This window comes from Leptodactylus fuscus, chromosome 11 (assembly GCF_031893055.1).
Source record: "Leptodactylus fuscus isolate aLepFus1 chromosome 11, aLepFus1.hap2, whole genome shotgun sequence".
Taxonomy (NCBI): domain Eukaryota; kingdom Metazoa; phylum Chordata; class Amphibia; order Anura; family Leptodactylidae; genus Leptodactylus; species Leptodactylus fuscus.
This window is the reverse complement of record NC_134275.1, coordinates 44,700,000-44,760,947: the sequence shown is the minus strand read 5'-3', so window position 1 is coordinate 44,760,947 and position 60,948 is coordinate 44,700,000. Positions and strand designations below refer to the sequence as shown.

General features: G+C 42.6%; 2 protein-coding genes across 2 annotated transcripts; both read right to left on the bottom strand.

Moving 5' to 3' along the window:
• Nucleotides 1–250: 250 nt before the first annotated feature.
• Nucleotides 251–10,870, bottom strand: LOC142184354 (ficolin-2-like). The gene is made up of 9 exons (XM_075259162.1): nt 10,789–10,870; nt 9,663–9,755; nt 9,257–9,301; nt 5,901–5,936; nt 5,751–5,789; nt 5,065–5,192; nt 4,559–4,688; nt 3,655–3,789; nt 251–501 (listed from the first exon to the last, which is right to left on the bottom strand). The coding sequence occupies exons 1-9, from the start codon at nt 10,868–10,870 to the stop codon at nt 251–253; spliced, it is 939 nt and encodes a 312-aa protein (XP_075115263.1).
• Nucleotides 10,871–16,803: 5,933 nt separating this feature from the next.
• LOC142185450 (ficolin-2-like) lies at nt 16,804–28,337 on the bottom strand. The gene is made up of 9 exons (XM_075260880.1): nt 28,280–28,337; nt 28,092–28,184; nt 25,101–25,145; nt 24,786–24,812; nt 24,622–24,660; nt 24,004–24,131; nt 23,398–23,527; nt 22,230–22,364; nt 16,804–17,054 (listed from the first exon to the last, which is right to left on the bottom strand). The coding sequence occupies exons 1-9, from the start codon at nt 28,335–28,337 to the stop codon at nt 16,804–16,806; spliced, it is 906 nt and encodes a 301-aa protein (XP_075116981.1).
• Nucleotides 28,338–60,948: the final 32,611 nt, after the last annotated feature.

The following is a 60,948-nucleotide window of genomic DNA, read 5'->3' as shown; positions in this document are numbered from 1 at the left end:
TACAATTCACTGTAAATAACAATATTTAATATTTCCTTCCCAAACTCAGAAATTGCAACTTAATGTAATATCCTTCCCCATAGTGATGTGTAACTAGGCAGATTATGACATTCAGGTTTCTAGACCTATGCAGTGGCTACAATGACGGCCATACTGGTTGCCAAGATTTTTTTTAACAACAAATGGCTGAGAAACAAACAGACATTTTAATAACTTCACAAAAGGATGACTTGAGTTCTGAGTCTTTCCTTTACTCCACACGTCTGATCTTCATCTCAGATCTCTTGTAGGAGTAGTTAAAACCCTTTCCTTCATACCAGTTTATTCCATTGGCAAAGGTATCGTGTTTCCCGGGAAGGTACAGTCCATTCAGGTTGGATATATGGCACATCTTGTACCACCAGGCTCCTTTGTACAAATCCGCACAATTTCTATTATCAGGATCATTGTCTTGGTCCCGGGTGGAGAACTTCATCCCATTATGGTGTAACAGTGAATCTCCTGCACCAGGATACAAGTATATTATAGTGACGTCCAGGACTAGTCTAGGATACCAGTGCCGTATATACTTAAGCATAAGCCGACCCAAATATAAGCCGAGGCCACTAATTTTACCAGAAAAAACTGGGAAAACTTATTGACTCGAGTATAAGCCTGGGGGGGAAATGCAGCAGCTACTGGAAAATTTAAAAAATTAAAATGGCCTGAGTTTTTGGGTGCAGTAGACACTGAGGAAGGGGAGGGGGTGTTTTGGTTGTCTGTCTGCCCCTTCCCTGAGCTTGAGGACTGTTTTTTTTTCTCCAATTGAAATTCAGCCTGGCTGAATATAGGTTATCTGCAGTGCTCCTATTAACCCCTTCCCGACAGAATATGAGCAGTGCAGATAGCCTATACTTAGCCTGGATGTAGTCAGACTGAATTCCAAGTGGGTGGGAAAAAAACTCAGTCTTGGGGAAGGGGCAGTTAGACAAGTTTTTTTTCCCCACTACAGCATTTACCATACAGGAAAAATATATTTATAGGTATGTAGAGCGGGCGTTTTTGGACACAGGGATAACTAATGTGTATGTGTTTCACAGTATTAACAGTATTAGTTTTATATGTGTTCTAGGGAAAGGGAGAGGATTTGAATTTTTGATATAGTTTTTATTTACTAATACTTTACTAATACTTTATTTTAATTTTATTTTTTTACTTTTTTTAATTTTATTTTTTTGCATTTATTACAGTCATGGCCAAAAGTTTTGAGAATGACACAAATCTTATATTTTCACATGATCTGCTGCCCTCTGGTTTTTATGTGTATTTGTCAGATGTTTTTATCACATACAGAAATATAATTGCAATCATAGTATGAGTAACAAAAGCTTATATTGACAGTTAGAATGAGTTAATGCAGCAAGTCAATATTTGCAGTGTTGACCCTTCTTCTTCAGGGCCTCTGCCATTCTCCCTGGCATGCTCTCAATCAACTTCTGGACCAAATCCTGACTGATAGCAGTCCATTCTTGCACAATCAATGCTTGCATTTTGTCAGAATTTGTAGGTTTTTGTTTGTCCACCCGTCTCTTGATGATTGACCACAAGTTCTCAATGGGATTAAGATCTGGGGAGTTTCCAGGCCATGGACCCAAAATCTCTATGTTTTGTTCCCTGAGCCATTTAGTTATCACCTTTGCTTTATGGCAAGGTGCTCCATCATGCTGGAAAAGGCATTGTTGATCGCCAAACTGCTCTTGGACGGTTGGGAGAAGTTGATCTTGGAGGACATTCTGGTACCATTCTTTATTCATGGCTGTGTTTTTAGGCAAGACTGTGAGAGAGCCGATTCCCTTGGCTGAGAAGCAACCCCACACATGAATGGTTTCAGGATGCTTTACAGTTGGCATGAGACAAGACTGGTGGTAGCGCTCACCTCGTCTTCTCCGAATAAGCTGTTTTCCACATGTCCCAAACAATCAAAAAGGGGATTCATCAGAGAAATTGACTTTACCCCAGTCCTCAGCAGTCCACTCCCTGTACCTTTTGTAGAATATCAGTCTCCCTGATGTTTTTTTCTGGAGAGAAGTGGCTTCTTTGCTGCCCTCCTTGAGACCAGGCCTTGCTCTAAGAGTCTCCGCCTCACAGTGCGTGCAGATGCACTCACACCTGCCTGCTGCCATTCCTGAGCAAGCTCTGCACTGCTGGTAGCCCGATCCCGCAGCTGAAACACTTTTAAGAGACGGTCCTGGAGCTTGCTGGTCTTTCTTGGGTGCCCTGGAGCCTTTTTGCCAACAATGGAACCTCTCTCCTTGAAGTTTTTGATGATGCGATAGATTGTTGACTGAGGTGCAATCTTTCTAGCTGCGATACTCTTCCCTCTTAGGCCATTTTGTGCAGTGCAATGATGACTGCACGTGTTTCTTTAGAGATAACCATGGTTAACAGAAGAGAAACAATGATGGCAAGCACCAGCCTCCTTTTAAAGTGTCCAGTGGTGTCATTCTTACTTAATCATGACAGATTGATCTCCAGCCCTGTCCTCATCAACACCCACACCTGTGTTAATGGAGCAATCACGGAAATGATGTTAGCTGGTCCTTTTAAGGCAGGGCTGCAATGATGTTGAAATGTGTTTTGGGGGATAAAGTTCATTTTCTAGGCAAATATTGACTTTGCAAGTAATTGCTGTTAAGCTGATCACTCTTTATAACATTCTGGAATATATGCAAATTGCCATTAGGAAAACTGAAGCAGTAGACTTTGTAAAAATTAATATTTGTATCATTCTCAAAACTTTTGGCCATGACTGTAGACCCCATAGGGGTCTTGAACCCCAGGGGGTCTGATCACTAATGCAATGCATTGCCCTTGAGAGAGCGGTCGCGCCCGCTCCCTCCTCCCTCCAGCAACATGGCGGCACCTGCCCGGACCCGTACGCAACATCCAGGGCGGGGTCTGTAGTTCGGGCCTGCTAGCAGAAGTACCGTAAATATTTCTGCAGTTTGAAATGAGCAGCATTGCTACGCTACTGCTATGAGAGTGGCTATGCTGCCGTCCCGGTGTCTGTATGCTGGTCCGGATGCCGGGTCTGTAACTATGACCCGAGTATAAGCCGAGGCGGACTTTTTCAGCACAAAAACTGTGCTGATAAACTCGGCTTATACTCGACTATATACGGTATATTAGAGTTACATCCAGGACTAGTCTAGGATACAAGGATAGTATAATGAGGTCCATTACTAGTCTAGGATACAAGTATATTATAGTGATGTCCAGGACTAGTCTAGGATACAAGTATATTATAGTGACGTCCATGACTAGTCTAGGATACAAGGATAGTATAGTGATGTCCCTGACTAGTCTAGGATACAAGAGTATTAGGGCCCCTTCACACGGAGTAAACGCGCCGCGCATTGTGGCGCGTTTACGGCGCGTGTACGGCACGTTTTTTTACGGTGCGCGATTACGCCGCGTAAACTCGGCGTTAACGCGGCGTAATCGCGCACCGTAAAAAAACGCGGCGTACACGCGCCTTAAACGCGCCACAATGCGCGGCGCGTTTACTCCGTGTGAAGGGGCCCTTATAGTTATGGCCATAGCTAGTCTAGGATACAAATATAGTGACGCCCATCACTTGTCCACCACACAGATGTTAATTCCATTGATCCTTACCCATATTACCACCAGTAAATCCTCCGAGTACCAACTTGTATTTCTCATTCTCTCCCATGATTTTAAAAGAGTTGTATTTAGCAAAATAGTTTGCAAAATTGAAGTCCTGAAGGTCAACACGAAGCTCCCATGTACCTGTGATGGATGGTGAAGAATTAATTTACAATATGTCCCTATGTGTATGAGAACTTACCGTACACTTTATAGATCACGTCTCACCACGTGGCCTGTTTTGGTCTTCAGGGCATAGTAAATGTTTATGTCTTTTTATCTTCTTCTAAGAACCACAACATTTGATTTTCCACCAATGAGGGCTTATTATTTGTGGGCTGTTTTATTTTTAATGCCACCATTTTAAGAAAATATATATAATGTGTTGTAATTATAATTCCAGAAATTTCTATTTTTTGCATTTATGGGCTTGGCTCATATAACTGACATGATAACTTAATTCTATATGTCATAATAATTAAACCACAACTAAAGTCTCATAGTATTTTTGCTTTACTACCTGTACACAAGGAAAGTTGTTTTTTTTTTAAATATTTTGTGGCTCCATATTCTTGAGCCATAATCTTCCATGTTTTCAGTAGAGCTTTGTGATTTCATAGTTGCCATTTTTGTTACATGTAATGATTTGATTGCAAATCTGATATTTTTATCCTTTTAAGCATTTATGTAAGTGAAATACTTTTTAGTATTTTATCATCTGACTTGTTATGGCCATACCAGTTACATGTACTTTGATGTTTCTTTTTATTTTTGGATATAATAGATGAATTATAATACAGAGAAATATTTTCAGTTTTAAAATTTTTTCCTTACAAAACTGCTACAAAATTGCTGACAGAGCCAGGTAGGAGCCGGGGAGAGCTGGTAAAACATGTATTTGTATGTTGTTTACCTGATAAAGTAATTCTGTGAATATTGTCATTCCCCAGCCAGAACTCAGATAGGCGGTTGCCAAATCCTCTTTTGTAAGTCGCCCAATCACGTAGGAAATTGACTGAACCATCGTAACGTCTTTGGAATACCTGCCAAGAAACCAATGCTGAAACCTGGACTACTGTATTTTACATTAATGAAAAATTGTAGCAACGTTTGCTTGGTTTATGGATACCTGAATAATCATATGTGGAAGGCCTATCTTGGATTTGGGCCGCCATCTTGTAATTGCAGAAATCATCTAAAGAATTGACTCTCTCACCAGAGGATGGTGGTGCAATTGTCATTAATTTGGGGAATTAACTTTGATGGTCGACCACTGAAGGTTTATACCTATAGGACAACTCCATTTAAGTTTCACTTAGAGTTTTTATTTTCCACTATCTGTTTCTCTAATAATTCCTTTAAGTAGAAGTACTCAGGGGTTAACGTGTATGATATCCAAAAAGACAAGAAAATACGTACAATCCAACCTCCCCCATCAGTGTCCATATCACACAGGACTCTCAGTGGTTGATTTCCATCAGGATATATAATGTACCAGTCAGTGAGGGTAAAACCTTTCTTCAGCAGTGTTTTACAGTCCCGAGCAGCTGTAAGACACAAGAATAAGGAAAAAGAAGCTTTGAAAGCATAATATTATCTCCAACCTGGTTTTCCAATAAACTTTAGGGAGTTTGGGATTTGGTTTGCCAGTAGAACCAAGGATAACTTCCCTACACCAGTCTTCTCCACCACCTTGTCCATCTGTTCATCTCTACATTGCCTACTATTTGGTTCTTCACTAATTTACAGACAGCAGTTTATCTAGAACCGCCAATGTCCTCAATTTTCTCAACCCGTAGCACACTCTCACCGTTACAACTTCTTCTCTGCTTTTTTCCTCCCTGGAGATCATACCAAGGAGAAGCACTAAGTCACTAGTCATGTCTGAAGAAACTCATCTACTAAATACTTACTGCAATAACAAGTCTTCTCCATAAATGCAGGAAAATCCACAAATACAAGAATAAGAAAATATAACAAAAGTACCAAATTTATTTTTCATCAAAAATCAGTTCAAAATTTTAATCTTAAATGGGGAACATGTGAGACTAACAAGTCCTTTACTTCTAGGTGTAAGTAGTGATGTCTGAAGGAACCTCACTCACCGTACGCCACTTCTGGAGAACCTGGATCTCCCTTATCTCCTGTGTACAAGACAACAAAAGATATTGTAGAAGTTCCTCATAGTCTGTCATTGGTTACATCACACACAGACATTAATGAAATATATCACATATCAGAATCTATCACTTTACCTTTTGATCCCTTAGACCCTGGAATACCTGGATCTCCTGCAATGGAACAGAAATGATAACTGATTTGGACTAGATCTATATATAGGTCTGTACATGATGTAAAAAGTATAAGTATGGTGAGGTTAATAGCACCAGAGGAGCTGAGATGGAGATGGAGATGAGTGAATAAGAGCGTATAACTGAAGTCAATGTCTCTTGTTATGAAAACCATTATAGTAGTTGGTATGGTGAGGTCCTTCTAGGAGAATGACATGCACTTATCTATTCCTTCTGATACTAACCTTTTATCCCTGGTAGCCCAGACTGTCCATTACTTCCTACAGGACCTGAAAATAAATATATTGTACAAAAATATTAGTAGCCATATTTTATTATGAGAGATTGAAAAAGGGACATTTGAGTAGGGCCAAATAATAGGCCTCAGAGGTACCAACGGGGTGCATGATGTCCACCAGATGCCTGGATTGGACCTCCACTTGTTGCTGGATTTTGCAAAAAGATCTTTCATTCTTTACAAATTAATTTGAAGTGAATAGTCCTAAAAACAGCTATTTCCTGGCTGCAGAGAGCCTGTATAGTGGTGTAGGACACTGTACCTTGCAGTAACACGCATAGGGAGTCTGCTGTGGTAGTGAAACAATACAGTGAGTCAGTACGCACATGATAGGCTTCGCTCTTAGAATCACTGTACACTTCAATTATTTGGCCAATTATGGGCCCAAAACTTACCAACTAACTCAAGTGTGAACTCAGCCTTAGCGTGACAGAGCGCACTTCTTTGACACTCTAGTCTGCTGTTTCCACAGAGATGTCTACAGAACCTGTTCTAATAAACGCTTACACAAGTAGAGCCCCCATGACAGAGTGGAGAGGGTGTCTTAGTGATATAGTGATGAGGTAGCAGCAGTATGAGGAGGACACAGAGTGACAAGGTGACATAATGTGAAGGTAGCATCAGTCTTAGAAGGTCATACAGTGACAGAGTGATTCATCTTGACAAAGGTCAGTCTTTCCACATTTTGGGTGGACAGGCGAGTTCTCTTTGGGGTAACTATGGCCCCCTCCGCACTAAACACCCACTCTGATGCCACACTACTGACTGGGCAGAACAGCTTTTGCAGGTCAAACTCAGCCAGTTGCAGCCACAAATCCAGTTTGGTTGCTCAGTAATCCAGCAGATCTTCCATGACAGGTGGCAGGGTGCACTCTAAGTACCAACCAACTGCTAGGTCAGATTCTGTTCTGTGTCTAGCTGCTGATGAGCAGTTTCTTCAATATGTGGGTGAACTGCTCATCAGGGACTCTAGCCTCAGGCTGCTGCTGATGGAGCTTATACTGCACCTGCCATCCCCTCCCCCCCCACAGTTGCCATAGCAGTGCAAGGTGAATGCTCAGGGACCCCCTGTTTGGACATGCGAGAGGATGGACAATGGCGCAGTTAGGCAGTGGCCAAGTTGCTACATAAGATGTATCTATATCAGTCCAGTTTGTCCTCCCTTTCAGCAGGTGTAAAAAAAGGCCCTCATTTTGACCGATAGCGAGGATCTAACATGGCGGAGAGCAAGTAGTCATCCCTCTGCCGAGTGGTGACAATTCGGCTGTCACTACATAAGCAAATGAGCATGCATTGGGCAATTTGCGCAAGTGACTCAGAAGAACTGCCTGTATCCACCTCCTCTGCATACTGTGTCTGTGTCATCTGCCTCGTCCTCCTCATCTCCCTCTTGCTGTTCATTTGCTCCTGCTCTTTCTCTCCATCCATTTGGCTATACATTGCTTGTGCTCCAATGTCATCCTCCACCTCCAGTTCAGCCACCACAGAGCTCATGTGGCCGTGAGATGTAGGCGCCATGTCTCCAGTTCCCTGACCAGCTAGATTTACAAGCATCTTTTCCAGGATATGAATCAGTGGAATGACATTGTTCTTCCCATAGTACTGGCGACTAACTAATAAAATGGCCTCCTCAAAGCGAATGAGCAAATGGCAAGTGTTACACATAAGCTGCCACTGCCTAACATTGAAGTTACACAGGGGAGTACCTATTTCCATTTGGATCATCAACAAATCGTTTATGGCATATCTCTGTTTGTACAGTGCAACCTATGGAGGGTTGAATTCCAACGGGTGGAAACATTGCATATCAGCCTATGTTGTGGGAGGCCGTTCTGCCCTGCAGCTCAGGGAGGGTGTGCTTGGTGGTGTACAAGTGGCTGAAGTGCATGCAAAGTTTCCTTGCCATTTTTAGGATGTGTTGCAGATGGGTGGAACACCTAAGGAAATGCTTGAAAACCAGATTGAACAGAGGCTTTCCAACTGACCAAGTGTTGATGGTGGTAACTGAGAAACTTTCATGTGACAAGAGAGATATCATTAACAGATTCGGAATGCATAACTCAAGATTCTTTGCTTTCTTAAAAGCCAGGATACAAAATGTTGTCCATTTCCAGATCATTTTAAGACTACATCTCCTGAGGACCAATTTCAGCCTATATTTCCGAAAATTAAACAGCATGGCACTGTCTTTGGTGCTTTCAAAACGTGTGCAAGCCATTGGTGTAAGCCATGTGCATCAACAGTGTAATCACAGTAACTAGGAGGAGCTGAGGAGGAGGATAACAGGGTTACTGCATATGTTATATATATATATATATATATATATATATATATATACAGTATATACATATGCCATATATATGTAATAAAGCTGCGGCCGACCCCACCCATTCAAAGATAACTTGGTCTGTATTTATGTGAAGATCACACACAAAGGGGTTTGGTGGAGGGGAAGGGGTTTTTGGTCCAGAAAGTGCTCAAATATGGCCGGTCACAAAATGTTGCCCATTTCCAGATCATTTTAAGACTACATCTCCTGAGGACCAATTTCAGCCTATATTTCCGAAAATTAAACAGCATGGCAGTGTCCTTGGTGCTTTCAAAACGTGTGCAAGCCACTTGTGTAAGCCACTGGTGTAAGCCATGTGCATCAACAGTGTAACCACAGTAACTAATACTTGATAAAGAGTCTATCACTTTACCTTTAGGTCCTTAAGGCCCTTGAGCACCAGGATTTCCTACTATATGAAAGAGATTTTAAATGATACCTTCATATAGCTACAATATGTAGATGTATATATTATGACAAATGGAGGTGTAAGGTAATGTGAGAACAGATCAGAGGAAACCATAAAAATGGAACGTGAAATATCAGTTAATGAAAACCTAGATATGATACCAAGCCAATGTCTCTGGTAGTGAGGGATATTATAGAAGCTGGTACAGGGAGGATCTTCTGTGAGGTGGCTTTGGAGTATTTTTCTTTGCACTCTAAAGACAACCATCTGACACTGTCACTAACCTTTCACCCCTGGTGGGCCAGCCTTCCCTGGACTTCCTTGAGGACCTGAATAATAAAAGCAAACATAGTATAACCATTGGATAAAATATTCAGTGAAATTTACTAGAGATAAGTCTCAGCAGATACTATCTGTAGACATTTCAGTGAATATTGCTTGGAGAAGTCTCCTTAGATAAATACACCCGAATAAGCCTTAGTAAATACTATGACCAGCAGAAACATTACTTTGGTAGCTGCTACTTGGGGAACATTCCCTGTATATTTCCCAATCTACCTCTGCACTGCCAACTTTCTTCTGCTTAAGTTACAAAATGTACAATAGGCTTAAACTCTGTGAGATTTACTAATGTTTCTGACCCTCCATGAGAATTATGGCTATTTTGCCAATCTAGTATTAGTCACTCACCTCTTTGTCCTGATAATCCAGGTTCTCCTTTTGCTCCTTGGGCACCCGGAGCCCCAGGACACCCTGGAAGTACAGTCACCCGCTCTGTGCCCCCTGTAAATTCCAAAAACATGATATCCCATATGAGATTTTATATATATATATATATATATATATATATATATATATATAATGTTAAAGTGTGATACAATATTCAACAGAAGAGATTCTGCATTTCCTGGACATGTGTCTTCCAGAAGGAGGAGACATATGGTCATATGGGTTGCTTATTGGCCACCCTCTCTCCCCATATGATGGTTGCTATAGAAGTGATGCGGGATGTCATATAAGTGATCACAGTATTGCATATTCTACTTGACTAAATATAGTAAAACAAACCACAGTAATGGAGGCCATGCTAAATAAATCAAACTTTGCAGACTAGGATTACTGTGTACATAATTACACAAACTATAACATTATTACATTATTTAACTCCATGTATGAGAAAAAAAAAATCATGTTTTTTTAATCCGACTTTTCAAAAGGTAAAACAAAAACTTTCCATACCAATAAAAATTATGAGTCCTCCTGCAAAAAACAAGCCCCCCAAACATGTTGTGACTCTGAGGACAAGCCACAAAACAATTGTATTTTTTGGTGTGTGCAACCATATACAGTATATTTAGTATTGCAATCCTACTGACCCCGAGAAGAAGTTACCATGTCAGTTACACCGCAGGAGTTTTATGTTTTCCGTTCTTCCGTCTTCCTTGGTTTAGGTTATGTCTGCATTTTCTTTGCTACATTTGGGGACTGCAGGTTTTACAGCTACTCAATCATAGAGCTGGTTGAGAGGAGACTACAGTACATTGCTCCTAGCAGGGGTGTAGCTATGGGGCTGCAGTGGTAGCAGTTTGTGCTGTCCCCTGGACCCCAAATGACCCTCTGATACCAATAAAAATGAGAAATAAAAACTAAGCTCATACACAAAATTTTGAATAAAAAGTGATATACCCCAAAATGGTGTCAATGAGGTGTAAAAAGAATTCTTGAAGCCGTCCCACATGGGTGACAAGATATCAAATCCGTCATATGTAGACTCAGTTCTTCAAGGCGTCTGTCACCACATGTGAGTGTCACTTACCTGTGCAGGTGTCTTGTGCCTGGCTGCAGATGAAGATGGGAGCGAGCAGGAGGCCCAGTATGTTTGGTGGTGAGAGGATCATGGCTGCTTCTCTGACTGCTGCTCTTCTCTTATGTCGTGGCGGAGTTTATAAAGCTAACCAGTGTCCTCTATGACCCTTCCTACTGGAAATACTGGGCGCTATTCGAGGAAATGATGTAATGAGGACAATGACCCGTATTGATTTGTCGGGAGATAATAAAGCGCAGAGGACCCGACTGTTTGTGTAACGTAGTAAGTTATCAGTATGGCGGTGACATCTTAACAATTCCCAGAATTAAAGGGGTTATCTGGGATATGGATATTGATGACCTAATGCAGTGTCCCCCAAAAGGACTCCTGCTGTAGTCTGAGCCATTTATTAACATATCTGGTGGTTTGTATTAATGTTGTAATACTGGATTTTTGCATTTTCCAGCTTTATGCTGGTCACTCAGGAGTTAATAGGGCATTTCTGTGCTGCTACAAGGGGTCTTCCATAAGTTCTCTAGCTCAGTATGTTCGGTCAGGATTAGAAAGTTTAGGATGATCGCTGTGTATGGAGATGATCCTTCCTCTTACTGCCAAGTAAAGTTTTGGCTTCTTGACAATGGGCAAGCTCACAAGTCTCGCGGATCTCAGGTTATCAGAGAATGTGGCTTCATAAAGCTTCACCATCCACCCTACAGTCCAGACCCGACTCCAGTCATTACTTTCTCTTTCAGAATCTGAAGAAATTTCAGGGCAACTATTTTCTGATGATAAAGAGTCAAAGAAGCAACAACAGCAGAGAGAAGTCTCCTTCTATTCTGAGGGCGTCCGATCACTGGAGGTCAGGTGGAATAAATGTGTGGAAGTCAGGGGGATCACATTTCAAAGTAGAAAGTAATTCTGTATATATTATATAGGTATTTACTCCTTAACATTTGAAATTTAAACACCAAGCAGTAAAAGTCTTGGAATTCTGGAAATCACAGAATAGACATGTTACTGATATGCAAATACTGAAAGAAAATGAAACTAAACATTGCCCATGTTCTCTCCAGACCAATCTCCAGATATAACTTTGTATGAGACAAAAGCAGGACTTATTACTGAAGAGGACAGACCTCCATTGCCATCTTGCTGTTCACCATGAGAATCTTTTAAAGTCGTGATGGGAGGTCAATGTAGCACCTGTAGCTGGACCTCTGGCTTGTAGCCCATTGTAGTGTAGATGCCTTCTGATGGTTTGCCGCCCTAGGCTTGGGATGTGACGTCCAATGTGACTTGCAGTACAGAAGAGATGACTACACTCCAGGTCAGAGATCTGTCCATACAGAGGTTCATCACTGCAGAGCTGTTGCTGTCATTCCAGTTCATTGTTTTCCCAACCACTGAAACACATAACGTAACATAAACAACGCTGCCATCTTGGCCTTGGTGCGTATCGATCTGCCAGAGTGATAAACCAAGGTCTCTTAATTCCAGGATTCTGTCCCTCTCAGTTTGCAACAAGTAGATAAAACTGGAACGTGCAGGAGACATTGCACAATTGTCCCAGACTGCTGGATCTGATTTTTAGGGTTTTGATGTGGTTAAAAAAAACCTTTGCTTTCAAGCTGACCTTTAAGCCCCTCCCACATGCCACATATTAGATCTAGGGGCTTGAAAAGCATTGATTCCTGCATGATCATTAGCATATCTTCAGACATGGCCTACTCCTCTAATTTACATAGCCTTACATCTCATCCTCCTTGTGTTGTAATTTCTATATGAGGAGTGTAGCTATCAGCCAATAAACAGTACAGCATTCAGATACTTCAGATAAGAAGAACCCTCTGACTACTACAGACACCATACACCCTAAACTACCAGCATCATTGCCCCATATAGGATAGCCACATTGTCCCCATATGTACATTGCCAGCTACATTGCCCCATATAGGTTAGCCACAGTGTCCCCATATGTACATTGCCCTCATAAGTGACAGCTATTATACTTTTTTTTTTTTCTGAAAACTTTGATTGCTCTGTGTCCTTCTCTCTTGGCCACTTTCCCTCTCATACTGGACTTTGTTCTGTGTCAACTTTAGGCTTCCTGTAAAGCCGGTGATTTCCGGATAGATTTAGCAATGGTAATATGATGGAATATTTGGGCCAATGTCTGGCTTCTATATAATATATATAGTTTTGCTAAAAAGTTTACACACCCCAGCAGATTTTTTGTTTTTCTTGGGCTTTGTTCAGAGAATACAAATGATAACACAAAAACTTTTTCTCCACTCATGGTTAGTGGTTGGTGTAGTGTTGTAGTGAGGATGCAGGTCTTCTGGAATAAGTCCACTATGAGATGGTTACTCTTGTAGATCAGAACACTTTATTCCATGCTCCATCATGGCTCCCTGTCTAACAACTCCTCCCCCTAAGCTCAGCTCCTCCTCCATTACTTCCTCACTGTTGCTAGGCAGACAAAGCAGAATAAGTAAGCAGAACAGAACATACAGAACATACTTATAACAACATCACAGTTGGGTGAAGCCATTTATTGTCAAACTTCTGTGTTTTCTCTTTTTAAAGAGGACCTTTCACCATATCTGGGCACATGCAGTGTTATATACTGCCAGAAAGCTGACAGTGCGCTGAATTCAGCGCACTGTCGGCTTTCCCGATCTGTGCCCGGTGTGAAGAGCTTACGGTCCGGTACCGTAGCTCTTCTATGGTCAGAAGGGCGTTTCTGACCATTAGTCAGAGACGTCCTTCTGCCTCGCGGCGCCTATCGCGCTGTGCTGTGGAGCGTTCTTAATGCCATGTATTGCCTCCTCTAGTTGTGGATGAGGCTCTTTATTTTCTCAGATGGTAAGCTGCCCATTCTTCTTGGGAAAAAGTCTCCAGTTCCTGTAAATTCCTGGGCTGTCTTACATGTCCTGCTCGCTTGAGATCTCCCCAGAGAGGCTCAATGATATTGGGGACTGAGATGACCACACTCCAGAACCTTCACTTTCTTCTGCTGTAGCCAATGACAGGTCAACTTGGCCTTGTATTTTGGATCGTTGTCATGTTGGAACGTCCAGGTACATCCCATGTGCAGCTACCTAGCCTCAAGCAAAGGAACTGTATTTTCCTCCTCAGCTTTGTTACTAGTAATAGTCTTGGATGGATGATGTTTAATCTTGGAGTTTGGTACCTAGACACTTTTCCTTATAGAAACGTGTTCCCTTTGGTCATCTGTATTAATTCTCCACAGAATGTGGCCACTTCTTCTTTTATGATCCCCTTATCATCTTATCTGATCTTCTTGTGTTAATAACTGTATCTGTATTCTTGCTATCCATTGTGAATAGGAGACTCCTGACCTCTCCAGATCCATGATATTTGGCCAAGTGTCCTGATCCTTCTGTTCTCCCTGGAGAAATCTTAGACCTGGTTCACATCTGTTTTCAGTATTCCGTTCAGGCAGTCTGCTTGATGACTCCCCAAATGGAATACCAAACACATTAAAAAAACGGTTATCTAAGAAATCGCACGATCCAGCATGATATGTGCAGACACCACACGGAAAACACATGGACCTCCATTATAATCTATAATCCATTATAATCCTCTCAGTTTCATAGCTAACTGCTTTTTAATGTGTTTGGTATTGTATTTGGGGGGGTCCCAAAGTAGACTCCCCAAATGGCATACCAAACACAGATGTGAACCAGGCCTTACTCTACACTCCCCACTAAGAACACATAAATACTTGACTGAACCGCCTGTGTGTCAGGACTCTCAGGAGTAGTAATGGTGTTCTGCCAGTAGGATAGGTATTTCCTTCACATTGATGGTACCATGTCAGCAGGTCCTTTTAGTTGTCTATCCCAGTTCTTCGTGTTAACTTATGTAGGACTATTTCAGTTTGTCACGTAGGAAGTCTTAGATTGGCTTTGTCCTTCCTTCTGAGAGCCATTTTATATTCTTTGTCCATTACGTTGACACATTCTGAACCACTTTTAACTTGATATAAGGTCAACATTGTTCGGCCATTTTAGCTGGTCCATTCAGCGCCACAACCATACATACTTCATGCACAGATTTGAATTCTTCTAGATCAAGCATCCCCTGGTACTTGTGAATGCCTATATTTTAGGCAAAACTTTCTGCTGCCACCATATTCGATGTGTCAGGGAGGGTATTGCTGTACTAAGCCTAATGGTAACTGACACTGTCTCCTTCATTTGTAGGAGGTGTGAGAAGGTGACAGGCAAAGTGCTGGTGTCCCACTATATCAGCTGCAGATTCCTTACTTATGTGTGGTCCAGTGCCGGTCTGGAATAGGTTTCCGACCTAGGTGTGGGTCTTAAGGCTTGTTACTGGCCCATAAAAGGGTGCAGAGCCTGCACTTCAAGGAAGATCCTGGGAGGAGAGGCAGTGCCTGGGTCACTTCTGACGCTGAGAACCTTGTGATATGGTACAGAATTTCTTTGGTTGATTCATGTGGCTAGTAGCAAGCCGTACATACAGTTAGTATTTTTTTGTTTAGTGACGCTAGGTTCACACTAGCGTTCGGGTCTCCGTTCTCAGCTTTCCGTCTTCTGCAGGCAGAAGACGGAAAGCTGTCAGAGCGGGTCCGGCCGTATGTGCCGGTGAGCGTTTTATGCTCTCCACCGCGAAACGTTTTTTTAAAAATTGGACACAGAGTACTGCAGGTCCGACTCTGTGCCCGGTTTAAAAAAACGGTTTCACGGCAGAGAGCATAAAATGCTGACAAGCGCTCACGGCCGGACATCTTTCAAACCCATTCAAATGAATGGGTGAGAAAGAGTCCTGCAGTTTTCCGTCTCCTGCTCTGTTTTGTGCAGGAAACAGACACCTGCAGAACGGAGACCGGGCGCAGATGTGAACGAGCCCTTAGTCACACGAGCAGGATTTTGTTTGACGTTATTTTGCCTGAAGTTAAGGCTGTATTTTATTTTTCTCATTTTTGTTTCTGACATATAGGTTTATTTATTTTGCTGTTTTTCTTAAATAAACTGTTTTTCTGCAAGATTTGTGTCTCAGTCTTAACTGATTCGGTCCGCACCACTGCTTCTACCAAGATACCTTCCCCACAGGGGTTGGGGGTTAGGTGCCATTTTAGGTCACAAAACTTACCCCCATCACTAAGGCAGATGGAGAGAGGGAGCATATATCTGCAGTTTTTTTGTGGTGAGAAAGAGGAATATAAATACTGTATGTTTTCCACTAAGAAGGTTCTAACAAATGTTCAGGTATTATGATCTACAAGTTAACTAAAAAAATAATAAATAATAACTTGCAGAGCCCAACTGGGCTCTGAGCTGCAGAGCTCCCCTGGTGTGAATGAAGCCTGACAGTTAGTCTCACTGCCAGGCTACTCCACCATCTTGGGTGTCTCTGTTAACCTCACAGAGACAGTCTGTGCAGCTCAGAAAAAGGGTGACAGCCCGTCAAGAAGTCACAACAGAGGAATGGGCCGCAATTCGACCCCTAGGCCGCAGCTGCCACACTGTCCTAACAAGGTGTCACCCTGTCCCAAAACAGTGCCCCTAGTTTTCAGGGTCAAATAGTTTGATACGTTTGCCCTTGAGGTCACTCAAAAAAGAATGTGTGTTTTATTTTAATAAGCTTTGTGGTGATAAATTTATTAAAATTTTTTTTACAAATAAAGACAATTGTCTGCGTAAAGAAGTGTCCATGGGTAAATCCATGAGTGGTCGGGTCTATCCCATAGATTGACTATCCAGATTTCTTCATTAAAGAGCTTTTCCCTACCATTCACTGTAAATAAAATCTTTAATATTTCCTTCCAAGACTCAGAAAAATGCTAATTAATGTAATACCCTTCCCCATAGTGATGTGTCACTAGGCAGATGATGACATTCAGGCTTCTAGAAAAGTCAACCTTTGCAGTAGCTACAATGATGGCCATGCTGGTTGCCAAGAATTTCTTATAAAAATGGCGGAGAGACAGCTTGTCAGACATTATAAAAACTAAAAGGACGATTTGCCTTTCCTTTACTTCACACGTCTGATCTTCATCTCAGATCTCTTGTAGGAGTAATTAAAACCCTTTCCTGACTCCCAGTTTATTCCATTGGCAAATGTATCATGTTTCCCAAGAAGGTACAGTCCATTCAGGTTGGATTTGTGACATCCATTATACCACCAGGCTCCCTTGTACATATCTGCACAACTTCTAGTATCAGCATCATTGTCTTGGTCTCGAGTGGAGAATTTCATCCCGTTCTGGTACGACAAAGAATCTCCTGCAACAGGATACAAGTATACTATAGTGATGCCCATGACTAGTCTAGGATACAAGTATATTATAGTGATTCCCATGACTAGTCCAGGATACAAGTATATTATAGTGATTCCCATGACTAGTCTAGGATACAAGTATATTATAGTGACGTCCATGACTGGTCTAGGATACAAGTATATTATAGTGATGCCCATGACTAGTCTAGGATACAAGTATATTATAGTGACGTCCATGACTGGTCCAGGATACAAGTATATTATAGTGACGCCCATGACTAGTCTAGGATACAAGTATATTATAGTGACGCCCATGACTAGTCTAGGATACAAGTATATTATAGTGACGCCCATGACTAGTCTAGGATACAAGTATATTATAGTGACGTCCATGACTAGTCTAGGATACAAGTATATTATAGTGATGCCCATGACTAGTCTAGGATACAAGTATATTATAGTGACGTCCATGACTGGTCCAGGATACAAGTATATTATAGTGACGCCCATGACTAGTCCAGGATACAAGTATATTATAGTGACGCCCATGACTAGTCTAGGATACAAGTATATTATAGTGACGCCCATGACTAGTCTAGGATACAAGTATATTATAGTGACGCCCATGACTAGTCTAGGATACAAGTATATTATAGTGACGCCCATGACTAGTCTAGGATACAAGTATATTATAGTGACGTCCATGACTAGTCTAGGATACAAGTATATTATAGTGACGCCCATGACTAGTCTAGGATACAAGTATATTATAGTGAGGTCCATGACTAGTCTAGGATACAAGTACAGTGATACCTCGGTTCTCGAACATAATTCGTTCCGGGAGGTCGGTCGAGAACCAAATTGTTCGAGAACCGAAACAAAAAAACCCATAGGAAATAATGGAAACTGGATTAATTCGTTCCAAGCCCCAGAAAATGCCTATTTACTGGCCTAATTTGTATATAATATGTAGAAAAACATGAGTCTCAACAAGAAATAAGAAATAAAAGTGTATTTATTAAAACAAAAAAAATAAAATGTACTGTACAGTACAGTAAATTGTGTTTCATTTACTGTACCTGTACCAACCTTTATGGCAGGAGGGAATGAAAGCGGAGGGAGGCGGGAAGGGGGATGGTTATTGTTCTGATGGGAAGTCCTCTTCAATAAAAACAGAGGGTAACTGCTCTTTGGGTGTTTCTGTTCTCTGTCTCTTTTGCTGAGGAGAATCAGAATCTTGCTCTGCAGTTGCTTGTCTGATTTCTTTACGGAAGAATTTGTCAATGGTTTGCTGTTTTTTTCTCCTTTGCAAAATTTTGCGGAAAGTGGACATAACATTGTCATTAAAAATGTTAACTGCTCTATTTGCTACCACTTTATCAGGGTGATGTTGTTCAACAAAATTGGCGATTTCTGCCCATTTAGCACACATTTCATGAATAAGGCCACTAGAAATATCCTCCACTCTCTCCTCTTCTTCAGAAGAAATTTCTTCAACCATATCCTTCTGCTGCTGTTGTTGTAGGTGCATCAGTTCCTCGGTGGTTAACTCAGCAGCGTGACCTTCCACAAGTTCGTTGATGTCATCTTGTTGAATGTCAAGGCCCATGGTCTTTCCTATGGCCACAACATCATCAACCACAGCAACATCTTCATCAACGACAGGAGCTGACTCAGGTTCTAAAGCCTCACTGTCCCTTTCGGGCCAAAGTTTTCACCATGCAGCATACAATGTGCGATGAGTGACATTACTCCAAGCAGTGTCAATCAAGTTTACACAATTCAGGATGTTGAAGTGTTCTTTCCAAAATTCCCTCAGAGTTAACTGTGTGTCATTTGTCACTTCAAAGCACTTCTGGAAGAGGGCCTTTGTGTACAATTTCTTAAAATTGGATATGACCTGTTGGTCCATGGGTTGCAGAATAGGGGTTGTATTGGGGGGTAAGAATTTTACTTTTATGAAGCTATAGTCATCAACTAGATCTTCTTCTAAAGCTGGGGGGTGAGCAGGAGCATTGTCCATCACTAATAGACATTTTAATGGCAAATTTTTTCCTGTCAGGTATTCCTTCACTCGAGGTGCAAAAACTTCACGCACCCACTCTGTAAAGAATTGTCGGGTAACCCAAGCTTTGGTGTTAGACCGCCACATCACAGCCAATTTACTCTTCATGACATTGTGTCTTTTGAATGGCCGGGGATTGTCAGAATGATAGACAAGCAAGGGTTTTACCTTGCAATCACCACTTGCATTTGCACAAAACAAAAGAGTAAGCCTATCTTTCATAGGCTTGTGCCCTGGTAGTGCTTTTTCCTCTTTGGTTATGTAGGTGTTGGCTGGCATTTTTTTCCAGAATAATCCGGTCTCATCGCAGTTGAAGACCTGCTCAGGAACAAACCCTTCTGCCTTGACATAGTCACTAAATTCTTTTATGAAGCTATTAGCAGCCTCCTGGTTTGCACTAGCTGCCTCCCCATGCCTAGTGACGCGATGTATGCCACTTCTATGTCTGAAATTCTCAAACCAACCTCTGCTGGCTTTAAACGTGAAAGCACCTTCACCACTTGTACCAGGTGTTTCTGTGTTCAGGTCACTAAATATTTGGAGTGCTTTCTCACAAATAACGACCTCATTGATGCTGTCACCTGCTAACTCTTTTTCTTTAATGAAAATAAGGAGCAGCTTCTCCATTTCCTCCATTATCTGAGGCCTTTGCTTAGTTAACAGTGTAACACCTTTGGCAACACTGGCAGCCTTTATAACAGCTTTATTCTTAAGGAAGGTAGAGATGGTTGATTTTGGCATGCCATACTCTGCAGACAGATCCGACACACGTGTGCCCTGTTCATATTTGCCAATGATTTCTTTCTTGAGTTCAATTGTTGTTCTCACAGCTTTCCGCTTACCTTTGTCTGCATTACCACTTCTGGCTTTCTTTGGACCCATGTCTAAGGGTTAAATTCAGTGTACAGTACAGTAATTTGCAGTACAGTGCAGTACTCTCTCTCTCTCACTGACTCACAATGATGACGCAGGCAAGGCGCTGGACCGAATGAACGCCATTCGGCTCAACTCGGCTAATCTCGGACGTTCGGCTGTTCGAGTTCCAAATATTTGTTCGGATTCCAAGACAAAATTTTCTCGAATTTCCTGTTCGAATACCGATTTGGTCGAAAGTCAAGGCGTTCGAGAACCGAGGTATCACTGTATATTATAGTGATGCCCATGACTAGTCTAGGATACAAGTATATTATAGTGAGGTCCATGACTAGTCTAGGATACAAGTATATTATAGTGACGCCCATGACTAGTCTAGGATACAAGTGTATTATAGTGATGCCCATGACTAGTCTAGGATACAAGTATAGTATAGTGATGTCCATGACTAGTCTAGGATACAAGTATATTATCGTGAGGTCCATGACTAGTCTAGGATACAAGTATATTATAGTGACGCCCATGACTAGTCTAGGATACAAGTGTATTATAGTGATGCCCATGACTAGTCTAGGATACAAGTATATTATAGTGAGGTCCATGACTAGTCTAGGATACAAGTATATTATCGTGAGGTCCATGACTAGTCTAGGATACAAGTATATTATAGTGATTCCCATGACTAGTCTAGGATACAAGTGTATTATAGTGACGCCCATGACTAGTCTAGGATACAAGTATATTATAGTGACGCCCATGACTAGTCTAGGATACAAGTATATTATAGTGACGCCCATGACTAGTCTAGGATACAAGTATATTATAGTGACGTCCATGACTAGTCTAGGATACAAGTATATTATAGTGAGGTCCATTACTAGTCTAGGATACAAGTATATTATAGTGACGCCCATGACTAGTCTAGGATACAAGTATATTATAGTGAGGTCCATGACTAGTCTAGGATACAAGTATATTATAGTGATGCCCATGACTAGTTTAGGATACAAGTATATTATAGTGGTGACATCCAGGACTATTTTAGGATACAAGTGTATTATAGCAGTGTCCAGAACTACCGTATTTTTCGGACTATAAGACGCACTGGACTATAAGACGCACCTAGGTTTTAGAGGAGGAAAATAGGGAAAAAAAAATTTGAAGCAAAAACTGGTAAAATATTTAATGTATGGGAGTTGTAGTTTTGCAACAGCTGCAAGGCCACATTGACAGGAAACCCTGCAGCTGTACGGGGATGCATAGAGTGTTTTTTTTTTGCGGGTCCAGAAGTACTTTTTAGTTATACCATTTTGGGGAATATCTATTGCTTAGATCACCTTTTATTGAAAAAAAACCCGGTGGTTTATGATATATGATTTTCTACTTTTATATATATATATATATTCTAGGGACAGGAGGTGATTTAGAACTTTTATTTATTTCATATTTTTATTATATATTATTAAAGCTTTTTTTTTTTTTTTTTTTTTTTACTATTTTATTTCCCCCCCCCGGGGCTTGAACCTGCGGTCATTTGATTGCAAGTCCCATAGACGGCAATACAACTGTATTGCCGTCTATGGAACATTCTGTGTATTAGTATTACGGCTGGTCATAGACCCAGCCACAGTACTAATATATAGCAGCGACAGGCCTGGGAGCCTCATTAGGCTCCCGGCTGTCACCCGAACAGGTCGGCTCCTGCGATATCGCCGCGCAGGAGCCGGCCTGCAACTTCAGAGGTACGGGGCCGGTGGGGACCGGCCCTGGGGGAGAAGGGGCCGCTGATACTGACCCGGCATCCGCTGTACTAGAGAGGCGGATGCCGGGGAGGGATAGACGCTGGGGCCTGAGACATCGCTACGATCCTCTGCCCTGCATGAAGCCAGCGGCGGGGGGACGGAGGAGCGGAATAGCATCACTCCTCCCGCTGCTGGCTTCATGCAGGGCAGAGGAGCGCAGCGATGTCGCAGGCCCCGGCACCTGTAATGGCGTCTATCACTTGCCGGCTTCCGCCTCTCTATTACAGCGGGTGCCAGGCGCCACATTCGGCCTATAAGACGCACCCTTCTTTTCCCCCCAAATTTGGGGGAAAAAAAGTACGTCTTATAGTCCGAAAAATACGGTAATTTTGGATAGAAGTGTATTATAGTGATGTCTGTGGCTAGAATAGAAGTACAGTATATTATAGTGACATCCGTGATTTGTCCACCACACAAATGTTACTACCATTGATCCTTACCCATATCACCACTGGTAAATCCTCCGAGAACCAATTTGTATTTCTCACTTTCTCCCATCACTTTAAATGAGTTGTATTTAGCAAAATAGTTTACAAACTCGAAGTCTTGCAGATCAATACGAAGCTCCCATGTACCTGTGACAGAAGTGAAGAATTCCTTTAGAATACATTCCTAGGTGCGTGAGAACTCATAGCACAACCTTTATATAACATGGAGCTCCATGGCCCCAAATACAAAATACTGTTCCAGGCGCTTAACTGCAATGTATTATTTAAAATCCTGGTCTCCTCTTATTGGGAAGAGATACATTATGGCCCATTGTATACTTTATGGGTAACTGCACCCATTAAACCCCCTAAAGTTACACCACTGGTTGACTACTTATCACACCATTCACAAAATTGCCTTAGATGGGTGACTTTTTATCTCCTAACAAAAGTGGGCAAATCACCTGATAGAATGCTGGATCTGCTGAGCTCTCAGTCATAATATATGATACGGGCACTCTATGTGCCAGTCACATCACAAAACAGAGGCATGACCAGCACATTCTGTGTCCACATCATAAGCGGGCCAAAGCACACAACACATAGGGATGTGTCATGCTGCATAAAGGCTGGGACTTCACTTGTTAAAAATTGTGGCCATATAAATATTTTCCAAGTTTCTAATAGTTGGAAAGTATGACTGAAGCACCACAGGAGGAGTCTGTAGCTGGGACCGAATACTGACTGTGAGAGAGGAGGAAGAGAGATGGAGAGAGAAGATGGGAAGGCCTTGGCATCCCTCTCTGCAACCAGAACAAGTGGTAATGAAGTCGTCATCTGTGATGCTCAACCACCTTCAGAGGTAGGTTAATGTGGATATTTCAGCTAGACCAGTGATTCCCAAAGTGGTCCAGGTTGGACCCCCAGGGGTCTCAGCTGCGATGCAAATTTCCATAGTTAAATCTAATCTTCACATTTTTTGGCGTGTTTTGGGAATATGGTAGAAATGTAGCAGCAGGGGGTCCACCAAAACCAGTAACATTTTGAAAGTGCTCTATGAGAAAAAAAGTTTGGGAACCTCTGAGCTAGATGCTGGTACTACCAATGATGAGCCCACCTCGCTTGGCGTCTCTTTTTATCTCCCCTGTCTCAGTCATAAGAAGACCTGATGACCTATTACCTGATGAAGTTATCTTGTGAATATTTTCATTCCCCAGCCAGAACTCAGATAGGCGGCTGCCAAATCCCATCTTGTAAGACGCCCAATCACGTAGGAAATTTACTGAACCATCATAACGTCTCTGAAAAACCTACAAAGAAACAGATGCTGAAATATGGACTATTGTATTTTACTTCTGTTAGACCTCCCTCCCCCCATCTTGTAATCCGCAGAAAGTATCAAAAAGAATTGACTATCTGATCTGTGGATCATATTGAAATTGTTAATAATTTGGTAGCCAACCAAAGGCTAGAAGAACGATTGTCCTGTAAGAGGCTCCATTTTAATTATATATTTGTCTGCCACATATTTCACAACACTTTAAATACATTGTCGTCATTCACAGTCTCTACTATGAGAAAATAGAAGCCCACACAAACACATGGAGAACATGGAGAACTCCTGCAGATGTTAGTCTAAGTCAGATTCTAAGACTCCATTTCTGTACTGTTACACTGCTATCCTCTATGTCACAGAGCCTTCCTATGGCGCTCTGCTAATTCCAAAGGTTTTCATTTCAACTTGTATAATACTCATCAATTCATATAAATACAAGAAAAGACGTACAATCCAACCGCCCCCATCAGTCTCCATATCACATAGGACTCTGAGCGGTTGGTTTCCATCAGGGTATATAATGTACCAGTCAGTGAAGGTAAAACCTTTCTCCAGAAGGGATTTACAGTCCCGAGCAGCTGTAAGACACAAGAATAAGGAGAAGAAGAAGTGAAAGCTATGAGAACACGGTAATATTTCAGTTCTCCGAGTTTGAGTTGTGGTATACTCCTGTGAAACTTGGTGGATTCATATATCAGTCTTCTCATCTCAGGCCACTGTTGATCGCTAAAACCCTTTAGAGATGGTTTTCTGAATCTACAGCCTAAGTTGAGCCTCAATTATTCATAGCCTACTCATATCAAGAAGAACCACCCTACATCTCCATCTTTCTTACACATAACTGGAGCACACCAGCCTCAAGCTCACACTACACTTTTGTCTGGCCGACCTCCTGAACCCCCATAAACATGTATGCACTTGGCAGCGCAGGTTATAGAAATAGATAAAGTGGAATCTGTCTTTACCGGATTGTACCATTGGTGGTCCAGCCTTTCTTTTCCCTGAAACTGTTGAATTTTGCTAAAACCTATGAAAGGTATGTGGCCAGTCTTATGGACCATCACTCGCCATACACAGCTTCTGGAGAGCCTGGATCTCCCTTATCTCCTGTGCACAACAAGAAAGAAAATATTTGAGATGTTTCTTATACAGTGTAGCTTGACATTGGTTACATCATACTCAGAAATCAATGGAATTGGACAAGTACAAGATATAACAGTTTATTATTTCACCTTTTGGTCCCGTGACCCCTCGATCTCCTGCATTAAAAGAGAAATTTTAATTATGGTATATCTACATAGGACTACAGTATGTAGAGGTGCATATATGTGATAAATGGAGTAATATGGGTAAGTGGCAACAGAGGAGAACAACAAACCAGGGGGAACCATGAAAAAGGAGAACGGAAAAGATGAATAGATGAAAGTGTAGCAGTGAAGCCAAGTCTCTCCAATGTGTTTTATCATGGGGGTTATGGTGAGGTCCTTTTAGAAGGTTGATATGGGTTTGGTTTCAATGTATTCTAGACACAATCACCTTACACCTACCTTTTATCCCTGGTGGCCCAGTATTTCCTGGACTTCCTTGAGGACCTATATAAAAATACAAACAAACATTGCATAGATTGTGACACAAAATACTACAAGGAAAACGTTTCAATAGATATTACCTGAAGCAGTCCCAGAAAATACTATCTTAAGTAGTCTCAGTAAGTAATACTTGGAGAAGAATTACGAAATACTACCTGAAGAAGTTTAGTTTGAGAAATACATCAAAAGGAGCCTTGCAGAAGTCTTGGAAAGTATTGCCTGGACTCTAGAGAAGTTTTGGTAAATATTACCTGAAGAAGACTCAGTAAATACTACTTGGAGAAGAGTCGATAGATAATACCTGAGGAGATCTCAAGAAGGATGATGGAGAAAGGTTAGGAGACCTCCAAAAAGGGAGTTGCTGCTATTATTTTGGATTTTATCTGTGCCGTTCCAAGAAGAACAGGAGAGGACCCTGACAGGAGGTACGAGTTGAGGCTTAGTATCCAGGTAACTGGAGCCATGTCAGGTCCCCCTGAACCACTATCCCCAGAATCCTAAGTTGGGAGTGGCAGGAGAGGAGGAGTAGTGGTGTATTGTATTACACAGCCTGAACATTCCTGAACAACTTCCTATGACCAAGAATAATACACAAATCTGGACAATACCACGAAAGTAGGACACTCAGCATAAATAAAGTCACTAAGGACATCAAAAATATAAAACATGTAAATTTTATTAAGTTATACACTATTAAAAACATACACACAACACATAAGATATACCATAATACTGTATACAAAGAGCAGTCAGCTCAAGCAGAGAACCGGACAGTAAGTCACCGCCGCAAAAAATCTAAACTCCATAATGGAGTCCCTACTGCCGGCACTACTTGCTCAGCGTATAATACTTAGTGCGGTCATGTGACCGACCAGCCGAAAGCGAGGCTCGGTACGCAAGCCGAGCCTCACTTTTGTTTGGCAGCGTCACATGATCGAGCCAGTCGCGCGAGCATGCGCACCTTTATCGGCAGCCGTAAATATGTATATAGGATTACTAAAGGAAGTACAGCCACATTAAAAATAATACAAAAATAAAGAAATAAAATAAAAAACGGATATGTTTTATATTTTTGATGTTCTTAGTGACTTTATTTATGCTGAGTGTCCTGTCGTGCAAACATTCTAGAACTCCGAGAGATCTGATGAAGGGGTGGTACGTGTGAGGTACCAGAGAACCCCGAAATGCGTCATCTTAAATAAATCCTTTTTATTTTGATACATCAGCGTACCAGAACTTATCTTTACTGAAGGGAGTGCGCTTTTGGTGTTTTTTGGGGGTATATCCCTCAATCACTGTCCTGTGTTTTCTTTCGACCTTTGAGTCGTAAGCCATAGACGCAGCCCCACGTTTTTCAGCATACATAACTTGATTACGTACCAAAAAGGCGTGATACAAGTTGACCTATTTGTGGAGTCCACAAGGACTTATATGTATTCTCATATGTACCTAATTTTTAATTAGCGCGGCCACGCTTGGTAATTCTATATATTTCAGAACAGTATTCAATTTTTCTTTCCATCCACATCTAGGGAGGTTAGCCACAGTGCCATGGGCTTTAAACTTCTTGATGACACTGCGCACGGTAGACACAGGAACCTTTCAGGTTTTTGGAGATGGACTTGTAGCCTTGAGATTGCTCATGCTTCCTCACAATTTTGCTTCTCAAGTCCTCAGACAGTTCTTTGTCTTCTTTCTTTTCTCCATGCTCAATGTGGTACACACAAGGACACAGGACAGAGGTTGAGTCAACTTTAATTCATTTCAACTGGCTGCAATTGTGATTTAGTTATTGCCACCACCTGTTACGTGCCTCAAGTAAGTAACAGGTGCTGTTAATTACACAAATTAGAGAAGCATCACATGATTTTTCAAACAGTGCCAATACTTTTGTCCACCCTCTTTTTTATGTTTGGTGTGGAATTATATCCAATTTGGCTTTTTGACAATTCTTTTTGTGGTTTTCCATTGAAGACAAATTAAATGAAGATAATAATACCAAAGAATTTGTGATTGCAATCATTTTCTGGAAGAAAATGAGTATTATCTGATAGAATTGCAGGGGTGCCAATACTTTTGGCCAACACTGTATTCTAAAGACAACCAGCTGACACTTTCACTAACCTTTCACCCCTGGTGGGCCAGCCTTTCTTGGACTTCCTTGAGGACCTGAATTAAGAAAAGGTAAATCAACATAATATAGACCATAGCACAAAATAGTCAGTAAAACTTACTAGAGAAAAGTATCAGCAGATACTACCTGAAGACGTTTCAGTGATACTACTTGGAGAAGGCTCCATAGATAAATACTCCAAATAAGCCTTAGTAAATATTATGAAGAGCAGAAACTTTGGTAGATCCTTCTCGGGGAACATTCCCAGTATATGTCACAATGTAAATCTGCACAGGCAACTTTCTTGTGCTTTTACTACAAGGGGCTCTATCATTGGGAAAACTTATTTTTAACTAAACATAGACTTGCATAGCCTTTAGAAAAGCTATTCCACACATACATTTTGTATGTAAATCCCCTTAATCATTTTTGAATGAGCCTGCTTTTATTGATATGCTAATTAGCCAGCAACGAGCACCCGGAAGTCTCAGTGAGCACTGTCTGCTGTGTGTGTGTGAGAGCAGGGGAGGTTGATGACTCATCAGAGCAGCAGCAGCAGCCTCCCTGCTCTCACACACAGCAGACAATGCTCACTGAGACTTCCGATGCTCGCTGTAGGCTAATTAGCATATGCATAAAAATGAGCTCATTCAAATGACTGAGGAGATTTACATACAAAAGGTATGTGTGGAATAGTCTTTAAAAAGGCTATGCAAGTATGTGCTTAGATAAAAATGATTATTCCCAATGATAAAGCCCCTTCAAATTCTGTGAGATTTTTTGACCCACCATGAGAACTATGACTACTTTCTAATTCTAGAATTAAAGTCACCCACCTCTTTCTCCTGATAATCCAGGTTCTCCTTTAGCTCCATGGGCACCTGGAGCCCCAGGACACCCTGGAAGTACAGTCACCCGCTCTGTGCCCCCTGTAAATTCCAAAAACATCTTAACACATAAGATATACTGTATATAACAAAAAATTTTAAAGTGTGATTCTGCATTTCCTGGACATGTGTCTTACAGAAGAAGGAGACATATGGGCAGCCTGGATCGCTCCATTGGCCAACCTCGTTCCCCATGTGAATACAAAGTGCCGATGGTTGCTACATAAGTGATGTGGGATGTCATACAAGTGATCACAGCATTACATATTGTCCTTGACTAATAAATATAGTAAAACAAGCCGCAATAATGGAGGCCGTGCTAAATAAATCAAACTATGCAGATTAGGATTACTATTTACATAATGACAGATACTATAATATTATCACATTATTTGACTCCATTTATGAAAAAAATTCCCGTGTTTTTGTTTATCTGACTTCCCAAAAGGCAGAACAAAAACTTTCCGTATCAATAAAAATGACTAGTCCTCCTGCAAAAAACAAGCCCCCAAACAGCTTTGATGACAAAAAAGTTGTGACTCTTATAATATGGTGACAAAAACAAATATTTTTTTGTGTGTGAAAATATATACTTATATAATATATACATTTGGTATTGTAATCCATTGACCCAAAGAAGTTCACATGTCAGTTACACCGCAGGGGTTTCATGGATTCTGTTCTTGTTATGTGGTTGGGGTTCAGGTTATGTCTGCACTTTCTTTGCTACATTTGGAGATGGAAGGTTTTACATCTTATGCTTTGTGCTTGAATTAATTCCCCCCTCCAAAAAAAAAAATACTTCCACCTTGTGAGAAACTCTGTAAGTATAACAATTGCTGTTTTTTTCCTTTAGAATTCCTCCCAGAAAACAGAGTAAAGAGTGATCAAAAAGTCATCCATAACAGTACCAACAAAAATGAATAGTCCAGAAAAAAAACTAAGCTCAGCTAATAGAAAAAAGTTTTGGACTTTCAAGACAGGATTTTTTTTAAAGTGATTTTCTGTGTAAAAATAATAGTTACATAGTTACATAGTTACATAGTAGATGAGGTTGGATAAAGACATGAGTCCATCAAGTCCAACCTATAACCCTACAATCCCCTACAGTGTTGATCCAGGGGAAGGCAAAAAACCCCATGAGGCTCATGCCAATTGCCCTATTTCAGGGGAAAAAATTCCTTCCCGACTCCAAATCTGGCAGTCAGTATAAAACCCGGGATCAACGTGTCCTTAAAATCTAGAGACCATAACCCATTATATTTTTCTCTTCAAGAAAGGCATCCAGGCCCACTTTGAACTTGTTCAGTGAATCCGCCATCACCACTTCCTGGGGCAGAGAGTTCCAGAGCCTCGTTGTTCTTACTGTGAAGAAACCCCTTCTATGTTTCTGGGGAAACCTTCTCTCCTCCAGACGTAGAGGATGTCCTCTTGTCACTGTCACTGGCCTAGGAGTAAAAATATCCTTAGAAAGTTCTTTGTATTGTCCCTCCATGTATTTGTACATTGTTATTAGATCTCCCCGTAGACGTCTTTTCTCTAAACTGAATAACCCCAAGTTTGTTAATCTATCGTTGTACTCCAGTCCACCCATTCCCCTAATCATTTTGGTTGCCCGTCTTTGCACTTTTTCAAGTTCACTTATGTCTTTCTTGTATATCGGGGCCCAAAATTGCACACAATATTCTAAGTGTGTCCGTACCAGTGATTTGTATAGAGGCATAACTATGTCCTTGTCATGAGAATCTAGACCTCTTTTGATGCATCCCATAACTTTATTTGCCTTGGCAGCAGCTGCCTGACACTGGTCATTAAAGGTAAGCTTGCTGTCCACCAAAATCCCTAAGTCTTTTTCATTGACAGTGTTACCCAGTAATTTACTATTTAGTACATAGTCATACATTTTATTACGTCGCCCAAAGTGCATTACTTTACATTTGTCAACATTAAACTTCATTTGCCAAGTCTCCGCCCATGCTTCCAGTTTCCTTAGATCCCCTTGTAATATTCTACTATCCTCCTCATTATTGATTACCCTACAAAGTTTAGTATCATCTGCAAATATAGACACCCTGCTTTGTAAACCCTCTACCAGGTCATTAATAAAGATATTAAACAAGAGAGGACCTAATACTGACCCCTGCGGCACCCCACTGGTGACTGTGGCCCAGTCTGAATATTTACCATTAACAAGTACCCTCTGTTTCCTATCAGCGAGCCAGTTGCTAACCCAAATGCATATGTTTTCCCGCAGTCCCAACATTCTCATTTTGCATACCAACCGTTTATGTGGAACAGTATCAAAAGCCTTTGAAAAGTCCAGGTACACCACGTCTACTGCATTACCCATGTCCAGATACACCACGTCCACTGCATTACCCATGTCCAGTCTTGAACTTACCTCCTCATAGAAGCTGATCAGATTAGTCTGACAGGACCGATTCCTCATAAACCCATGCTGATTTGGTGTTATAAGATTATTTACATTGAGATACTCCAGGATAGCATCTCTTAGAAAGCCCTCAAATATCTTTCCCACCACAGAAGTTAAACTTACTGACCTATAGTTTCCAGGTTCCCTTTTACACCCCTTTTTGAAAATTGGCACCACATTTGCTATTCGCCAATCCTGTGGAACAGACCCAGTCATTACTGAATCCTTAAATATTAGATACAAGGGTCTATCTATGACCATGCTTAATTCCCTCAGAACTCGGGGGTGTATACCATCTGGACCGGGCGATTTCTCTATTTTAGTGTTTTGCAGGCAGCGCTGCACTTCTTCCTGGGTTAAGCAGGTGACATTTAATTGAGAGTTTACATTACCCCTAATCATGTTGTTGGCCAATGGATTTTCTTGTGTAAACACTGTAGAGAAGAAGGCATTTAATACTTGTGCTTTTTCCTCATCCTCCTCCACCATTACACCCAGATTATTTTTGAGAGTGCCCACATTGTCAGTTTTTTTTTTGTTTCAATGATTTTTATTAAGAATTTTTTAACACAAACAAAATACAAATAGAAACATAGACATGTATACATACATCTAAGTATCCACAGCATTACGTTAGCAGTACAAGATGAACAGCAGATACATGTACAGTAACAAAAAAGCCATAAAAAGGAACAGAAGGAAGGTACAGGTCAAGCAAAACAATTATTATAAAGTAGTCCCAAATTTCAGGGATGATATCAGAAAGAACAGAATCTCTGGTCAGAAGAAGTCTCAAGGTCATACGAAATATTTTGATTTAGACCACGGTTCCCAGATTTGCAAAAAGGAATGGTAAGAGTGATTTCCTAATGCAATTATACTTTCATATTTGAATGTGGTATTCACCATATCTATTAAGGCCGAAAGGTTTGGAATCGAATTGGATTTCCATTTTTGAAATATCAAAATTTGTGCCATTGTTAAAAGTTTGCAAAAGAGACGTTTATATGGTTTGATAGTGCTAGGTATATGCAATAGTAATATCCCTAAAGATGGAGTCGGGGTCAATCTGCAGTGGAACAGATCAGAAAGCAGTGTAAACACTGCATGCCAATATGGAATGATGAGTGGGCATTGCCAAATCATATGAAAAAAGGTCCCTACATCCCCACATGATCTCCAGCATGACCCAGGTGTGGAAGGGTACATTTTTTGTAAAGTCGATGGAGAGTAATACCAACGTAAGCGTACTTTGATTGCAGTTTCAATATGTGAGCTACACATTAGGGAAGAGTGTATCAGACGAAAAGATTGACACCAGTCCTCCGCAGAAAAAGTTCTCTTAAGGTCTCGTTCCCAATATCTAAAAGGAGGCGATTTATGAAACTCCAAGACCTCACCTAACAAATTATACAAGAAATGTAAGCCCTTCATTTTTTTTGAGACATAGGATATTACTCTATTGCAATAAGGCACAGGTGGTACCGGAGTCTTAGTTAAGAAATGGGAGATTTGTATATATTTATAATAATGATGTGGAGGCAAACCAAATTTTTGTTGCAACGCTGGAAAGTGTAATAAGTTGTTACTTTCATCATATAACTGAGAAAGATAAACGATCCCCAATTTTTCCCATGAGGATACCTCCAAATCAGCAATTAACCATGACAACGTTGACAGAGGAGTAGTAGATGGAAGCCAATGAACATGAGAGGAGGCCTCCGCATGCATAAGAGACCAAGATTTGAGGGAGGCTATCATAGTAGGAGAGAGTGATTTCGGTGGCAATACATTCCAAAAAGGAAGCATAAGCAGATCTCTAAGTCTGCCAGGGTAAATGTAAGCCCGTTCAATTTGAATCCAAGGAATAGCATGATCTGCATTCCACCACCCCGTACATTGAGCGGTTAAGGTAGCTAAATAATAATTACGGATATTAGGAACTCCCAGTCCCCCAGCCAGTTTATGTTTGAACAAAGGGCCTCTACATATTCTAGGCCTCCTCCCATTCCATATATAACAGGAAATTACTCTTTGAACAGATTCAAAATATGATTGCGGAATCAATATCGGCAATGTGCGGAACAAATAAAGCAACTTAGGCAGAAGAAGCATTTTAAAAGCAGCCACTCACCCAATCCAAGATATGTCAACTCGAGACATCTTATCACAACTATCTTTCAATGTCGTAAGCATAGGTAAATAATTGCCGTTGGAAAGTGAACCAGCAGAGGTCGTTATTTGAATACCTAAGTATTGAAGAGATTCCTGCCGCCAATCAAAACCATATCGTATATGCAGAGCCCGAAGGGGGGCAGGGGAGACATTAAAAGAAAGAGCTTGAGATTTAGAAAGATTAAGTTTGTAAAAGGACAGAGTCCCAAAGTGGTCAATCAGTTGCATGAGATGTGAAAGAGAGGTTTGAGGGTCTGTCAAAGTTAAAATAATATCATCCGCATAAAGAGAATCAAGTGAGATCGTCCCTTCACATCAATACCCTTAATGTTAGGGTCTTCTCTAATAAGATAAGATAAGATAAGATAATCCTTTAATAGTCCCACCTTGGGGAAATTTCAGCGTGTTACAGCAGCATAGTAATACAGATACAGGATAATACAGAGTAATATGTTACAGACGTAGACACAGATAAGCTGAGAAGAGAAGATATACTAGGAGTCCATGGCAGCTAAGGAAAAACAGAAGAGAAAGAGGAAGACCTCATGGTCATCCTCATAATCATTAGTTCTCTGTGCGGAGAGCTCTTCGTTTGGTCTGATGTAGATTATACAGCCTGGTCGCGGTTGGAAGGAAGGACCTGCGATAGCGCTCCTTCTCACACTTGGGGTGAAGCAGACGGTCGCTTACAGTGCTGCCAAGTCCCATCAGGGTCCCATACATGGGGTGGGATTTGTTCTCCCGCATGGAGGTCACCACAGACAGTATCCTTCTGTCACCCACCACCTGTACTGGGTCCAAGGGGCTCCCCAGGACAGAGCTGGCCCTCCTGATCAGCCTGTCAAGTCTATTTCTGTCCCTGGTTGATATACTGCTTCCCCAGCAGGCCACACCGAAAAAGATGGCTGAGGCAACCACAGAGTTGAAGAAGGCCCTAAGAAGTGTCCCCCGGACTCCGAAGGCCCTCAGCCTCCTGAGCAGGTAGAGTCTGCTGTGGCCCTTTCTGTGCAGCGCCTCCAGGTGATCAGCCCAGTCTAGTTTATTATTGAGGAGCACGCCCAGGTACTTATAGGTCCTGACTATCTCAATACATGTTCCTTGGATCTCCACCGGGGTCGGAGCACCTCTCCGTTTACTAAAGTCCACCACCATCTCCTTGGTCTTCCCAGCATTAATCCTGAGCTGGTTCTGCTGGCACCATTCAACAAAATCCCGGTTTAAGTCTCTGTATTCCCTATCATCGCCATCAGTGATAAGACCGACTATAGCAGAGTCATCGGAGTACTTCTGTAAGTAACAGCTGGATGAGTTGTGCCTGAAGTCAGCAGTGTACAGTGTGAAGAGGAATGGGGCAAGAACTGTACCTTGAGGTGCCCCCGTACTACAGATCACAGTGTCAGACACACAGTCCTGGGCTCTCACATACTGAGGGCGGTTTGTCAGGTAGTCTAGGATCCAGTTGGACAGGTGATGGTCCACACCACCAAGGTTCAGCTTCTCCCTCAGTAGCCCTGGCTGAATGGTGTTGAACGCACTGGAGAAATCAAAGAACATTATTCTCACAGTGTTCCCGGGTTTCTCCAGGTGAGAGAGAGCTCTATGAAGAAGGTGGATGATGGCATCATCTACCCCAATGCCTGGCCGGTAGGCAAACTGGAGGGGGTCCAGAGCGAAGCTCACTAGGGGGCGTAGGTGTGTCAGGACCAGTCTCTCTAGGACCTTCATCAGGTGGGATGTCAGTGCTACAGGTCGGTAGTCATTGTAGCCCATCGGGTTGGGTTTCTTTGGGACTGGTACCACGCAAGATGTTTTCCACAGTTGAGGTACCACCCCCAGCTTCAGGCTCATATTGTACATGTGCGTTATAATACCACACAGCTGGTCACTGCACATTTTAAGAACTCTTGCGCTTATACCATCTGGTCCCCCCGCTTTGTTCGCTCTAATGTTCTTCATTTCCTTACACACCTGAGACTCCTGCAGGATCAGATAGTCAGATTGCAGTTGACCGCAGGTCGGTGGGGGTTGGGTCTTGGTGTGTGAGGGGAGGGCGGTTGGCTGACATGCTGGTGGAGGGAGCATTTGCTTGGAGTCGAATCTATTGAAGAATAGATTAAGCTCGTTAAGCCACTTCCTGTCCCCTACTGTTCGGTGCCCTGTCTTTTCCTTGTGTCCTGAAATTGCCTTAAGGCTGTCCCACACCTCAGAGATTCTACCCTCCCCCATCTGTAGCTCCATCTTCCGTCTGTAGTTGGCTTTCCCTTCCCTGATCAATTGTCTCAGCTGTTTCTGAACCGCCCCCAGGCCATCTTTGTCCCCAGACCTAAAAATTCTCTTTTTTTGCTTGAGGAGAGTTTTAATCTCAGAGTTAATCCATGGTTTGTTATTGGAGAAACACCTCACCTTCCTAGTTGGTACCGTGCTGTCCACACAGAAATTAATGTAGTCCGTTATGCAATGTAGCCTGAGCCAACGGTTCAATGGAAAGAACAAATATCAAAGGTGACAATAGACACCCTTGACGGGTTCCATTCGTTATATCAAAAGGATCCGAAAAGGTGCCATTGGTAAATACTTTTGCCGATGGGGCCGAGTATAAAGCTCCAAAGGCTCTTAATATATCTCCAGAGAAGCCCATCTTGCGCAACACCGAGAAGGCATGAGACCAACAAATACGGTCGAACGCCTTCTCGGCATCCAGAGCCAACATGACCATTTCCAATTTCCTCATTTCAGTCTGATGAACCAAATTCAAAACTCTACGGGTATTTTCATATGATTGCCTACCTTTCACAAACCCTACTTGATCATAAGCAATCAGGTCAGGGAGGCAATTCGCGAGTCTAGTAGCTATCAGTTTAGCATAAATTTTTAAATCCACATTCAATAAAGATATAGGTCTGAAGTTCTGAGGAACCGAAGGGTCCTTTCCCGGTTTGGGTAGAGTAACAATTAAAGCTTCTTGATTCTCTCTAGGAAAACTCGCAGAGGTTATAGCGTGAGTCAAGAAGGACCTCATAGGGGTGTTCAAAATAGAGGAGAACGATTTATAATATTCATTTGTGAGTCCAACCGGACCTGGTGATTTATGTGAAGGCAAGGTCTTAAAAATCATAGCCAACTCAGTAGGGGTAATAGGGGCATTAAGAGTCTCCAGTTGTTCAGGTGACAAAACAGGTAACTTAATGCTATTGAGAAATGTATCAATTGCATCCTGTGTTGGGGTGCAGTGAGATGTATCATTTGCTAGGTTATAAAGTTCGTCATAAAAATCTTTAAAACGATTAGCAATTCCTTTGGGGTCATATATTTTATCAGAGTTAGTGGTAGAGAGTAGAAAGGGAATCCTAGATTTGGTATGTTTAGCTTTAAGTCTAGAGGCCAACAGTTTACCTGCTTTATTAGATTGCGAATAATACGTGGCTTTCATTTTGCGTAGATTTTTCTCATATTGATATAAAAGACATTCCCTTAATTGTCTCCGAAGGGACATTAATTCAGACGCTGCTATAGACGAAGGGGAACGCTTATTAGCATCTTCACAACGTTTAATTTGTCATGTCAGACGATCTATTTCAGCTAGACGAGCCTTCTTTTCGATATGTCCTAAACGTATTAAAGTGCCTCGAATAAACGCCTTATGGGCATTCCAAACAATAGCAGGGTCAGAAACAGAATGGGCATTAATTCGAAAAAAAATTCCTCTAAGTCCTTTACAATCAAGGCTTTAGTACGTGGGTTAGATAACAAATAGTTGCTACATCTCCAAATATAATCTCTGCTTCCCCCATACCGCTCCGCTATAGTGAGTGTAATAGCAGCATGATCTGACCACGTAATCTGAGAAATATCAGTCCTTTGTATCAAAGGAAGCGTATTTTGGTCAGTGAGAAATAGGTCTATACGGGAATAACTATTGTGCACTGGGGAAAAGAAAGTATAATCCCTTTCTGTGGTATGTAATATACGCCATACATCATACAGGCCATAATGCCACAGAGACTGAGTAAAGTCAGGGTGGCGAGACCCTTTTTGGGAAGAAGTATCTAAAATCGGATCCGGAGCTAAATTAAAGTCTCCCATTAATAACACATAACCTTGTTTCCTTTTCTCAATAATTCTCATAAGTTTGTTAAAGAAAGCTCGTTGGTGTTGGTTAGGGGCATAAACAGACACAAGTGTATATGTAACATTATTCAGTTGGCATACCACAATAATAAAGCGTCCCCTAGGATCCGCATAAGTATTCAATGAATGAAAAGCCACCGTGTCCCTAATACCAAGCAGGACTCCTCTACTTTTGGAAGAATGATGAGCATGAAAAATACGTGGATATAAGGGATTATTAAGTCGTACAGCGTCTTTTGCAAGTAAGTGAGTCTCCTGGATTGCCAGAATATCACATTGTTGGGCTCGGACTTCTCTCCACAAATAAGCTCGTTTTTGGGGAGAGTTTAACCCTCTAACATTCATAGAAAAAACTTTAAGACCCATCAAACAATGAAATGAGAGCTATACCTGTCTCCGCACATAATACCCTGAGTGATAAAAAATGACCGAGACATCTTCTGCCATGTACCTTCATTATCATAAGCAGACCAGTACCTAAACATAGAAAAAAAACAACAGGAAAGAAGAAAAGGAAATAAACATATTACAACAACATAACTGGTAAGAAAATACCAGACAATGCAAAGCAGTGCCATATTGCTGATATCCAAAAGTAAGGCAAAATACAGCGGACCAGCAGCTGTAGGACTCAAAAGGGGGAAATAGTCCAACAAAGGCCGCCAGTAGAAAGGACTCGCCATATTGTGAAAAGGGTTAGCCCTTATCCAATGGAATCCGCGGGTGATTTCCTTTGTGACCTGCGCACAACAGTCCATCCATCCGTGACTGGGTGAACTTGAGATTTCTCTGGAGGAATAACAATATTAATCTGCCAGCGATTCAAAAGAGATTTCCCTTCCTCCAAAGATTTAATCACATGAGTAATGTTGTCCTTGACAATTACAAGGCGGACCGGGAATCCCCACTTGTACAAGATGTTGTGGTGGCGCAGAGTAAATGTGATCGGAAGAAATTGACGTCTCAATTGTAGGGTAGAAGCAGAGAGATCTGAATAAATGGATATAGCTCCAAAAGGATCAGGTAGAGAGTCCAAATTGCGAGTAGCTAAAAGAACTAGTTCTTTGGTGCGGTAAAAATGAATCCTAGCCAGAACATCTCTAGGAACAGAATCCGGTAGATGCGTTGGTCTGGGTATCCTGTGCGCCCTGTCAATAGTAACATCCACAGGATCTGGACCCGGAATGAGTGTACACATTAATTTTTGCAGATAAGAAGTCAGTTCTTTAGGAGATACAGTTTCAGGAATGCCCCTGAATTTCAAGTTGTTTCTGCGGGATCTGTCCTCCAAGTCTGCCACCTTAGCCTTAAGGAAAATTACCTCCTTCTCCAGACCATAGTGAGCGTCAATCAGCTCGTTGTGTGACGCAGCAAATTCAGCCATTTTGGATTCAACATGAGCAGTACGTTGTTTCATTTCACCCATATCTCGGTCTAGTGGAGTAATCATACGTGACATGTCTGCCTTCAGAGATGTGTAAAATGCCGTAAGCATAGACTTCATAGAGGATTCAGTGAGTAGATTAGATGAAACTGGAAAATCAGCCAGTACCTCCTCATGTATATCAACACCAGAAACGTCCTCCTCAGAACCAGTAAACTGAGAATTAGTAATCTTTGGACGTCTTTTAAGAGGGCTGGTAGAGGGAGAAGTCGCTTGGCCTGCAGTGCAGGAAGACGGAGAGCCGCCATCTTGTGATATCCCCTGTTTCCCACCACCATCAGCACTAACATTGCGAAGTTGGTCATCTGACCCAGATAGATCAAGCATAGGAGTTGGTGGCAACGAAGTGTCCGCTGCCGACAGGGTATGTTTAGCAGAGCGTATCGCTTCTAGCTGTTCCAGAGAACGACTCGCTGGCGAGGAGGCCTTAGAGCCTGAGCTGGAGTGGGAAGCGGCGCCATTTTGACTCACCTCTCCGGTAGGTTTGAAATAAAAGTCCGTCAATTTGCGAGGTTTAGCGCCAGCAGTCTTTCTTTTTGGCATCCTGCTGTACTAGGAGGATATACCGTTCACTATGAAAGCCAGTCAACCCGGGGAAAGTGCTGTGAAAGTCGCTTTAGTGGGCTAAGTCTGCAGAGCACAGAGCTCACACGTCCATTCCTCTCAGCCGCCAAGCTCCGCCCCCCACATTGTCAGTTTTTATTCTCTTATTATTTATGTAATTGAAGAATAATTTTGGATTACTTTTACTTTCCTTGGCAATTTTTCTCTCAGCCTCATTCTTCGCCTCCTTTTTTTTTTTTTGCACAATTTATTTTTCTCCTTATAGTTTTTTAATGCTGTGTCGCTACTTTCTTGTTTTAGTACTTTAAATGCTTCCTTTTTATCCCTCATTGCATTCTGTACTGTTTTAGTTAGCCATATTGGTTTTCTATGATTTCTGGCCTGCTTATTCCCATAGGGTATGTGTTTTCTAGTGCTCTTATTTAGTATATTTTTGAAGATGTCCCATTTAGTTTGTGTTCCCGTCACGTTGAGGACATTGTCCCAGTTTATGCTGCTAATCTCCTCTCTCAGCTGGTTAAAATTTGCCTTCCTGAAGTTTAGTGTTTTTGTACCCCCTCTAATGAACGTCTTCTTTATGTGTACAAGAAAACTTATTATGTTATGGTCACTATTACCCAGATGTCCCCCTACCTCCACTTTTGATAATGTGTCAGGTTCATTTGTTAAAATTAGGTCTAAAAGTGCCTCGCCTCTTGTTGGGTCCTGCACTAGTTGTGATAGGTAATTGTCTTTTATTACTGACAAGAACCTGTTCCCTTTGTTGGATCTGCAGGTTTCTGCCTCCCAGTTGATATCTGGGTAGTTGAAATCCCCCATAATAATGACTTTATTTTGCTTTGCGGCCTCATCTATTTGTTTTACTAGTATATTTTCAGCTTCTTCCATTATATTTGGAGATTTATAACAAACCCCTATCAGTATTTTATTATTATTTGTTCCTCCCATAATTTCCACCCATAAGGACTCCACATAATCATTTTCCTCCCAGATGTCCTCACGCAGGACTGGCTTAAGGCCGGTTTTTACGTATAAGCAAACCCCTCCCCCTTTCTTATTTGTACGCTCCTTTCTAAACATACTGTACCCCTGTATATTTACAGCCCAGTCATAGCTAGAGTCCAGCCATGTCTCACTTACCCCCACCATGTCATAATTGTCTTCCAACATCATCACTTCTAGTTCCTCCATCTTGTTAGTAAGACTTCGGGCATTTGTATACATACATTTCATAGATTTATCTTCCCTACTCTTCCACTGCCTACTGACTGCTCTAACCCGACCCCCTGCTCCACCCCCAGTTACAGTATCTAGCCCTCTTTCCATTTCTACACTATCTTGCCCTCTACATCTGTTACCCTCCCCCCCCAGTACCTAGTTTAAACACTCCTCCAACCATCTAGCCATCTTCTCCCCCAGCACAGCTGCACCCTCCCCATTGAGATGCAGCCCATCCCTAGCATAGAACCTGTAGCCCACAGCAAAGTCGGCCCAGTTCTCCAGGTACCCAAACCCCTCCTTCCTACACTAACTCTTGAGCCACTTGTTTACCTCCCTGATCTCCCGCTGCCTTTCCTGTGTGGCTCGTGGAACAGGCAGTATTTCTGAGAATACTACCCTGGAGGTCCTTGCCTTCAACTTGCTCCCTAAATCCCTGAAATCATTTTTAAGGACATTCCACCTACCGCTAACTTTGTCATTTGTGCCAACGTGCACCATGACCGCTGGATCCACACCAGCCCCACCCAGTAATCTGTCAACCCGATCCGCGATATGTCGAACTCGAGCGCCAGGAAGGCAACACACCGTGTGACGATCCCGGTCTTTGTGACAGATTGCCCTATCTGTTCCCCTAATAATTGAATCTCCCACTACCAGCACCTGTCTAGTCTTCTCTGTACTCCTATCCCCCTTCTTACTGGAGCAGACATTCCCCTGGCTTTCAGAGGAAATATCGTGCTGCAGCAATGTTACCCCTGTACTAACATCCCCCTCATCTGCCAATTTAGCAAACTTGTTGGGGTGTGCCAGTTCAGGACTAACCTCCCTGGAACTCTTCCCTCTACCCCGCTGGTTTCTAACTGTCACCCAGCTAGCTGCCTCAAGTTCCTGCACCTCCATGCTACCATCCCCCTCTGCACTTGCCCCAATGAGATGTTGCTCTGTGAGCATCAAACTCCTTTCCAAGTTACCAATGGATCGCAGTGTTTCAATTCGCCCATTTAGATCCATGATCTGGGCTTCCAAATGTGCAATGTGATTGCATCTTTCACAACAGTATGCCCCCTCAAGCGGCTGCTCAAGCAAAGCATACATGTTGCAAGATGCACACTGGACAGCATTGGTAAGTATGGAGCTCATCTTACCTGATGGAGAATATTACAGCAAAACACACAAATTCAAATAAAAAATAAAAGGGTTTTCCCTGTAAAGTCCCTGAATCTAAAGTCACTTAATATTAAGTCACACTTAGACCAAACCACACTTAGGAACAAACCACACTCGCAAGCTCCCACACTCGCTTAATACTTAGCTTTTTTAAAGCTGCTCCAAGTAGGCCAGAAAGCTGCCACTGATCCCACTGATTCTCTGGTTGCAAAAATTTTTTATATAAATTTGTCACCTCCCAAAAAATATAGAATAAAAAGTGATGTCCCCAAAATCGTGTCAATGCCAAGCAGTGAAAATAAGAAAAAGTTATGTCTCCTGGAATATAAGAACAAAACTGATTTTCTTGATAAATGGCGCTACTTCTTGGCCGTGTCTCGCCACACAGAAAATGCTAGCTCAAGAAAATAACCGCTGTGACCAGTGAAGACTGTACACAACATCCACGAGATCCTCATCAGGTGACCTTCACATCAATAAGAAAGACATGAGGTGTAAAAAGAAATCTCAAAGCTGTCCACATGGGTGACAAGATATCAAATCCGTCATATGTAGAATCAGTTCTTCAAGACGTCTGTCACCAAATGTGAGTGTCACTTACCTGTGCAGGTGTCTTGTGCCTGGCTGCAGATGAAGATGGGAGCGAGTAGGAGGCCCAGTATGTTTGGTGGTGAGAGGATCATGGCTGCTTCTCTGACTGCTGCTCTTCTCTTATGTCGTGGCGGAGTTTATAAAGCTAACCAGTGTCCTCTATGACCCTTCCTACTGGAAATACTGGGTGCTATTCGAGGAAATGATGTAATGAGGACAATGACCCGTATTGATTTGTCGGGAGATAATAAAGCGCAGAGGACCCGACTGTTTGTGTAACGTAGTAGGTTATCAGTATGGCGGTGACATCTTAACTATGTCCAGAATTAAAGGGGTTATCCGGGATATGGATATTGATAAGCTAACGCGGTGTCCCCCAAAAGGACCCAAGCTGAAGTCTGAGCCATTTATTAAAGGGGCTCTATCAGCAAAATCATGCTGATAGAGCCCCACATATGCGTGAAAAGCCTTTAAAAAGGCTATTCAGGCACCGCTAAAGTTATATTAAACTACCCCCCCATTTTAAAATAAAACCCTAAAAAAGAATGTGATCAACTTACCCATCGTGCTCAGTGGGCGGGCATTCAGGGTCCGACGTCTTCTTCAGCCACGCCTCCTCTTCCTGCGATGTCCTCGGGTCCCGTCTTACTCGCGAACTGACATTGATAAAAAAATGGCGTGGGTGCATGTGCAGTAGCCGTAGTAGAAGCAGCATGCTACTGCGCATGCGCCCACGCCATTTATTATCAATGTCAGTTCGCAAGTAAGACGGGACCTGAGGACATCACAGGAAGAGGAGGCGTGGCTGAAGAAGACGGCGGACCCTGAATGCCCGCCCACCGTGCACGATGGGTAAGTTGATCACATTCTTTTTTAAGGTTTTATTTTAAAACGGGGGGGGTAGTTTAATATAACATTTACGGTGCCTGAATAGCCTTTTTAAAGGCTATTCACGCATATGTGGGGCTCTATCCGCATGATTTTGCTGATAGAGCCCCTTTAATGTATGTGGTGGTTTGTACATACATCAGGAGTTAATAGGACATTTCTATGCTTTTATGAGGGGTGTTCAATAAGTTCTCTACCTCCGTATGTACGGACAGGATTAGAAAGCTGAGGATGATCACTGTATATGGAGATGATTAGGGTTGAGCGATCGTGTTCGGAAAAGATCGGATTCCGATCGGCGTTCGAGAAAATTTCACGATCGCCATCGGAATTCCAAACGCAATCTTTTTATGTGGGATCGAGATCGGTGATTTTTCCCACAATGCATTGCTTAGCCTTCACACTGAGTATACGCTGTATACTCAGTGTGAAGGCTCCGCTGCAGTTCCATAGGAATGAATGGAAGCAGCCGACACACAGCCTTAACCCCCTGCGTGCTGGCTGCCTCCATTCATTCGAATGGAAGGCTAAACTAAATCTCTAGCAGCTACTTACCTCTAGAGATGGCTGCTCCAGTGCCCTCCTTCTTCTTGCCTCGCTGCCCCGCCTCCCAGGTCACTGTTTAAAGCGCTAGGTAGGTGGGGCTTGTGACTTAGAGTGTGGGCGGGTACAGGGCGGGGAGACATGAAATCTCCCCTCCCAGTACCTGCCCATACTCTCCTAACCCGCCCACACTCTCCTAACCTGGCAGGGAGGGGGCAGCGAAGGAAGAAAAGCAGCATGGAGCAGCAGCGAGGTGAAGAATGAAGGCACGGGGCACATGACCAGCCATCTCTAGAGGCAATCCTACCCCCCAGGGGGTAGGATTGCTTTTAAAATCCGATCTCCGATTAATAAAAAAATCCCATTGACTTGCATTGGGATCAGAATTGGGATCGAGATCGGGTTCGAATGAAAAATGATCGGAAATCGGATTTTAAAATCGATCCTGAAAAGTCAAGATCGGCTCAACCCTAGAGATGATGCATCTTGTTGCTGCCAAGCAAACTTTTGGCCAAGCAATTTAAATGAGGTAGGGAATCAATTGAAGATGACTCATGTTCAGGGCAACCTGTAGAAGCATCTTTAGAGGAAATGTGCCATAAAGTAGAGGCCAAGATTTTGGTAGTTCATCTGGTCAAAGTCCTTGTTATAACTTATGAATTAGGTATTTCAGTTGACACGGTTTCTACTATTATTCATGACATTTTGAGGAGGTCAGTTCTCGGTGGTTGACACGAATGTTGACACTTGAGCCAAAAACATATCACCAGCATTTTAACCATGAGAGACATGCTTAGAGAAAATCCAGGAAACATCTATTCTCGGGTTGTTATGGATTATGAAACCTGGGTCCATTACTATGATCCTGAGACCCAACATTCCATGTAATGGAAGCACAAGAGGTCACCAACTCCTAAGAAATGTTGTGTACAGCAGTCACCTGGAAAGATCATGGTCATAGATTATTGGGATACACAAGGAGTATTATTACAATAATTCATGCCACACAAGACAATAATTACTGTAGACACCTAGGCTTCAATGAAGACATTACATGAGGCAATGCAAGAAAAACTTCATAGGAACTTGTCAGCAGGAAATTGTTGGCAGGTTTTTTGCCGCTTCATGACAATGCGCCAACTCACAAGTCTTGCGGATCACAGGCTGTTGTCAGAGAATGTGGCTTCATAAAGCTTCACCATCCACCCTACAGTCCAGACTCGGCTCCAGTCATTACTTTCTTTTTTATAAGCTTAAGAAATTTCTGGGCTACAATTTTCTGATGATAAAGAGACAAAGAAGCGACAACAGCAGAGAGAAGTCTTCTATCCTGAGGAGGTCACATGGAATAAATGTGCAGAAGTCAAGGGGATCACATTGAAAAGTAGAAAGTGATTCTGTATATATTACATATGTACTGTATTTACTCCATAACATTTGAAATTTCAACACCAAGAAGTAAAAGTCTCGTAATTCTGGAAATCACAGAATGGATAGACATGTTACTTATATGCAAATACTAAAACAAAATGAAACTAAACATTGCCCATGTGCTCTCCAGACCAATCTCTAGATATAACTTTGTATGAGACAAAAGCAGGACTTATTACTGAAGAGGATAGACTTCAGATAAGAACAACCCCCGACTACTACAGATACCTTACACCCTAAAATACCAGCTACATTGCCCCATATAGGTTAGCCACAGTGTCTCCATATGTGCCAGCATCATTACCCCATATAGGTTAGTTACAGTGTCCCTATATGTGCCAGCTACATTGCCCCATATAGGTTAGTCACAGTGTCCCCATATGTGCCAGCTACATTGCCCCATATAGGTTAGTCACAGTGTCCCCACATGTGCCAGCTACATCACCCCATATAGGTTAGTCACAGTGTCCCCATATGTGCCAGCTACATTGCCCCATATAGGTTAGCCACAGTGTCTCCATATGTGCCAGCATCATTGCCCCATATAGGTTAGTTACAGTGTCTCCATATGTGCCAGCTACATTGCCCCATATAGGTTAGTCACAGTGTCTCCATATGTGCCAGCTACATTGCCCCATATAGGTTAGTTACAGTCTCCCCACATGTGCCAGCTACATCACCCCATATAGGTTAGTCACAGTGTCCCCATATGTGCCAGCTACATTGCCCCATATAGGTTAGTCACAGTGTCTCCATATGTGCCAGCATCATTGCCCCATATAGGTTAGCCACAGTGTCTCCATATGTGCCAGCATCATTGCCCCATATAGGTTAATCGCAGTGTCCCCATATGTGCCAGCTACATTGCCCCATATAGGTTAGTCACAGTGTCTCCATATGTGCCAGCATCATTGCCCCATATAGGTTAGCCACAGTGTCCCCATATGTGCCAGCTACATTGCCCCATATAGGTTAGTTACAGTGTCCCCATATGTGCCAGCTACATTGCCCCATATAGGTTAGTTACAGTGTCTCCATATGTGCCAGCTACATTGCCCACATAAGTGACAGCTATTATACATGTTTTTTTCTGAAAACTTTTATTGCTCTGTGTCCTTCTCTCTGGGCCGCCTTCCCACTTGTACTGGACTTTGTTCTGTGTCAATTTTAACCTTCCTGTAAAGCCAGTGTTTTCTCTTACATGATGTATATAGGTGAGGGACAGATTTCACAATGGGAATGTGATAGAATATCCAAGACAATGTCTGGTGTCTATATATATATATACGTAGCCACAAGGAAAGGGACTGTATTTGTCTCCTCAGCCTTGTTACTTGCAATGGTCTTGGATGGAATGAAATATAATCTTGGAGTTTGCTACTTAGACAGTTTTCCCTATAGAGACGCGTTCCCTTCAGTCACTGTTAAATATCTTGTATTTGCCGGTGAGACTTGTGTCCACTGTTAAATATCCTTGAAATTGTGGGATAGACTTGTGTCACGTGTTGTAGGCCTTATCCACGATAGGAAGGAGTCAGCTTGTTATAAATCAGTGTAGAGGTTTATTAATATCTTGAAGGAAAACACAGGAACAGGGAAAATGTCCAAATAACACAAATATCAGTCAATTGTCAATAGCTTACATCTTCAGATTAGTTAAATCATCTGGATATCTTGTAGTTACAGCTTGGTTCATGCTTGATCATCTGGTTGGTGGACTTGGGCTGGTTACGACATCCATGGATGTCCATCTGCCTGGACCACCCACCCTGGTGTTCCCAAAGACAGACCTCCTGGTCTTCCCCAAAGACAGACCCAGACATGTGTATTTCTTGTAGAAACGAAGAAAAATCCAGCACCCGGGACTCCTTGTAAGTTTCAAATTAAAACTTCATCTTTATTGGTTTCCATTAAAAAACTTTGCTCTCACAGACATCTCAAAGTACAGGGTCCATGTGCTAAGGTGGTACTGTTTCTCGCCAACGCGTTTCAGTGCCGAAGCACCTTAATCATGGCCATGATTAAGGTGCTTCAGCACTGAAACGCGTTGGCGAGAAACAGTACCACCTTAGCACATGGACCCTGTACTTTGAGATGTCTGTGAGAGCAAAGTTTTTTAATGGAAACCAATAAAGATGAAGTTTTAATTTGAAACTTACAAGGAGTCCCGGGTGCTGGATTTTTCTTCGTTTCTACTGCAACTGCTACAGCTCTAACCGGAGGGAGCTTCTTTTCCGTGCATCCACGAGGTTCTCCAGTCTGAACATACCGTGAGTTAACTCTTTACTTACCATTGAGACTGTATTCATTGCATAGGGGCTGAGTGCACACACCATTTTTTCATGTGTATTTCTTACTCATTTATATTCATGAGAGGGGGTGTTACCTTCCATCTTGTAGCTATGTAAGGAGATTTCTAAAATGGTGTACTCTAACCGCACCCATGTTCCCAGAAAATAAGACTATGATGTCAGTAGAGTGTTAACCCCATGTCTGCTAGAGAATATTGTAAATATAATATTTAACATTTCCCCCTTTTGAGAGTGAAATATCTGTTTGAACTCTCAAGAGATATGCATACGACAATATTCATACAATTAGATTATATCTTCTTTCTTCTTTGCTGAATACTGGAACTTAATTTTCATTAATTTTCCATATAACAATAATTTCATTAATTTGCAATAAATTTTGTCATTAATAAATGTTATGTTATGTTATGGTAAACTGTGATCAAAGATGAAAACAATTTGATCCACTATCTAACCTACACCTAATGAAGGCTCTTCTTTCATCGTCTGGTCATCTCTTCTTCCGTCATAATAGAAGGCTTATTACCACAAATGTAGTTCTTGACTTAAAGTCCTTTATAGATTTCCTCCATGTTGTGCAGATATTATAATATTGTCCATTAAAGTTCATATTATGAAGATATTGATATAACAACAAAGTCCATATGTTATGTTTCACTTCACCAAAACATAGACTGTAGAGGAGTTTTTCCTTCTGTATTTACCTTGACCACCTGTCACTGTACAATCATGTGACACTTCTGGAGCAATACTGCAAAAGCAAGGCAAGTGTGAATTCTGACATCATCCCTACTGCTTGTCAGTAAGGTTCAGTCCTGGAATCTCAGTCTCTTGGATACACAATATCTGTGTTCGGGTTTTATCATTCATAACCCTTTTGCTCACCAAACAACTTGAAGTCTTGAAATAGAGAAGATTCCACCAACATTGATGAGGACGTCTTTATATATGCCCAGTCATCAGCTGGTCACAGGTTCCAAACTCCAGTAATAATTTTTAAACACAGTCCTTGGCATAAGCTTAAACATACAGTCCTATGAAAAAGTTTGGGCACCCCTATTAATCTTAATCATTTTTAGTTCTAAATATTTTGGTATTTGCAACAGCCATTTCAGTTTGATATATGTAATAACTGATGGACACAGTAATATTTCAGGATTGAAATGAGGTTTATTGTACTAACAGAAAATGTGCAATATGCATTAAACCAAAATTTGACCGGTGCAAAAGTATGGGCACCTCAACAGAAAAGTGACATTAATATTTAGTAGATCCTCCTTTTGCAAAGATAACAGCCTCTAGTCGCTTCCTGTAGCTTTTAATCAGTTCCTGGATCCTGGATAAAGGTATTTTGGACAAACAATTCAAGTTCAGTTAAGTTAGATGGTCGCCGAGCATGGACAGCCCGCTTCAAATCATCCCACAGATGTTCAATGATATTCAGGTCTGGGGACTGGGATGGCCATTCCAGAACATTGTAATTGTTCCTCTGCATGAATGCCTGAGGATTTGGAGCGGTGTTTTGGATCATTGTCTTGCTGAAATATCCATCCCCGGCGTAACTTCAACTTCGTCACTGATTCTTGAACATTATTCTCAAGAATCTGCTGATACTGAGTGGAATCCATGCGACTCTCAACTTTAACAAGATTCCCGATGCCGGCATTGGCCACACAGCCCCAAAGCATGATGGAACCTCCACCAAATTTTTCAGTGGGTAGCATGTGTTTTTCTTGGAATGCTGTTTCTTTTTGGACGCCATGCATAACGCCTTTTTTATAACCAAACAACTCAATTTTTGTTTCCAAAATGAAGCTGCCTTGTCCAAATGTGCTTTTTCATACCTCATACCTATTTGTGGCGTACGTGCAGAAACGGCTTCTTTCTCATCACTCTCCCATACAGCTTCTATTTGTGCAAAGTGCGCTGTATAGTTGACCGATGCACAGTGACACCATCTGCAGCAAGATGATGCTGCAGCTCTTTGGAGGTGGTCTGTGGATTGTCCTTGACTGTTCTCACCATTCTTCTTCTCTGCCTTTCTGATATTTTTCTTGGCCTGCCACTTCTGGGCTTAACAAGAACTGTCCCTGTGGTCTTCCATTTCCTTACTATGTTCCTCACAGTGGAAACTGACAGGTTAAATCTCTGAGACAACGTTTTGTATCCTTCCCCTGAACAACTGTGTTGAACAATCTTTGTTTTCAGATCATTTGAGAGCGGGCTGTCCATGTTCGGCGACCATCAAACTTAACTGAACTTGAATTGTTTTGTAGAAAGAAATGGTCCAAAATACCTTCATCCAGGATCCAGGAACTGATTAAAAGCTACAGGAAGCGACTAGAGGCTGTTATCTTTGCAAAAGGAGGATGTACTAAATATTAATGTCACTTTTCTGTTGAGGTGCCCATATTTTTGCACCGGTCAAATTTTGGTTTAATGCATATTGCGCATTTTCTGTTAGTACAATAAACCTCATTTCAATCCTGAAATATTACTGTGTCCATCAGTTATTAGATATATCAAACTGAAATGGCTGTTGCAAACACCAAAATATTTAGAACTAAAAATTATTAAGATTAATAGGGGTGCCCAAACTTTTTCATAGGACTGTATAGTCTCATACCTTCAGATTTTGTCTTTTCCCGCACATCTTCTTCTTGTAACTGTTAAAGTCTTTTTATTAACATTTGATATCAAACTTTATCATAATCTTGGACTTGATTGAAGATAAGTTTTCTTTCCCTAATAACTAAGCCAAATTAGGCAATTTACTAAACTATAATATCACAGTGTACCATATCATTCATTTATATATCATACTTCTCTTTATATTGTATCAATATTTATATTTGACTTATAAAAATATTGATATTCAATACATTTATCAAACTATCAGATAACAGTACTTTGGATACAATAATATATATAATAGTACTTTGGATACAATAATCTATATAAACATCATATATCAACATATATATCTTTATATCTATATGTATGAATATATATGTGTACTTTACTTGTGATGACAAATTGCAACACGACTTTGAAATATAATGTGATTTCATTATTAATTACCATTCTATAGACAATTACAATATTTATTCTTTAGTTAGAACTTTTCACCAATTATACTAAACATATGTTCCTATATGAATGTGTTATTCATACTTATCATACATTTCCTAAAGTTTAATCACTTTATAATCCTTTTTAATAAGAAATAATTTTATTTTGAACATTCAGTAATCACTGAAATACACTAGGAGGACTCTGATGTGCTGCATAAAACTTAACTTTTAATAGGATAAATAATTAAAATATATTTCAAAACAAAGAGTGGTCGATCTTTCTTTGTCACACTCAAGACCAACACAGTTGCCGTAGCAGATCAATGCCTATGGACTTTGGCATACCACTCCCACTCACTGCACTTTCTGAGGGGAATGAAACTCCAATCACAGGGAAAGGGTTCTGACTTATTTCCACCAATTTGTAAAGCAGGATATACCTATAGCTTTAACTTTATCCACTCTGGAATTGGCATAGCTTACTGACCCTTCCTCCCTGTAAATACCATGTCATAGCAAATCCTATGGGAGTTAAATCTGATAGCACAGGATTCCAAATAAATCACACAGCCTTCTCCAAAGCACTCGCACCTGAGGATACTGGCCTAATGCCACACCAACAGGACTCATGCCAGATGAAGACTGAATTTGGATCCACTAAACTCCCCACAGAGAAGCTATATTTGACATGTAGCTAAATAGCCCTGTCACCATTGTAATGCCCTACGCGTTTCCACTATTCAAAGTATCATCAGGGGCTGTCTCAGGGTATTATCTGCAACAGTAGATACCATTGCTGGAAGATAAATTGTGTAGCGTGACCGCTCTGATGCCGGCGGTAACCTCCGCTGCAAATGAACCACTATATAAAGGACCAAGCTCCTCCCCTCCTCTCAGCCTCCTCCAATCCGAGGGCTGGCACAGACGCACCTCCACGCATGCGCGCTAGACCGATCTCATGCGCCCGCACAAGATCTCCGTGCGGGACACACGCGCATGCGTATAAAAGAGTTCTGCTACATACACTACACTGAGACCTGCTACATACACGTCACTGTATTCCACACGCATGCGCCCATGAAACCCAAGCGCCGTGTAAGTATAACAGTGTCAGTGTGATCACCACTAGACTCGATACAATGTATGAATATGAAACAATGTATGCATATTAGCTGGTTTCCTTCCTTCTATCCTACGCAGGGGTAGCAGATCAAAGCTATCCCCCAACTGGAAAACACAGGATTTCTGCCAAAAATTGCATACTACTCTCTCGAACTACTGCCGAGGTGCATAAACCAAGAGGATCTCATGGGGGAGCCCAATCATTAGATAATATCTCCAGTCCCTCCATGACAGACTTTGATGCTGTACAAACAATTATTCCAGAAGTGATCAGCCATTACCCTACGAGTGTTAACCCTTCATGACCCCCCCCCTCTTTTCAACAGAATGTGTGAATATTTGGCCATAAATCACACACATACACCCATACCTCGGAGAAAAACCCCCTATACATTCCTATGGAGAATCACATCAGTAATAGTTACCAACCAGGTAGCCCATTGAACCAATATTATTTTTGGGCAATGTAGCAGGTAAAGTCAATCTGCTCATTAAGGCCTTTTGGTTGCAATGTGTCCAGCCTGTATATCCATTCTGTTTCCTTCCGTAGCACAAGATTGTCCCAGTCGCCACCCCTCCTGGGTGGCCTGACCACCTCAATCACTTTGAACTTGAGGTCTGTTGTATTACCCCCATGGTACCGTACAAAGTGTCGTGCCACCGGTGTGTCACGCTCATTCTGGATATCACAAACATGGTCACGGATCCTGCGTCTAAATTGCCTTATAGTTTTCCCTACATAGCCCATGGAACATGGGCATGTCAATAGGTAAATCACACCCATTGTAAGGCAATTGGCAAAATCTCGACACCTAAAGCTCTTACCTGTGGAGAAGTTCACAAACTCCTTCGACGTGTCAATGAACTCACAGGCGGTGCAGTTACCACACCTAAATGTACCTGACATCTTACTCCTGCCCAACCAAGTCTCCTTGGCGACCTCTGGTACCAAAAAACTGTGCACCAGCCTATCTTTAAGGCTTTTACCCCTCCTATAGGTAACCTGGGGTTTAGACCCTACTACTTGACAGAGATCCAAATCAGCTTGAAGGATCCGCCAGTGTCTTTGAAGTACTTCCAGTACCCCCCTATGCTGATCATCAAAGGTACCCACTATTCTCATGATTCCTTCCTCCTTGTTTCTACCCTTAGGAATCAACAGATTTTTCCTGTCTGTGCTTCTCGCTTTCTCATAGGCTTGTTTGATGGTATCATCGGGGAAACCTCTTGCTTTAAACCTGCCTGATAATTCCATGGACTCCCTCCTGAAATCTTGCTCTTCCGAACAATTTCTTTTAACCCTCAAGAATTGACCTACAGGGATCCCTTTTTTCAGGGGGACCGGATGATAACTGTTCCAATCCAACAGACTGTTCGTAGCGGTCTCCTTACGAAACATAGTCGTTGTGATCTTTCCATCCTTGGCTCTAGACAGTCGCAAGTCTAAAAAACTCAGGGTTTGTCTGTTAAATTCTGACGTGAACTTTAAACCCAGGTTATTCACATTGAGTTCCCCTACAAAGGATTCAAATTCCTCCTTAGAACCTCGCCACAAGATGAGCACGTCATCAATAAATCGAAGCCAAAGTTCGATATTCATTGCCCATAGTCAGATAGAGATCCGTGTGTGGGCCCATTCTCAAATTGTAAACCAGTCAATCGATACCAGCCTCCTCCCAATGACTTCACGCACATTGATCTTTTTATAAAATTGGTGACGGAAGATCTTAAAAAGTTGAACTTAGGTTATACAAGGGGTTCAAATTTGACTAGGGAGGAATTAGAGGCCATGTTAACATTGGAGAAAAAACAGGACTTGGTCCTGAAGCCTGCGGATAAGGGGGGGAACATTGTGGCTCTTGACAGATCCCACTATCTGGAGATTTGTCAGTCAATCCTTGGAAATAAGGAATGTTATATGATGGTCCCAAGGGAAACACTGGGGAGATTCAAGACAGAATTGTTAGGTATCCTAGAAGAAGCTTATGAGTCCAAGTTGATTGACAGGAATGAAAAAGAATTCTTGACACCATATCACCCTATCATGGCATGTTTCTATATACTCCCCAAGGTCCACAAAGGGGTTAACCCCTTAAAAGGACGTCCTATTGTGTCCCAAATAGGTAGCTTGACCCAGAACGCTAGTATATATCTCGATCAAGTACTTAGGCCCTATGTTTTGGGTTTATCTTCATATATAAGGGACACAATGGATGTCTTGAAAAGGCTGGAAGGTATCACATTGGAGGAGGATATATGTTTTGCAAGTCTTGATGTGGAGGCGTTATACTCCTCTATTCCTCATGTCCAGGGAATAGAGGCAATTCGCTACTATTTAAGATCTAGAGGGGTAGGGTTGCAACCGCAGAATGATTTCATCATCAGACTTTTATCATTTGTGCGTGAACGCAATATGTTCTCCTTTGAGGGGCGGTCCTTCCACCAGCTGAGGGGTACAGCTATGGGGAGCCCTGTGGCCCCCACATATGCCAACCTGTACCTCGGCTGGTGGGAGGAGACCGTAGTATTTTCAGAGGAGAATCAACTATGGGCAATGAATATCGAACTTTGGCTTCGATTTATTGATGACGTGCTCATCTTATGGCGAGGTTCTAAGGAGGAATTTGAATCCTTTGTAGGGGAATTCAATGTGAATAACCTGGGTTTAAAGTTCACGTCAGAATTTAACAGACAAACCCTGAGTTTTTTAGACTTGCGACTGTCTAGAGCCAAGGATGGAAAGATCACAACGACTATGTTTCGTAAGGAGACCGCTACGAACAGTCTGTTGGATTGGAACAGTTATCATCCGGTCCCCCTGAAAAGAGGGATCCCTGTAGGTCAATTCTTGAGGGTTAAAAAAAATTGTTCGGAAGGGTAAGATTTCAGGAGGGAGTCCATGGAATTATCAGGCAGGTTTAAAGCAAGAGGTTTCCCCGATGATACCATCAAACAAGCCTATGAGAAAGCGAGAAGCACAGACAGGAAAAATCTGTTGATTCCTAAGGGTAGAAACAAGGAGGAAGGAATCATGAGAATAGTGGGTACCTTTGATGATCAGCATAGGGGGGTACTGGAAGTACTTCAAAGACACTGGCGGATCCTTCAAGCTGATTTGGATCTCTGTCAAGTAGTAGGGTCTAAACCCCAGGTTACCTATAGGAGGGGTAAAAGCCTTAAAGATAGGCTGGTGCACAGTTTTTTGGTACCAGAGGTCGCCAAGGAGACTTGGTTGGGCAGGAGTAAGATGTCAGGTACATTTAGGTGTGGTAACTGCACCGCCTGTGATTTCATTGACACGTCAAAGGAGTTTGTGAACTTCTCCACGGGTAAGAGCTTTAGGTGTCGAGATTTTGCCAATTGCCTTACAATGGGTGTGATTTACCTATTGACATGCCCATGTTCCATGGGCTATGTAGGGACAACTATAAGGCAATTTAGACGCAGGATCCGTGATCATGTTTGTGATATCCAGAATGAGCGTGACACACCGGTAGCACGACACTTTGTACGGTACCATGGGGGTAATACAACAGACCTCAAGTTCAAAGTGATTGAGGTGGTCAGGCCACCCAGGAGGGGTGGCGACTGGGACAATCTTGTGCTACGGAAGGAAACAGAATGGATATATAGGCTGGACACATTGCAACCAAAAGGCCTTAATGAGCAGATTGACTTTACCTGCCACATTGCCCAAAAATAATATTGGTTCAATGGGCTACCTGGTTGGTAACTATTACTGATGTGATTCCCCATAGGGATGTATAGGGGTTTTTTCTCCGAGGTATGGGTGTATGTGTGTGATTTATGGCCAAATATTCACACATTCTGTTGAAAAGAGGGGGGTGGGGTCATGAAGGGTTTAACACTCGTAGGGTAATGGCTGATCACTTCTGGAATAATTGTTTGTACAGCATCAAAGTCTGTTATGGAGGGACTGGAGATATTATCTAATGATTGGGCTCCCCCATGAGATCCTCTTGCTGGCACTTAGTTTATGCACCTCGGCAGTAGTTCGAGAGAGTAGTATGCAATTTTTGGCAGAAATCCTGTGTTTTCCAGTTGGGGGATAGCTTTGATCTGCTACCCCTGCGTAGGATAGAAGGAAGGAAACCAGCTAATATGCATACATTGTTTCATATTCATACATTGTATCGAGTCTAGTGGTGATCACACTGACATTGTTATACTTACACGGCGCTTGGGTTTCATGGGCGCATGCGTGTGGAATACAGTGACGTGTATGTAGCAGGTCTCAGTGTATGTAGCAGAGCTCTTTTATACGCATGCGCGTGTGTCCCGCACGGAGATCTTGTGCAGGCGCATGAGATCGGTCTAGCGCGCATGCGTGGAGGTGCGTCTGAGCCAGCCCTCGGATTGGAGGAGGCTGAGAGGAGGGGAGGAGCTTGGTCCTTTATATAGTGGTTCATTTGCAGCGGAGGTTACCGCCGGCATTAGAGCGGTCATGCTGCGGTCACGCTTCACAATTTATCTTCCAGCAATGGTATCTACTGTTGCAGATAATACCCTGAGACAGCCCCTGATGATACTTTGAATAGTGGAAACGCGTAGGGCATTACAATGGTGACAGGGTGTGATGAATCGGACCCCAATCATGATTCTCAGCTATATTTATAACTACCTATGTATTGTATTGTGTTGACTGACCCTCAACTGTATATCTTGGAGAATAACTTATCTGGTCTGTATTTGCCATTTTTTAAGTCATCATCCTGCTAAGGAATCTTGTTATCTCAGTAGGATGTGAAGGCTAGTGACCCAAATGGGTGAATCTGATTATCTGTGGCCAGTTGCCAAGATCAAAAGCCATTGTCTCACCCTAGGCATGGCATTAACATATCTGTGCTAACTTCCTTGATTCTTAGCAGGGGGCCATCCTGGCTCTGAAAGTTCTAACACATGTGACCAGACTCTGCGGAGTTGGGTTGAGGTGGTAAAAACTTCAAACAGTTATGGTTTTATGATGATATTGCGCCAGGGAAAGATGCTACCATTATGACAATTAGATCTTCTGGTGCGTAGTAGTGAAACGCACGTTTTTAACCCAAAAACTTTAAGTCTACGGGCCTGGGAAGAGCCCAGGCCCAGTTCTCGTTATTCAAAGGGTATTGAGTTATCATGTTTGGTGTCAATGTGTTGGGAAACTTTCGGTGAGCAAAGACATGCCACTTGTTTGACCGTATATTCATATGATAAGGAATTATGACCATTTATAGTTATTTGATTGCCAAGATAGAGGATGGTCCGAAAGCCCTGATGATGTCATTTCAGGGTGGAGCCCAGGGTCAATATAAGAGTGACCTGGGGCGGAGCTAGTTGTTCTTGTGCTTGTTCTTGTTCTTCTCATCTGGACACATGTGAGCAAGTTCGCTCTGTGTGTGGCCCCCTCCCCCCTTGCTGGGGGGAAGGGCGGGGCAGAAGTGGCCATGTGCTGAGAGACAAAGAATGCCATGCGGCTGAGGGACTTTGAAGGAGAGCCATGTACTCCTTTAACGCTAATGGACTTATGGAATTATGAGGACTATGATGTAACGCCTATCTGATCATGGATTTATGGACTATGGACTTTTTACATCGGTATGGAAAAACTCTCTTTATTGCTATATGCTATGTGGGGGGGTGCTGCGGTGCCCCCACCAGAGACTTTAATGGACTGTATCTCCTGCCTTGTGGGTACCATGCGTTGGCTGCAGAATCGCCAGGTGCCTAAGGACTGTTTCTGTTTCTAATCTTTTAATCTCTTTAATCTGTTTTATCTCACTGCACTGTAACATACCTTCTCTGTAACCGTATAAGCTTGTGACCGCCAGGGTATATCTTTATATGTATTCCTGGCTGACCTAGTATCGACCATCTTGGGTTAATAAAACTTTAAAACTTTAGAAGGCTCTTCTCGTATTATCCTATAAGGCCCGGTCCTCTCTCTGGGTTTGTGGGAGCGGACGGTATAGTTAAAAAGACGATCGCGGGTTCCGCCTGCGGCGATGGTCGGGTGGGCCAGCGGCTGCGGTCGGGTGGCTGAGGTGCGGGCTGTGTCCTCGCGCCTTGGGGGGCCGGAGGCCGGGGCGGAACGGGGCGATACGTCACATTGGTGGCAGCGGTGGGATATAAGATAAACAGTGTTGTGGGTTCGTTATAACTCAAGCATTGGGGATTGTTGCGACAAGCCTATGAGTTGAGCCCGGTACTAGGAAAAGCTGTATATACGGTGAAAGTGTGATTCAGTGCTGTTTCCCTCTTTCCTACTTTCTCTTTGTCTATCCTATCTCTTAGTCTGCGAGAACTTTCCAGCAGATGGCTGGTGAGCAGAAAGAAGCAGCTGTGCAAGATATTGAGGAAAGTTCTACAGACGACCATGTGCCAAGGTCTCTGAAAGGAAAAGACTTGTATTTGCAACTGGGCCTGTAACAATTGTGCCCTAGTGACACTACTGCTCGCCTGCAGTTGATCCTCGAGTTGCAGAGCGTCAAGCTGAGAGGGCACGATATCTGACTCCAGGGTTAAAAGGCAATGCCCTGGAAGCATTTGTTGGCCTACCATATGAGGCTGATGTGGACTGTAATATCATTAAGGCAACCCTCCTCAAAGAAGTCCAACCTCACTCCGGAGTTGTATTGCAGAAAGTTCAACAGCATCCGGCTGGATGCCACAGACAGCTATGCCATTGTTGAGGACAACTTACGGATTACCTTCTAGCCATGGATTGGAGTTACTGTTACCAAGTTTGTGGACCTTGTGGATCTTGTGATTAAAGACCAGTTCCTCCATGTTTTCCTTTTGGATGTTCCCCAGTTTGTGTGTGCCCAGGAGCCAAACACCAGTCCAAGCTGTGCAGTTTTCAGATTGCCATGCGGCCACCTGGAGGCCAGAGACCGGGGGAGGAGCCAAACTGCAAAGACCCCAAGCTGGAAGGAGAGGCAAAGCTGGATCTCACCATCATCTGTTTTCTGCAAGGCGGGTGAGATGTTGCCATGTGAGGGGGAGGGGTAAAAGTCAAGCGGGGACTAAAAGATTCAGGGGCCAGTTGTCCACTGGCTGGGCCAGAAGTCATAGACTCTGAGGACATTATCCCTGGAAAGACTTTGCCTGTGATAGGGTGGCTGGATTCCATCCAGGATTACCTGTGACCCGGGTTCATACGGATTTGGGGTTCCTCTGGACTGGGGTGCAGGAAAAGGACTGTGGGAGGTGGGGCTGCGGTCTCACCTGCTTGCTGATAAACTGTTGGGGACTGATTTAGGGCCCCTGGAGTCCCATTATGGGATGGAAGTAACCCCAACTTATTGTGATGCAATGTATGTTAATGTTGCGGATGCTAATGTAATGATGTAGTTTGTTGCATAGAGCGGGTAGGTTAGCTATGCGCCACCCCTTCTGATGTGTGCACAACTGAGTACCGTGACTTGTTGTCATGCAACGTATGTTAATGTTGATGATGCTATTGCAAAGCTGTAGTTTGTTGCACAGAGCGGGTAGGTTAGCTATGCGCCACCCCTTCTGATGTCACCAGCAGAGTGCAGTGAAAGTGCTAATGAGGCTGTGCTTACACCTGTGACAGAGGTGAGGGCTGTTGTGTCTGCGGACCCGTCCACCCCTGCGGGGGCTGAGCCCTCCTCTCTCTGGTGTTGTCTCAAGCCAACTTCACTGTAGCCTGCTGTGATGCAACAAATGCTACTGGAATGTCATCAATGCCAATGTCATCCTTGATGTTTTGATTGCATTACCTGTCAACGTATTGTGGGGGGATGGTTTGGGGAATGTTGATAGCTGTCATTTGCCCAAGGTACCACCATCACCCACAAGGGAACATTATGTAATGGGCATAGGCCCGGGGGACAGTTGTCTGGGAAGGAGGGCAGGTGGTGACTAAGCCTGTGCCAGAACCAGAGGTGTCCCCATATAAGGAAGTAAAGGGGGAGGTAACTAGCCCCCTAGAACTCTCCCAGTCAAGTGAGCCATGTGGGAGAGACCCTTAGAGACTGCCGGTATGGGGTCTATGAGCCACCGCCTCCAGGGTTGATCGGCCGGTTGCGAACCCTCAGGGCTGGAACCCAGTTCGGGGGAGGTAAACAGGTGGGCCCAGCTCAGGACATGAGTGTGGGAAGGGTCTCCGCTCCGCTCAGACTGGATAGAGGGTGGTATCGGTGAGCCTGTAGCGGTTCAGATACCAAGACTAGTATGGGGAGAGACTCAGAGATTGCCCGAATGGAATATCTGCCTCCAGGTCCGAGGGTTATGAGTATGGATCTGCAGGAAGTCAGCACTCTGGAGAGGGCCCAGAACAGGCCAGAGGTAACCAGTTGTGCAGGGGTCAGTGCTCCCAGCTAGCGGCTAGTGTGGGAGGGGCCCTGGGAGACTGCCGGGTTGGAGTCTCCACAATGGTGCCTTGGAAAGTGGCCTGGGGTCTAGAGTGTGGAGCTGCGAGATGCCAGGACTCTGGAAGGCCCAAGGCAGGCTGGGGTAGCCAGGGGTGCAGAGTTCCGAACGGGAGCCTCAGAAGAGTCTCTACTCAGGCTAGTGGGGAGGAAGGTACCAGGGAGCGGTTCTGGTACCAGAACCTGCCCAGATAGTGTGAGAACATGGAGGTGCGTGAGGAAGGTGATCTTCGGACCCTCTTCCTCACGGCACGCTCTAAAAGGGGGAGGTGTGATGAATCGGACCCCAATCATGATTCTCAGCTATATTTATAACTACCTATGTATTGTATTGTGTTGACTGACCCTGAACTGTATATCTTGGAGAATAACTTATCTGGTCTGTATTTGCCATTTTTTAAGTCATCATCCTGCTAAGGAATCTTGTTATCTCAGTAGGATGTGAAGGCTAGTGACCCAAATGGGTGAATCTGATTATCTGTGGCCAGTTGCCAAGATCAAAAGCCATTGTCTCACCCTAGGCATGGCATTAACATATCTGTGCTAACTTCCTTGATTCTTAGCAGGGGGCCATCCTGGCTCTGAAAGTTCTAACACATGTGACCAGACTCTGCGGAGTCGGGTTGAGGTGGTAAAAACTTCAAACAGTTATGGTTTTATGATGATATTGCGCCAGGGAAAGATGCTACCATTATGACAATTAGATCTTCTGGTGCGTAGTAGTGAAACGCACGTTTTTAACCCAAAAACTTTAAGTCTACGGGCCTGGGAAGAGCCCAGGCCCAGTTCTCGTTATTCAAAGGGTATTGAGTTATCATGTTTGGTGTCAATGTGTTGGGAAACTTTCGGTGAGCAAAGACATGCCACTTGTTTGACCGTATATTCATGTGATAAGGAATTATGACCATTTATAGTTATTTGATTGCCAAGATAGAGGGTGGTCCGAAAGCCCTGATGATGTCATTTCAGGGTGGAGCCCAGGGTCAATATAAGAGTGACCTGGGGCGGAGCTAGTTGTTCTTGTGCTTGTTCTTGTTCTTCTCATCTGGACACATGTGAGCAAGTTGGCTCTGTGTGTGGCCCCCTCCCCCCTTGCTGGGGGGAAGGGCGGGGCAGAAGTGGCCATGTGCTGAGAGACAAAGAATGCCATGCGGCTGAGGGACTTTGAAGGAGAGCCATGTACTCCTTTAACGCTAATGGACTTATGGAATTATGAGGACTATGATGTAACGCCTATCTGATCATGGATTTATGGACTATGGACTTTTTACATCGGTATGGAAAAACTCTCTTTATTGCTATATGCTATGTGGGGG

Bases quoted from the DNA above. Each gene is read 5' to 3' on its own strand.
- LOC142185450 (XM_075260880.1), bottom strand. From the start codon at position 28,337: ATGGGGAACGAGGTTGGCCAATGGAGCGATCCAGGCTGCCCATATGTC. The intron at 23,528-24,003 runs GTACGTCTTTTC...GTTTCTTTGTAG, and splicing joins CTGATGGGGGCGGTTGGATT to GTTTTTCAGAGACGTTATGA. The intron at 17,055-22,229 runs GTAAGGATCAAT...ATCCTGTTGCAG, and splicing joins ATTTACCAGTGGTGATATGG to GAGATTCTTTGTCGTACCAG.
- LOC142184354 (XM_075259162.1), bottom strand. From the start codon at position 10,870: ATGATCCTCTCACCACCAAACATACTGGGCCTCCTGCTCGCTCCCATC. The intron at 5,790-5,900 runs GTAAAGTGATAG...TCTTGTACACAG, and splicing joins AGGGTCTAAGGGATCAAAAG to GAGATAAGGGAGATCCAGGT. The intron at 4,689-5,064 runs GTACGTATTTTC...GTTTCTTGGCAG, and splicing joins CTGATGGGGGAGGTTGGATT to GTATTCCAAAGACGTTACGA.